Source organism: Lissotriton helveticus, chromosome 11, assembly GCF_964261635.1.
Source record: "Lissotriton helveticus chromosome 11, aLisHel1.1, whole genome shotgun sequence".
Lineage (NCBI taxonomy): Eukaryota > Metazoa > Chordata > Amphibia > Caudata > Salamandridae > Lissotriton > Lissotriton helveticus.
The window spans coordinates 770,662,938-770,735,026 of NC_136072.1; the positions used below are offsets into that span (position 1 = coordinate 770,662,938).

At 42.5% G+C, this 72,089-nt stretch overlaps 1 protein-coding gene across 1 annotated transcript; it reads left to right on the forward strand.

The window, feature by feature from the left end:
• Positions 1-23,019: 23,019 nt before the first annotated feature.
• LOC144791870 (gastrokine-1-like) lies at positions 23,020-42,522 on the forward strand. The gene is made up of 6 exons (XM_078666656.1): positions 23,020-23,113; positions 27,077-27,130; positions 32,682-32,819; positions 35,922-36,032; positions 39,038-39,173; positions 42,225-42,522. The coding sequence occupies exons 1-6, from the start codon at positions 23,102-23,104 to the stop codon at positions 42,302-42,304; spliced, it is 531 nt and encodes a 176-aa protein (XP_078522782.1). The 5' UTR covers positions 23,020-23,101; the 3' UTR covers positions 42,305-42,522.
• Positions 42,523-72,089: the final 29,567 nt, after the last annotated feature.

Below are 72,089 nucleotides of genomic sequence, written 5' to 3' on the forward strand. Positions count from 1 at the left end.
ACTATCAGCAACAGGACTACAACTTACACTGCCCTAGGGAACAATTGGGTCTTCAGCGCTTTTTTAAATGGTAGAAGGTCCTTTTGACCTCGTAAAGGAAGTGGCAGAGAATTCCAGAGTTTAGCCGCTGCGACACTAAACGAGCGTCCGCCCATCCTCACTCTCTGGAATCTCGGTACCACCACCAGCCACGCAGAAGAGGAGCGCAAGCAGCGCGTGGAGGAATACCAAGAAAACATATTCTGCAGTGGGACCGGGCCCTGTCCGTGCAAAGCCTTGAACACCAGACAGGCAGCTTTGTACTGAACCCGTAGATGGACCGGCAACCAATGTAAGTCCCGGAGAGCAGCGGTGGAAGAGCTGAGATTAGGGCGAGAGAGAGCCAGCTTGGCCGCCATATTCTGCACCCGTTGCAATTTACAAAGCAACGTTTTAGGGGCTTCCAGAAGTAGAGCGTTACAATAGTCTAAACGACTTAAGATGGTCCCACGCACTACTTCTGGTCTAGACTGTTCAGGTAAAAGGGGCAGAACTTTGCGGAGCATGCGCAGAAGCATCATGCACGTAGCCGTGATCTTATTTACATGCATATCCAGCTGCAAGTTAGGCCCAAAAGTAACCCCCAAATTACGTGCAGACTCAGCGGATGACACTGTCTCAGAAAAGGTCGAGGACCAAAAATTGTCAGGGAGTGAACGCGGTATTTTATCAGAAGAACAGTAAAGCAGCTCCGTTTTTTTACTATTAAACTGAAGGGAGTTTGATCGGAGCCAGTCGGCTGTAGCTGACATACAGCGATGGAATGTTTCCAACGGGACCGAGTTGTTACCTTCCAGGGAAAAGACCAATTGGGTATCGTCAGCATAATTAAATGCTGAGATACCGAAAGATTTGATCAGATGGACCAGAGGGCGAAGGTAAAGGTTGAAGAGTATTGGGCTGATGGCGGAGCCCTGTGGTACTCCCTGCCCCACATTCTTCACCTCCGATCTAAATGGAGGCAGCGCCACCACCTGCCGTCGGTTGTTCAAATACGAGACCAACCAGTCCCTTGCCAGCCCGGTGACCCCGCACTCTTCCAGTCTCCTGTTGAGGGTAGAATGGCAGACTGTGTCGAACGCGGCCGACATGTCGAGCAGCACTAAGAAGGCTGCCCGGCCCGTGTCGACCCGCGAACGAAGATTGTCCAACACGGCCACCAGCGCAGATTCAGTCCCATGTGCTGGACGAAAGCCAAACTGTGCCTCATCAAACCAGGTGTTCTCTTCCAGGAAACCAGACAGGGCGCGGGTCACTAGCTTCTCCATGATTTTGATAGGGAACGGCAGCAAGGAAATGGGTCTGTAATTAGACAGGCAGGCAGGGTCCAATGTGGGTTTCTTTAAAAGAGGTGACACCACTGCCAGCTTCCAGCACTCAGGAACAGTTGCAGTGTCAAAGGACTGGAGGCAGATGGAATGCAAGGGCTGGAAAAGTTCATCTTGGAACACCTTCCAGAACTTAGGAGGCAGTGGGTCCAAGGGGGAACCTGATGACACAGTTAGTGCCAATTTGCAAAACTCCTCATAAGACGGGCTGGGGTCGGTTGGAGTAGACCACCAAGGCTTCCAAGCTGCGAGAACAACAGCTCAGCTGGGGTCGACTGGGCCCAACGTCCAGAGCTCCCAGACTAAAAGAGGAATTGCCCAGCTGGGGTCGACTGGACGCGACGTCCGGAGCTCCCAGGCTGAGAAGAGAACCACCCAGCTGGGGTCGACTGGACGCAGCCTCCGGAGCTCCCAGGCTGAGAAGAGTACCACCCAGCTGGAGTCGACTGGACGCAACGTCCGGAGCTCCCAGACCGAGAAAGAAGCTGCCCAGCTGGGGTCGACTGGACGCAGCGTCCGGAGCTCCCGAGCGAGAGGACATGTGACTTTGCTGGGGTCGACTGGACAAGACGTCCGGAGCTCCCAGACCAGAAAAGGACGATGCTGGGCAATTTAATCCCTCCAAGATCGTGAGGATCTTCTCTTCTAAGGCATTTGCCAGAGACTCACATAGAGCCTGCGATGCGGGGACCCTATTTGCCGCGCAGGTAGGATGCGTCAGGTCGTTAACGATTTTAAACAGCGCCTGAGATTTATTAGGGGCCTCGTTCAAAGCGGATTCCAGGTACGCCGTTTTCGCACACTTAATCTGTGCTTTATATTCCTGGAGAGACTGCCTGAAGGAGGCCTTCGCTATATCCGAATAGTCCTTCCTCCAGGCTCTCTCAGCACGTCTGCAGCAGAGCTTCAACTGACGCAGATCATTCGTGTACCAAAGGCATACCCGATTCAGTCTTTCCCTAGATCTCCGGAGGGGGGCCACCTTATCCAAGGAATACGAGATACGCCGGCACATCAAAGTATAGCTCTCCTCGACATTATCTCCCAGGATAAAGTTTCCTGGTAATAAAGTAGGCAGAGCTGAAGAGTTTAACAACCTGGACCAAGGTCTACCCATTTTAGCATGACTAGAACCGGAGGCCACCGAGAAGTTGGTGCCCAGACATAGAGAGAAGGCAACTAAAGCATGATCCGTCCAATACTGACAGAGAATATCGTGCACCGTTACCAGTTGTGTGTCGGCAAATACTAAATCCAGGACATGGCCCTGTCGGTGCGTGGCCGAGAGGACAAGCTGCTGCAACTGAATGTCGTTCCGCCCGGCCACAGATTAAAGTCCCCAAGGACCATCAGCTGAGAGTGAGTGCTAGAAAGATCATATAGCAGATTGATGAAATCAGGGAGGGTGGGGACATTGCCCGACGGATGATAGCACAAATCACCCGAGCATAGAATCCCCTCATGTCCATTAAAGGAGAACCCCATCAGCTCAAAACCCGGCACCTCTCTGATCTTAAGCTGAGATAGAGCTAGTGTCTCCCTGTAAATAAATCCAATTCCACCGCCCCTATTCAGTAGGCAAGGAGTGTGGTTGATTTTAAATCCCGGAGGACAGGCCAAGCCTAATTCGACCTCACAGTCCGCCCGAGTCCAGGTTTCCATTAGGAACAGCACATCAAGCTCCATAGACTCAATTAGAAAGGCAATCTCCGTGTGGTGCCTACAAAGCGACCGGACGTTAAGCAGACCACAGGAGAGCTTTCTGGGTGTAGGCGGACAACTGGCCTGTCGACTAGGGGGCGCCTGGGGCGCTCGCAAAGCTAGTAAGTCAGTCCGAGAATAGACTATGCGGGATGTGCACAAAGTGCCAGAGGTAGCGGCCCTAAGCGCCTCGGATGGGGGCGGCTAGCTCTCGGTTGGCTAGGCAAGGAAGCTATCGACTCTTTGAGGGTAGCTTAATGGCTAGGGCGGCCGAATCTGAAGCTGGGGACCCAGGTTCGTGTTCGGTGAAAGCCTCAAAATAAAAAATGTATGCCTCCGTAACGCGACTAGTGCGATAGTAAAGCACTCTGATCTCGGGGGGAGTTTGCGCTATTTGGTAGCTTATTTATTTTATGCAACTAAGAAGCATGCAGTAAGCAATCAGTTGGCCTGGTCGAAGATGTGTGCTCCATGCCTAGACGGGGGCAGGTAATAACAACAGTCTTAATGCGAACTGCAGGGTTCACACGCAGTGGAGGGCCTTGGGCTAGGTGCACTAGTAAGCGTACGGCCTGAGTCCGATTTATCCAGTGGTTATTCAGGTTCTAGGGTGGGGAGATCTTAGGCGGTATTAACATGCCCAAAAGTGCATAGTGAGAAAATAATAGTGTTCCAAGTTGCCCAACTGGATTTTACATCTGAACAGGGTGCCTGTCAAATGGCTGCCTGGGATCCAACGAATGCCTAATAGGGTGACTGGTCACGAGACTGACAGAATAGTTACCCTGCGCGGTACTGTAAGGGAGATTGTCTGAGTAGATCTCAAAAGAGCCTTCAACGCATGATGGGGACAATTAGTGACATGCCTAGAGAGGTAAGCCTTGTAGCTAGGGACAGGACGCCTAGGTAGATAGCTTGGTCGGCGTGCACAGGCGGGTGATTTCAACAAGGGCCTAGCTAAGCTTGCTGCCAGGCAAGGGGCTTACACAACTAAGGTGATTACATTAAGGTTGCAGGCATGCACCAAGAAATGGATGCTCAAGCCCATCGCCCGTAAGATAACCCAACTCAGATAATAACACCGGCGCCAGAGCCAGAATGGCAGGATAGTCCCCAGGGTGGGAGATGGCCATTGTTGCGCCTCGCAGGTCATGGACAGCCGCTCACACTAGCTGGAGCCTGTAAGGGAGATAAAGGTTGCCGCTGCCCGCGTCAGAAACGTAGACGGGGGTGCTGGGCCCAAAAACCCTACCACGAAGCAGTGGGGGAGAGCAGGCGGTGAGGTGTCCTTAAGGGACGGGCTAGGGTTTATAGGGCCGAAGTGGGTGAAACAGCTTTGGCAGGGACACTGATGGGTCCCCAGCGAATCCATCATGAAAAGGCTATAGCTAGACATGTGACCCACCACCCGGTAGTGCGACACCATTACTGGTATAAGTATCTAGGGTCACAGGTGGATAGCAGGGTCCGGCCATCTGTAGGTTGGCACTTTATGAAATGTGCAATGTCTTAGGAGGGACACCTTGCACTATTCCTTCACACCTGTTGTGACTCCATTGTTAGGGGCGCCAGGGATAATTTGAACATAACTATGAAGTTGTCTGGTCAATGTGGCAAAGTCGGGATGGATATGTTCCTCCTGGATGTGCAGGATGCCCTTTAAGCTGTGGGATGCAGGTAGGGAACACAGAGGTGGGGGGCTCTGTCATCAACGGTAGCCTCCTCCAGAGCTGTGGCAGAGTTACAGGGCGATCTGGAGGCAGACGGGTACAGTAAGGGTACCTCTGCGGCAGACCGGTACAGTAAGGGTACCTCGGCCTGGCACAGTAAGGGTGCCTGAGCCAAAGACCTGGAGCCACAGGGAGGTTCTGGGAAAACCGCGACGGCGCCCCGTTAGTCCTTCGGGCGGTTGGGGGGCCTGACCAACCGGGGGTGTGCCATACCATGCTCCGCCCTGAAAGGGGCGGGAGTATAAGACATGATCACGTGATCCGTAAGGGGATCAGCAAAGGCTGCACTGTCCGGGCGTCGGCCCACCGTGCCGGCTGGCTCATAAGGCAGGCGGGGCAGCGAGGGGCTGCCTACCCTGGATCGCCCGTAAGATAACCCACTAAAATGTCATACTTTTGTTGTATGAAAATAATCCTGCAGCAGTTCTTTACCCATAACAATGTGTCCTGTGTAATCATTATATGGGCAAGTGTATAAAATGCAAGGGGGAGCGGATGACGGTGTGGGCACTAATGAAATTTCGAGCAGGCTTTATAAAAAAGCACACAGGACAGTTAAGGTAGGACCCTAAAAACATGAATATTAATTGTGATGCGCCAGAAGTGTAAACAGTGTTTCAGTCATAACACGTGTTCCATAGATGATAACGCACGTGTCCCAAGATGGCCACTGCAGTAGGAGCTCTGACAACATAAATACTTAACGACAATATCTTTACGACGTGAGGAGTGCGCTGGCTTCGGTTCCTGGTGGCATTTCTTTTTTTATTTTTTTTATTTTTATTGAAGTTATTTGCAGTCTCTGAAATCAGGTACAAAAAGTATAAATCTCGCAGAAGTACATTATCATTCTTTCCAATATAACATATTGTGCAGAAAGTTACTCGAAATACAGTCCCCAAATCTGTTCAAACTTTTTTAACTCCCAACTCGTTTTGCATACATTTGTTCACATTTCCTGACCCTTTTCATTTTATCAAACCACTCCTGAAACACCGGAACTTGTGATGAACGCCAGTTCTGCAATAACAGTGATCTAGCAACAGCCATTACAATATAAACCAATTTTGCCAAATAAACTGAAAGTTTGCAATCAGGATTGAAGCCAAACAGTAGTATATTTACGTTGCAAGGAATTGAAATCGCAAAATAGGTTTTAAGAAAAACAAAAATTTCATCCCAAAAAGACTTAACTTTTGGACAGTAAGCCATAATGTGAGACCAATTTGCTGGGTCACATTTCTTATGGGGAAGCCGCTGGGGCCATTTCGGAAGCTTTTTTTAAGTGCTTTGGGTCCGTTGCAGTGAGGTAAAGGTGAAAACCTCTGCCGAAGCAGTCTTCGGCTCCGATTACATTCTGAGACCCGCCCTGTTTGGAGGATGTGGTTTCCTAGGTAACACCTGCTTCTTGTCTGAGGAACTCAGCTGGCTTCCCTCTTGATAGGATTTTCAACTATACTGGCTTACTTCTCAATTCCTTTTTGCCCGGCTAGCGATATTAGCAGCTATTGTACATTGTTTCCATTGACATACTGCATCAGCGCTTCAGAGTCACATAGTGGTTTAGTTGTTGATGTGGCTATTATCATTACGAATATTCAGGCGTGGCCAGTACAGGTAGTAGTGGTAGTAGTGGTGGGCGGGGGAAGTTGACATACAACTGGACAGGGAAAATAAATAAATAAAACCACTTACCTTGCGCACACCACATCTCGAGTGCAATGTAAGTGGTTTTATTTATTTTATTTTCCCTATCCCTTCATATTTTGACTCCTCCCCGCCCGCCCCGCCCCACCCTATCACCCCACAGCTCTTACCTGTACCAGCCGCACCTGCAAATATTTTGTTTCTTAGATACCGATATCTTGTTTTATATTTGTAAATCTGCTGCACAAGTTGTCTGATATCTAAAAAGAAAAAAAATCCATCTTCTGTAACTCCAACAAAGAAACATACTGCTTCCCCCTACCTACAAGATCTATAGTAGTGGAGTCACAAAAATTGTCTTTAACTAAAATCTTAGAGGAGATACATTTATACATTCCAATACTGACTCTATATGCTCAGATATTACTCACATTCAAAGAGCAAATTCTTCTCTATCAATTAATCTTTCTGACAATGAGAGAAAAATAAGGGATAATCACAAAGCTATTACAGCCCTGATACCTTTAGCAAGTCATATTTCACCCATACAAAATAAATACTTTGGTGGACTTAGAAAACAGAAACTGTCAATACAATTCGCACATTTTAATTTGCCAGAAAATAGGCCAATATTGTCATCCAGTAGCGGTCGGTGGTGGGAGTGCTCCCGGGCGGTGACATGGAGCGGGGGAGGGGCAGGGTAGGGGGTAGTAAACTATGGAATACGGCCAAATGCAGTAAACATATAAATATATAAAACTAATTTTGCTGCGCGCACTGCATGCAAATAAATGTGTTGTATTTATTTATATGTTTACTTACCTGCATTTGCCCATATTACATAGCTTACTCCCCCCCACCCTAGAATTACCCCACCCCATGTCACTGCCCGGGAGCACTCCCACCACCGACCGCTACTGCTGTCATCTTTATTCAGAGTCTGTGCTGCCAAGAAGCGCTTCTTATTCTGTCTCGTCTTAAGCCACATCAATCAAAATCTAGACAGATCATCTTCAAAGTTCAAAGTTCTGTATTATCTTACTTACCATGACCCTTACTTACCATGACCCTTTTGCAATGGATTCACTACCTTTCAGTTTAATTGAATAATCTAGCTCCTCACAGTTTATTCTATACTTATATATATAAACCACGTTTACCCAGTGTGTTATATCTTGCTTCATACCTCTGTTTCATACCTCTGTTTCTCCCAATCTACAAAGGGGCTGATTCCGATCTTGGTCGGAAAGCCTCCAACCAATATCGGCGGTTTCACTTCTGACCGCCTAATTACAATTTAGGCGGTTTGAAGAGAACTCGGCCTGTCATTCCAGCTGGATTCTGACAGGCTGAAGTAGCCCATTGGCCAGTAGGAGACTGGCCCGTAATCCATATGGAGGGTGTTTTGTGCCGTCCAGATTAAGATGCTCTGTTTTGACAGGGTTTCCATGCCGGGCTTTCTGACACGGAAAGCCAATCAGAAATCGAGTTTGGGGGTCCCAAGCATGGCCCCCCTTTTTTAGTGGCCTCCGGTTGGGGGCTGAGGGGGCCCTTATGGTGCCCCCTTGTTGCTCAGTGCAAACTGTGGCAGGCACCCTGAGGTGCCTAGGGTGCTTGCCACATGGTGCTGGGATGAACACAACCTCCCATTTCCCTGTGGGAGCTTGTGCTATGACCGGTCTATGGCTGTAGCACATGCTCCCATAGGGAAATGTGAGTATGCGACCACACCATGTGTGGTCGCATAGTAATTAGGTGGTTGGTACTGCTGACTGGAGGTTGGTCCTTTTTCCATGACAGTATTGAGTGGACGCAAGTCCTCCCAACATTGCAATAAGCCCCTTAATGTGAGGTCTTGGGATATGACCTATACATGTCATGTTTATCTAGTTTTTGTGGGCTACTCTTTGTACTCCTCCGTTTTTCCCTTTTTTTTGTTGCTATATTTTATATAATACTATGGTTACTCAAAACAAAATAAAAGTTGTTGCGCTCAATGTTAAAGGTCTATGATACTCAGGCAAAAGGCATAAAATATTAGAATACTTAAAAAGATTTAAAGCTGATATTTGATTTCTTCAAGAAACTCGTTTCAATGACGACATTCTAAATTTCATGTCAAAAGGATGAGTAGATACTATTATAACATCCTGACTGTGGGATGAAAAAATGGCTTGGCCAGTCTTTTCTCAAGACACTCTCATATCAAACATTAAATCACCACAATAATTCAGAGGGTAGATTTGTCTATGCTAAAATCAAAATTGGTAACTGTACCCTCAATTCAGTCAACCTTTATACTCCCACATTAGATTAACCTAATTTTTTGGGAAAACTATCACTAATGAAATCATAAAACTTGGTAATGTCCCTCTCATAATGAAATGAAATGAAAAATTACATTTATAGAGCGCATAGACTACCCGGAGGCCTTGCAGCGCTTTAACTGAAATCCAAGTGAGTTTTTAAAGACCTCCTGAATGCCATCCGGTTGTTGTTCTCTCTGAGGTCAAGCGGAAGGGAATTCCAAATTCTCGCAGCATTGTGTGAGAATGAGCGGCCGCCCCAGCGAGCTTTGTTTATCTTGGTCGTGGTGGCCAGATGCAACAAGCTGGAGCGCAGGGCTCTAAGGGGAAGGTAGGGAGTAGCTAAAGGGTACATTATGGCTGGACCTGTTCTGTGGAATGCTTTTTGGACAAGGCACATAGCTTTAAATTATACCCTAGCTGCCACAGGAAGCCAATGTAGCTTTCTTAAGGCATGTTTGGCCGACTGCCAGCGTGGAATTTGAAAAAGCAGTCGGGCCGCACAGTTTTGGGTGACCTGGAGTTTGTTGATCACTGCCACCGGGGCTCCCAGGTAGAGAGCATTACCATAATCCAGGCGGGAGAGTATCAGGGCCTGGACCATGACTCTCCTCGCCTGGAATGGGAGCAGAGGGAGCACTTTCCGGAGCATTCTCATCAACCCACAACAGATGGATGCGGTTTTGGTGGCCTGAAAAGTGAAGTCCAGTGATTTATCAAGCCAAACTCCCAGGCTCTTTATCTGAGATTTGGGGGGGGAAGGGGGCCTAGACACGTGGGCCAGATGGAGGCCAGAATGGTAGGTGAGGAATTGCCCAGTAGCAGGACCTCCGTCTTCTCCTCATTCAGTCTGAGGCAGGAGGATTTCATCCATTTAGCCACTGCTTCTAAACATGAGCTGAGCGTGTTAGACGACCTCTCAGAGTGGTCCAGTGAGACCACCAACTGAGTATCGTCTGCATAGGTGACAATACCGACGCCAAATGGATGAACTATCTCCGCTAGGGGCCTCATGTAGATGTTAAAAAGTGTGGGGCTCAGGGCAGAGCCCTGAGGAACCCCACAGCTGAGTGGCTGCTTGGTGGATACAGCCTCCCCCTCAAACACCTGGAAAAAGCGTTCGTCCAGGAAGGATGTAAGCCATGCCAGGGCCGCCCCCGACACTCCCATGCCCTTCAAACGATGTAATAAGGTGGCATGGTTAACCGCGTCGAATGCGGCGCTGAGATCTAGTAATATAATGGCTGCTTTCCCTCCCCGGTCTAACACAGTTCTTATTTCTTCGGTCACTGCTAGCAGAGCTGTCTCAGTCCCGTGTTGGGGACGGAATCCCTTCTGGGAGACACACAGCAGATTATTAGATTCCAAATAGTCTACTAAGATGTAATTAATGTGCTTTTCTAGCAGTTTACTCATCCAGGGTAACAGGGAGATGGGGCGGAAGTTGGCTAGGTTGCTTTGGTCTTGAGTGTTATTTTTTAAAAGAGCCTTGACCATTGCACATTTCCACCCAGTCGGGACTATGCTCGAAGTAATTGAGGTGTTAAGGACATCGAGAATGACTGGGCGGATAACATCCATGACCAAAGTAAGGAACTGTGGGGGTGCTGGGTTACTAGGGGATCCTCATGTGACTTTAGGAATTATTTTATTTAGGGAGGGAAAGTCCAAGAGAGTAAATTTTTCCAACGTACAGGGGGCTAGAATATTGGGGCGTGCTATAGTGGCAACCTCCGATTCAATTCCATCAGTGGAGAAAGAGGAATAGATGGTCTGAATCTTCTGAAAGAAGAAAGCTGCTAAGTTGTTACAGTGGGCTAATGCCCCATCTGGTGACATTCGCTCAGGGTGAGGAGAGATCAGAGATTTGGCTATTTTAAAGATTTCTCTAGGAGAGTTTGCAGCCAGGTTAATTTTTGAATCATAAAACTGGGCTTGGGCTGATTTAATTTCCTTTTTATATAGCCTAATTGCGGCTCTATAGTCTGACTTTTTGATCTGTGAGCGATCTTGTCTCCACGCTCTTCCCAATTTACGGCATGATTGTTTCATGTCTCTTAATCTGGGCATGTACCAGGGGGCTACTTTTGCCTTTTTATAGAGTGCAGAGGTTCCTTCGGGAGTACTAAGTTAACGGAGTTAGTGATTCAATTGTTAAAAATAGTGCTAGCTATATTGGGATTTGTAACCTTCGAAGGTTTAAGTTCAGCGAGCGCTGATTCCCATTTGGAGAGGGGAAGTGTAGCCCATTTCCTGCCCCAATGTTTTTTAGGATTTTGTATAGGGGGGGAATATGTAGTAGTCCATAGAAATGGTATTAAGTAGTGGTCGGTCCAGGGCAATGGCACAGGCGACTCAATATTTAAATTGTCTAGGGTGCTGTAAATGTGATCTAGAAGATAACCTTTAGTGTGTGTAGGGAGGAATCCTTTTTGTGCCAAGTCAATTGCTTGAAAATTCAGTCGAAGACTGTTGGCTGCCGGGTCAAGCGGGTCATCTAAATGCAACTTTAGGTCACCCGGCACGGTAAAATTTGCTGAGGTAAGCACTAAATTGGCAGCTAGGTCAGTCATGTTCGGAACAAACTGGCTGAGTGTTCCAGGCGATCGATAGACCAAAAGGCCTGTGAAGGTATTGGTAGGGGATAGTTCTAAAGTAAACAGTAGGCTCTCACAAACTGACGTGATAGAGGGGGTGGTGTGACATTTGTATTGTTCTTTATAAATGATGGCTAACCCTCCTCCTCTACCCGTGCTGCAATCGGATCTCGTTATGGTGTAGCCTTGTGGGGTGGCCCACACTGTAGTAGGATCAGCTTCCAGCTGGAGCCAAGTCTCTGTTAAAAAGAGAGCTTCGGGTTTAAAATCTTCTATTAGCATGGCCAGCTCTGTGTGATGTTTGGGCATTGATCTGCAGTTGAGAAGAAGCATCTTCCAACTGCGATGAGTAGCATAATTCCCTATGGTTTTAAAAGATGCTTTCCAGTTGCAGTAATTACAACTGGACTTGCTGCCTACAGGGCGTACCGAATGCAGACAATTGGAAATAATAGCTGATCTTAAAGCATGTAAGGATAGGGAGTCATAAGTAATCAAATTGCCCACCATAATGCCAGAAATCGTGGGATCTGGGAGCGGTTGGACGCGGACTGGCTTCTCTTAGGCGCCTCTTCGGCGCATCTACGGCGCTCCCGCTGTGTGATAGAGACAGGGGGCCTAAATAGATTGGGATCGTGGAAAGACTGGAGCGTCACCCTGCTAAGATGGCCGCCCGCTAATGGCACCACCAGGAAGTGAAAGTGCTCTGTTCTCCCTCCACAACAAACAGCATGAATCGCTGCGGTAGAACGAGGAGTCAGCGCACGATTTGCCAGTGACAACGAACAATTTTTAAAATACAACGAGGTTTAAAAAACACTTGCAGCAAATTACAATGTTTCACCCAAAGCGCTAGCGCAGTAATTATCAGGTTTCAATTATGATAGTGCGCGTCGGCGCTGGGGTCTTAAATAGTCAGGGCTCGAGGAAAGACTGGAGCGTAACCCTGCTAAGATGGCTGCCCGCTAATGGCACCACCAGAAGTGAAAGCGCTCTGTTCTCCCTCCACAACAAACAGCATGAATCGCTGCGGTGGAACGGGGAGTCAGCGCACGATTTGCCAGTGACAACAAACAATTTTTAAAATACAACGTGGTTTAAAAAACACTTGCAGCAAATTACAATGTTTCACCCAAAGCGCTAGCGCAGTAATGATCAGGTTTCAATTATGATCGTGCGCGTCGGCGCACGGGTCTTAAATAGTCAGGGCTCGAGGAAAGACTGGAGCGTCACCCTGCTAAAATGGCCGCCCGCTAATGGCACCACCAGGAAGTGAAAGCGCTCTGTTCTCCCTCCACAACAAACAGCATGAATCACTGCGGTGGAACGGGGAGTCAGCACACGATTTGCCAGTGACAACGAACAATTTTTAAAATACAACGTGGTTTAAAAAACACTTGCAGCAAATTACAATGTTTCACCCAAAGCGCTAACGCAGTAATGATCAGGTTTCAATTATTATAATGGAAGGAGATTTTAATCTTATCTGATATCCCCTTTTAAATGGACAGTCTACATTTAATTTTAGACCCCCTAACTCCTTGTATATATTCAAATCATATTTTTCCACCACAAAATTGATTGATTTTTGGAGACTAGCTAGCCCTGCGGCCAAAGAATTTACTTTTTTCTCACACATATTCAACTTTTTCTAGACTTGATTTCTCACTTATTTCAAGGCATCTCTGTACAAGGACTAGTCCTAAATTTTGACAAATCTCCATCTCAGACCATGCTCTGGTTTCTTTTTCTCTTATCCTACAGGATACCTGTTCCCCACAATCTAGATGGAGAATGAATGATGTTATAGTCTTAAATCCATTTAACTCTCATCAACTGTTCACAACTGTAAATGAATATTTTATGAATAATAACTCAAATGAGACCTCAAAAAGTATTAATCAGGGTTCCTTTAATCCATACATCAAAGGTGTCATCATATCCCTTATGACACATAAAAATAAAACCTTTTATACTAAATTGTCTGTACAAGAGAAACAATAGCTGAATTAGAGAGAGTGTTTATTTCTACTCAAGATACCAAATACAAAATTCACCTACAAAAAGTGAGACATGAGTATAACAACCTACTAAGCAAAATAGCAGGTTTACAAGACTCAAAGGAAAAAACAAATTACTTCTTTACTTCCAATAAATCTAGATGATGTTTTTCTGATTACTTATGTATAAAAAACAGAAACCAAATTCACGCGATAAGGAAATCTGATAATTCATTACTTCTTATAGCAGAACACATTGCAAAAGAATTTCTATCCTTTTACTCTACCCTTTATGACAAACCTGCTACACTACAAAATTATGTTGTTACTACTCTTCTTAAGGATTGCCAACTTCCCCAATTCTATACAGAAGACTGGCTCCATTTAGAAAACCCAATTGATATCCAAGAAACCTACTCAGCAATTAAATTGCTTCACTCAAAAAGTCCCCAGCTCCTGATGATATTCCAATGGAATTTTACCAATGTTTTCATACTCAACTAACTCCTACTCTACTTTCATTATTTCATGATTTTCATCTATCTTCCACAGTTGGAGGATCTTTTAAGGTAATCACTATTATTGTTTTACACAAACCAGATAAAGACCCTACTTTAATTGCTAAATTTCATCCAATATCCATTATAACCAAGATTGTAAAATATATGCTAAAATATTGGCCAACAGATTGACTCATATTTAAATTACATTATTCAATTAGATCCAACAGGATGTTTAAGGTTGCTGCATACAATACACTCCTTCTATGTTATGTTAAATCTTTTGTTGATAAATTCAAGGACTCTGCTGGTTTGTTAGTATTAGACACAGGAACAGCTTTTGGCAAAGTGAATTGGCAGTTCCTCTTTCAGACATTGAAAGCTTTCTATATTCGCCCTAATTTCAGGGATATGATTAAAATGTTACATACTGCTCCATCAGCTGCTATCCCTATTACTGGAACCTTCTCTCCTGCCTTTAATTTACCTAGAGATACTAGGAAAGGGGGATTTTTATCTACTCTTTTATTCCTTATTGCCATTGGACCATTTTTTGCTCTCTTTGTATGAATAAAGATTATACTGGAATTGCTGTACCAGATATTGTTTTGAAAGTTTCAGCCTATGTCTATGATATCCTATTATATGTAACAAATCGTTCTACCTCTGTCCCTGCCAATTATATTAGTCAATGTGTTCATGTGTCTGGTTACAAACTAAAGATAAGTAAAACAAAATGTGCTTTTTGTAATCCTAATATATGAACAAACACAAATATTTTATGGAACTTTCACTCTCCTAAATACTTAGCTTTCTCCCTTTCAAACTCTATTAAAGATACGACTGAGTTAAATTGTACCAATATAATCAGTGAAATTCAATGTGTTCATGTGTCTGGTTACAAACTAAAGGTAAGTAAAAAAAATGTGCTTTTTGTAATCCTAAAATATGAACAAACACAAATATTTTATGGAACTTTCACTCCCCTAAATACTTAGCTTTCTCCCTTTCAAACTCTATTAAACATACGACTGAGTTAAATTGTACCAATATAATCAGTGAAATTAAAGAAAAACTAAATAAACGGTCAACCGTTCACTTGAATTGGCGGAACTGAGTGGACACAATTAAAATGGTTATTGGTCACCAAATATTATATACCGTATTGTTGTTACCTATCTGCTTTCTACCCAATTTTTACAAAACTCTATATAAGTTTAAAAATACATTTCTTTCTAAAACTAAACCTACACATATTAGCCTTACATTTCTATGGTTCCCAGGAGAGAGGGGGATATTGGCTTGCCTAACTTTTAGAACTATTGCAGGTCATTTCTTATAGCTCAAGGTTCATTATGGTGCCAACCAAATGATCCTATCCAATCCCCTACATGGCTATTAATAGACCATGTTCTATTATATCACTTACCTCTACCCGCTAACCATGGCTAATACAAAAGTAGGTCAATTTTCTCCTATCCAAAATGTCTCCAAACTTGATCTAGTATCCTTTGAAGAACACTTTTCTAACTACTATGAGATCTTCTAAAAAGGTCTCACTTTGGAATATTCCTAAATTATAACTTAACAAACATATTTCATTTTGGGAATCTTGGATTGCTACAGGTATGTTTTACAACCGTGTTATTTGCCAAGGAGATATGTTTTAGTCCTTTAGTGAGTCACAATGTAAATTCGACCTTCCTCAATTTGATTATTATAAATATGAACTCCTATGTAACTCAATTCATTTTTTTCCAAAAATCTTTATTTGTATAAAGGATTATCACATAGAAAGTACATACCTTAAGGAGTCCATCTCCAGTATTCCGACATCCCGCAGTCCCGTCAACACCCATGTAGGCAACACAAATACTACTGCATGTGTTAGGAGGACAGATGGAGCTGATAAAGGAAAATGCAAAGGCAACACAAATTACTCATGTATAAGGTCTATGGCAGTCATTAGTAACCCACGAGATCAGGAAAATCAACCTAACCAAAAATACAACAACACAAGAGGAAAGGCATATTCCACAGTCTTTGTAGTTCCCAAAGCCAATACATAACTGTTGAATTCCCCCATCTGCTTTCGTGTTAGGCCTGTGAAGCAAATAAAATAGCAACATTTTGCAATAGGTCCCTGGTTACCTGTGGAACTCTAAGTCATTACCCACATCCATTCCCCCCTGAGCTCACACCTCATGAATTAGAGAGAGTGAACAGGCAGTCTCCCCTCCAGATGCGGGCAAATCCGGCGGTTCCCGAAGCACAGACAACATAGCCGACCAGGCTGTCAAATCATCCTCAATTTTGTGTCGCTACGAGCATGTAGCATCTGCACCTCCTCCGTAGTCGCCCACTCACAAACATCTCTCAACCATGCCATATAAGTGGGGGCGCCGGACTGAGCCAAGTTATGGCAATGTGCCTCTTCAGAACTAGTCCAAGAAGGACAAGCTTCCTGCTTAATTTGTTTGTTTTTTCAGGAGAATGGAGTAATCTTAGTAGTACTTGTTGGATGCCCATCGCAGCCTCTTAGCACGAGGCTTCATTAAGATGATCAAGAATATCTTGCCAGTAAAAGGCCAGGGGTGGGCAAGTCTACACCATGAGCAGAAAGTCCACCATTGGGGCCCTGCAACATGCACAATCATCCGGGCAGGTTTTGTAAATAGCATGCAATTCCGCGGAGGGAGGTAAGTCTGATGCACAAAACTGTATTGTAGGAGTTTAAAGTGTGCATTAGAACTGACTATCCATACCCCCTCATGGGCCTTCTCCCAGCCTATAGCTGGCATGGGTCACCCCAACAAAGTGTCCCACTTGGTCTGTATTGTCAAGCATGACTGTTAGAGTACTAGATTTGGGCAGCTCCTCAGGAAAGGATGGCCGCAACTCCCGAGCTGTGCTGGAGATCTTCATTTATTGAAGATATTGCCCCATGCCTAGAGAAAAGGTAGCTACGGCTTCTTCCAGTGTAATAAAATGCTGCTCAAAAAAGAGGTCTCCCATATGGTCACACTCCCCATCTCTCCAGCACTGCACTGACATGGATCCAGCAATGCACAAGAAGGCCGGCACTGCCCATAAGGTCATCTCCGTTGCATATGGAGTCCGCTGAATGACTCTTCGGATCTCACCCTCTCAGACTGCTGCCACTTGCTGGATAATATAAGGGAATAATGAGGGGACCCGGGAACCAGGCAACAGAAGGACCAGCAGGGATTTCCCTCTGTGAGTGCTCTGTAAGGGCCATTTCTCCCAATTGCCAGCATCATACAGTCAATGGATTGCATGCTGCAAGTGAGCCTCCATAAAGTAAAGTTCCAGATGGGGAACTCCAAGTCCTCCCTGACTCCATGCTCTCTGTAGGATAGCAAGTCCAATTCGTCTGCATCTGGAATCCAAAGGAGGTCCACTTTTAAGCTTCCAGAGTTTTAAAATAATGTCTAGGGATCATGTAGAAAGTACTCCGTAGTGCATAGAGGCAGCATGGTAGTATTATCATTTTCACTATAGCAATCCTGCCCATAAGGGAAAAGGGCAGTTCCCTCTAAAACCGGATCGAGGCATGACACCCTCCACCACTCTCCCAATAATAAGGTCAAGGTATGTGAGGGCTGTGTGAGCCAGATGAAACCCCAGATAGCAGACATCAGATAATACCTAGGGAAAACCCACCGCAGGCAGCTCGTCAGCCAGCACCCCAACCAGTCTACTCTGAGAGAACAGCTTAGATTTGTCTGGGTTGATATACAAGCCTGAGATTTCCCCAAAGGCTTGCATAACTTTAAGCAGAATAGGTGCCAAATAGGTGACTGCCGAATATATATGAAAGTATTATCAGCGAAGAGGGAGAACACATGATTGGTCTCTCCTAAGGATATACCCCAAGGTATACCCCAGCACAGGCACCCTCGCAACATGGCGGCAGGGTACCTGCACTGGCGCCATGCAGCTGTTTTTATGCCATATTCTTGTGAATACAAAGCATTTTTTATGCCATATTCTTGTGAATACGAAGCATTTTGAAAATGTCAGAGGGTGGCGCTGCCAAATTTAATCCAGCTCCATGATTTGACACTTTATCGTGAATATCCCCCTTAGTCTTACATGGGTAAATTTGCAGGATAGCAGAGCTTAAACGGTAAACAGTCATAATATCGATTCCAAAATATAGAATGGACATAATATCGAAGTAAAAATATAGAATGGACAAAATATCGAATGGACACAATATAGTGGTTAAAAATATCGAATTTACGGTAAGTAATATCGATTTTCAAAATATAGAAGTAAAAATATCGAAGTATACAATAGAGGCATTAAATATATCGATTTTTTAATATTATCAATTTTTTAAAAGTGTTTTGTATGTTAGTATATGTGTGAAAAGTATATATACATTTTTGTAATGTATGTTTAATGTATTTTAAGTAATGCATTTTATGTTATTTAATTTTTGCGTAATTTAATTCTGTAGCGGGTTGTGGGTTTATAGGGGAATAGGATGGGAAGTAATTTATTTATATTAAATTAAATATTAATTTTTAGCAATTATTATTAATTTCTAATTAAATTTTGCTTTTTAGTTCTGTAGCGGGCTGTGGGTTTATAGGGGATTAGGGTGGGAAGTAATTTAATTGTAATTAATTAAATATTTTTATTTATTTATTGGTATTCATTTTGAATTTATTGTTATTTTTTAATTGGTAATACATTTTTTATTAATTGCCAATTAATTTGTATTAATTGATTAATTGTTAATTATGTTAATTTTCTAAATGTATTTTCTGTAGCGGGTTGTGGGTTTATAGGGGAATAGGGTGGGAAGTAATTTAATTGTAATTAAGTAAATATTTTTTTCATATATTGGTATTGATTTTAAATGTATTGTTAATTAATTTTTAATTGGTAATTAATTTCTATTAATTGGCAATACATTTTTATTAATTGGTAATTATTTTGTATTAATTAAATATTTGATAATTATGATAATTGTATTAATGTATTTTCTGTAGTGGGATGTGGGTTTATAGGGGAATAGGGTGGGAAGTAATGTAATTGTAATTAATTACATATTAAAAATACTTTGTGTGTATTGATAATTTAATTTACTGTTAATGTTTAATTGGTATTAATTTTTATTATTAATTAGTTTTTGTTATTGAAAATTTATTAGTTGTTAAATAATTATGAATAGGTTATTAATTTTTAATAACTAATATGTAGTTGTATTTCTAATTAATTATTACATATTATTAAATTGGTTATTAATTTCAATTCATGTTTTATTGGTATTGATATTTAATTTATTTTTAATAATATATTAAATCATTACTTTCCCTACTGTTAAACTCACTGGAGTGGGAATAGTCATTTTCACCCTCCCGCTATCCAACACTTTCCCTACTGTTGCACTCTCTGGATTGGGAATAGTATTTTTTACCCCTACGCTATCCAACGCTTTCCCTACTGTTGCACTCTCTGGAGTGGGAATAGTAATTTTTACCCCTACGCTATCCAAAGCTTTCCCTACTGTTGCACTATCTGGAGTGGGAATAGTAATTTTCACACTCCCGCTATCCAACGCTTTCCCTACTGTTGCAGTCTCTGGAGTGGGAATAGTATTTTTTACCCCTACGCTATCCAACGCTTTCCCTACTGTTGCACTCTCCGGAGTGGGAATAGTAATTTTTACCCCTACGCTATCCAATGCTTTCCCTACTGTTGTACTCTCTGGAGTGGAAATAGTAATTTTTACCCCTTCCAATATCCAACGCTTTCCCTACTGTTGCACTCTCTGGAGTGGGAATAGTAATTTTTACCCCTACGCTATCCAACGCTTTCCCTACTGTTGCACGCTCTGGAGTTGGAATAGTAATTTTTACCCTCCCGCTATCCAACGCTTTCTCTACTGTTGCACTCTCTGGAGTGGGAATAGTAAATTTTACCCTTATGCTATCCAACGCTTTCCCTACTGTTGCACTCACTGGAGTGGGAATAGTATTTTTTACCCCTACGCTATCCAACACTTTTCCTACTGTTGCACTCTCTGGCGTGGGAATAGTAATTTGCACCCCTACGCTATCCAACGCTTTCCCTACTGTTGCACTCTCTGGAGTGGGAATAGTATTTTTTACCCATACGCTATCCAACGCTTTCCCTACTGTTGCACTCACTGGAGTGGGAATAGTATTTTTTACCCTCCCGCTATGCAACGCTTTCCCTACTGTTGTACTCTCTGGAGTGGGAATAGTAATTTTTACCCTTACGCTATCCAACACTTTCCCTACTGTTGCACTCACTGGAGTGGGAATAGTATGTTTTTACCCCTACGCTATCCAACGCTTTCCCTACTGTTGTACTCTCTGGAGTGGAAATAGTAATTTTTACCCCTTCCAATATCCAACGATTTCCCTACTGTTGCACTCTCTGGAGTGGGAATAGTAATTTTTACCCCTACGCTATCCAACGCTTTCCCTACTGTTGCACGCTCTGGAGTTGGAATAGTAATTTTTACCCTCCCGCTATCCAACGCTTTCTCTACTGTTGCACTCTCTGGAGTGGGAATAGTAATTTTTACCCTATGCTATCCAACGCTTTCCCTACTGTTGCACTCACTGGAGTGGGAATAGTATTTTTTACCCCTACGCTATCCAACACTTTCCCTACTGTTGCACTCTCTGGCGTGGGAATAGTAATTTTCACCCCTACGCTATCCAACGCTTTCCCTACTGTTGCACTCTCTGGAGTGGGAATAGTAATTTTTACCCTATGCTATCCAACGCTTTCCCTACTGTTGCACTCACTGGAGTGGGAATAGTATTTTTTACCCTCCCGCTATCCAACGCTTTCCCTACTGTTGTACTCTCTGGAGTGGGAATAGTAATTTTTACCCTTACGCTATCCAACACTTTCCCTACTGTTGCACTCACTGGAGTGGGAATAGTATGTTTTTACCCCTACGCTATCCAACGCTTTCCCTACTGTTGCACTCTCTGGAGTGGGAATAGTATTTTTTACCCCTACGCTATCCAACGCTTTCCCTGCTGTTGCACTCATTGGAGTGGGAATAGTATTTTTTACCCCTACGCTATCCAACGCTTTCCCTACTGTTTCACTCACTGGAGTGGTAATATTAAATGTTACCCTCCTGCTATCCTACGGTAAAATATTGTACATTGTTTCATTAATAACTTAAATTAATTATATCTTAATTTTAAGGGTATTTGAGTATTTTTAAGTATGTTTTAGTTAATTATATTTATTATTTCATTAATTTTAAATTACTTTTAAGACATTTTTAAAAAATCGATATTTTGACTGACTATATTTTTTACAGACTATATTTTGGATTCGATATTTTTGTACTTACCTGTTTCTAGATAGGAATTCGATATTTTGGCATTCTATATTTTGGTGACTATATTTTGGTAAGTCTATATTTTGTCATTCTATATTATGTCAGTGATCCAGCTTAAACATGTGAAGTCTCACTCCTGAAGGCAGCTTTAGATCGAATAGAACATCCACTCGGACTTAGCCACACCGCTGTTGTGGCATAGTGAAACTCCTGTACCTCTAAGAGAACTCCCATAGTGCCTTCAGTGTTTGCACCGTATGCATCATTGAAGCCTCATGCGATGGGAAAGCACCAGGGAAGCCTGCCCATATTTTGGGTTGTGCCACTGAGCAACATGGGGTGTTCTCCTTCATTGTTGGACAGCTATTTCAATATGAAGTAACATACTGGAACAAGGGAACATATAAACAGACACCAAGTTAATGAATCATTTAACAGCCTTAAACAATTGCCCATAGGGAAAACACATACTGGTATGCTATAAAAGACTTAACCTACAACAGCAGAGTTTATCAGCGCCTTTTGCGAGAGGCTTAGTATTTTTCATAAATCTATAATTTAACCCACAGGCATCACACTCAACTCATGTATCCAACCTCTCACACCTATCTATTAATTCTTCTACCATCGCCAAGCACTCATCCTCCATCACTCATACATTCACCAAAAAATATACCTGCCTACTTCCAGCTATTCATAACCACCCATCCATCTTCCCACCTGTTCACCATGTTATGCACCACAACCATTCATCAATATATTCCGCAGGTACACACCCGTATGACCATCATTCTATTCATCTAATGTCCACTTAACTACATGTATGTGTAGTCTGTTTGTGTATATGTGCTTCTCTTTGTATTTTATGTGTGTCTATGTGTGCCTGGCTGTTTTTATACCCAAACATTAGAAACAACAAAGAAAAGACATTACAACTAAATAAAATGAAGAACAGCTTCCCCTAAAATAAGCCAGATTTGTTTTTGTTGAATTACTTGTTTCACTAGTGCATGTCTCTCATCTTACCAGTGGCGCAAGAACATTTTCTCGAGTGGGGTCAATGCCACAATGTTACATCACTGAAGTCATAGTGATTATGAAAAATCCAAGCCTCAGACAAAGAACAGCTGTAGTAAATGAGCCGCACACATTCAGTAGGAGAGTGGTAAGGCTTGAGGTTTGTAGCTGGTGATGCTTTTTGGACCACATTATTGCAAATATATTACTAAAGTATGGCGTGGTAGCATACTATTATTTATAGACATCAATTCGCACTGAAGTTCTGTTTTACTCATGAAGCTATATAGCGCACAAACGATAATGTGTGGGAATTGGGTTCAGTAAATATTTTTCATTAGCACATCATCAAGTAAAGTGCCTTTATGTGTTTTGTACCTATGAAAATATTTATTCCCATCACACTTCAGAATTACTAAAGAAATGTGCTTCATTTGTGTTTTACTAACTGCTATGTTTGAAATATTTGTACAGTTCATTTACAGGTATTTAAATGTTATTGTGTGTTAGGAAAAAAACATACTTCCTGCAGCTTCTTTCAAACGTATGCTTCCTGAACCGATCACCGCATTTGGCCATTTTCATCTATTATCACTGCACTCACTCATGAAGGGTGTGGACTGTCACTACCCATGGCCAGGGTGAGACAAGCCAGATCCTGGCATCAAATAATCGAATTGGCTCAAACTTGCAGTGAGATAGCCTGATCCCTCACGCCTTCTTGTGCCACTCTGATATGGAGCCATTCCAAGAGCGCACCTACATCAGAGTTTGATGTTTGCTCTGGTTTGAATCTGGTGTATATAAAAAGGGTACCTCTGCATAATCCACATCTCCTGGTGCTCGGTCCAGATTAACATAACGAAGATGAAGACTCTGGTAAGTCTGTGCTTCGGGTGTGACATGTCTGAGGGGTCTTTACCTTGCCTTCTAAAGGCATAACATGGAGAAACAAAAAACAACTTCAGTTCTGACCTAGATTTCAAATAAATAGTTCAAGACCATCTTGAAAATTATTTTATAACCATTTTCTCTCTTCTGATTAATTTAGTCTGGGTATCATTTTTTTTTTTTGCAATATGAGAAGTATGATGCTCGGTCGAAAGTAAATGGAACATTAATTGAATTAATTGTTGGAAATTTAAAACATAGTTTCCTCTTGGATATGACAACTTTGTGTGAATTAATGTGATTTTTGGAAATGTAAAATACAATCTTCTCGGATATTACTGTGTGTCTAGATGCATGTATGTTGTGGGTGTAGGTGGATGCATTTAGGTATGTGTTTGCGCCCTTATTTGTTAGTTAAACAAAAGTGCACTTTATTAGTGGGAGGATAGAGGACAGAATCTTTGGAGAGAGACCATTATCTCAGGACAAATAACTGCAAGTCGGTAGGCATGATACCCTTGACAAGGGCCACTAGATTTATAAGGCAAGGGAGCCCAATTTATGTGGCTCAGTTAATTAAATCAAGTGGTTAGAGGCAAATTATGTATTATGAAGTAACATTCTGTGGCTATGTTATTTTGCCATTTCAATTGCACATTATTACTTCATCATTAGTAGAAGTTGAACTGGGTGATACCAGATTATCGTATAACATAAATATTGTGTGCTAAACAGCCTTTACAAAAATATTGCTCCACTGGAGTTAATATTAGCATGTACACCGAATGGGATGTTATTTTTGCAAAGTGACAATATGTTTGAAAATGATATTTAGAACGCAATATTTATGTCAGGTGATATTTGTGTACAAGATAGTCTGACATACAACTGCGGAATATGAATAAACAAACCAGCAAAAGAAAGGCGACCAGTTTACCTCTGCAAAGTGTCTTCAACTGCAAGGCAGCCTATGTGACTCCATTTTAGTCATTTCTGAATCTTTTGAGCTGAAAATAATATTTTTTTGTTGAAATGATGCAACGCAAAGTAGAGTCTGAACAACTTAACTATGCAGAAAGTGCTTCGGCAACAGAATTGCATATTTCCAGGCAGACTGGCTTTGACGTCTGCGTGAAATGGCGGGAGAGAAGTGTAGGTATCCACTACCTTAAGTGCTCTTACCCCACTGAGAAGTGCTGGTGCTCTCCCATTAAGAGCAATGGGTCCTTTTTGAAATCTAGATGGGGAGGCAGATCCTTCACTCATCTGACACCCAAGCTGTGGAATTCACTGCCACACGAATCCAGACTCCTCGAAATGGAAGCAGCCTTCCGGAAGTCAATTAAAACATGGCTGTTCCATTAGTACTATAAATCGACCTCCTTACTTTCTATGGTATTGGTCTCTTGGTGCTGGGAAGCCTTTGGGCAGCTATGCGCTCTAGAAATCACTTAAAACTTAAAAACTTAAACTTCCTAGCAAGCACTCAGAGCCTGACAGTGTTTCCCCATCCACAGCACTGACTTTGGACTTTAAGCCTTCGGGGTGTACGATCGGTGTCCCTGAAGAATGTGATATGTTCAGATCATTTAGACATGCAGGTGAACAGGTCCTTGGGTGGCATAGGGTGGGTGATGTCATTATGCTGCAACACACACTCACGCATGCTCACACGCACACACACTTAGTTTACAGTGTTTCATGTATGTATGTAAGTATATTTGCAAGCCTGGCTGTCAGTACTATTTTTTTTTGCAAACAGTTTTGTATTAACAAAAATTTGATTCATTTTTACTATATTATTTTTAATTTAAAAAAACTGGTATTTCCTATGAGTAGCAGGGTCATTTTACTTGAGATATGGTATGGCGTGTAGTGTGAATAGTTCACGTGTTTCAAAGTCTGATGTCGCTGCTACTCTGGAGATACTGAATACAAGCACTGTGCAATCTGTAGAGTCTATAGTGGCGACTTCCCCCACATTTCCTCCTGTAAGTTCATGTGCACTTTCTCCATCATTTTAACAAACATTTTACTGTTCACTCACATTCTCAGACACACATGGTTCGTAGGAGGAAGAGACATAGGACAATGGAAGGCTATTTGCAACTTCGACATCTCTGGAGATGAGAATAAAATCCAAACAGCAACCGACGCACACAACAAGGTTTCTGACGGGAAAATGTCATGAATGTGGCCGGTTTTAAGCGACATTGGTACATTTCCCAGAAATACAACTGATTCTAAAAGGCTGGGAGGGCTGAGTGGAGTCAGTCATCTCTCACTACACACAGGCACCAGGTTATGCTGGCCCCTGGGGCCCGAGCCTCACTAATAATCCATGTATTTGGAATGTTAAATCTTTCCCGACCTGCCATTGGCTAAAGGGGGAAGCAAAGGTACCCCTTTGTAGAGTGTGCCAATGAGGACGAATCTAGGGACCGTGCAGCTCACACAAGACAAAAGGAAACCCTTTCACCTCCGGGATCAGAGTCAGACTGCTGGACTCCTCCTGTCATAGTTAAAGCGCTTAGAAGGCGTTAGATGTAATAGCGTGCCAACTGGCTGCAGGAGAGACACATATATAGATGCTATTGAACGCCATATCCAACATCTAACAGAGCTTTAGTATCACATTAAATAAATATGCTCAAGACGTTTTTGCTTATTCAAATAACCCTTTTAAAATTGAGAAACCAGCCTGACTTCTGGTTTCTTTTATTTGGCGGTATTTACAAGTTCAACTTCCACTTAACTCACTGAGAATATACATTTACCTTTATAATAGGTCCTTTATAATAGGTAAACAGAGTTTTAAATTACCTTTTCAGATTTCTGTCTCCGATGATAATCTGTGTGTTTTATTGTATAGAACTCACCTATTCAATAGGCCACTTTAGAGAATTCATTAAAACAGAATCCTAGTAAGGGGCGTGTCTGTGGAATATCAAGAAGGAATATTGGGGTACTTTAATATCATTGCCAAAATATCAAGGACAACAATATTGACAGGTAAATTTCTATAGATTTTCTATACATAACTCCACATCAGCATAATTAAAAGATATGATTGTATTCAAGATACATAGATGTGGAGTTTAGAACACTGATTCTATACTTCCCTGTAGGCTCTTACCTTTCAATATTCTTGCCATCAATGTTTTGGCTACGATATAAATTTATCACGATATTCCCTGCTCGATATTCCCACCTCCAACCTTAATTATGTGGCAAGCGTGATATATTATTAATCAATGAATGCCTATATTTTAATTGAGCTCCAGGCATTGCTTCCTCATTCACTGCTGCTTTTCTGTGACAGACACAAAGGAAGAGAGATATGAACAGGTGGTTTACATGTTGACAGGTTTATTATCTATTATACATACTTTACACGCAGATGCAATATTTATCATGTTCGTGAATGGGAGTTAAGTTTGTGATATCTCTCCTTGGGCCGAACTGACATTATTACACATAGTCTAGGATAATTGGCAGCCTTCTTATTTTAAAGGATCGCTCTCCCTGTCCATTTCAAACAAAAGCAACTTTGGTCTCTGGTGCGGCAAAAAAAAAATGAATACATTAATTGTTTATGGTTTATGCATTGTCCCAACTCTCGGGGGTACGGTCATTGCCGGGAGTTTTTAATTGGATATCAGTCCCAATGGTCGGAGCATCCCTCCGTCCACGAAAGGCATCTGGCCTCAATGTAGCTCGTATGACGTATCATGGGCCACATCAATAATAATGAACCTGTCTCACATATACCTAAAACAGCCTGCCATTCGGAGGCCCTACCCACCTGCCAGATCCTCGATTATGCAATGGGTCGGCCCATCATAGGTTGGGGTTACCTGGAGTCCAGCTTACAGGTGTGTCTTGTGAAGCGTGTCTGTCTTGTGATAAGTGGCTGGATGTCCTCACACACTATGCCTTCTCTCATTCCAGATTCTCACCGCTGCTCTGCTCGGAGTCTTCTTGACTCACACAGGAGCCAATGACGTGAGTACATGTGAAATGTGTGGTTTTATGTATTGTAATTTAATCTGTGTTTAGGCCAGACTGCCTTGTAGTTATGATTTGCAGAAGAAGCTCCTAGCTTTTCCATGGCACATTGGGTGATGTGAGGAGAGTCGAATCAACTTTTTACCCTCGTTTGAAAATGGGATCATTTGATATTTTTTTTTCCACTCGACAAAGCATTGCTTCGGATAACACGCACCGTGTGTGCTACCTGTGGCTGGGCTGATGACTCCCTGATTTGGGGCATAATATCAAAATATAATCGAATGGAGGAGTGGGCCTTCTGGCGCAGGCCCCGCACTTTGCGAAGTACATGTATACCTGCTGCAAAAACAAAAAAACAAAAAACATTTACAACTGAAATTTTACAGCAAGCTATTCTGATTATTAATTAAAAAAAAGGCAGCTAGGTGCGGCTTAGCCACTAGATGGCGCCAGATGCTAAATCGGCCACTTTTTCTCTTTCCCCCCTGAAGGACGTCTTTGTAACATACGAAGGACCTCATTACAAATGTCCCGTTATCGAATGAGATAATTATTGCAACAATAACATCCGGCAATGCGGGGTTCGATATTTATCAGGTGGAACAATCATTACCTGTTACAATTTTGGGGTGGAAAAACAAGCACATGTTGGTGCTTACTAGAATTCACGTTATACTACTAAAGGACCCTTTTCTTCGCTTACAATCCACCATGTGTATCCATTAAAGATTGAACGAGGGGTGAGTTTTAATTGCACTCAGTATTTAGCAAAATTCGTTATTCCGATATGTTTAGTTACATGACTTGAGTGCGTTTAGTGTTGATATAACAAGTCTGTGATTGCTATTTCACAGTCGAATGGTTCTCTTCATTTCATTGAGACATTGCATTCCTGTTCCAACCCCTCGAAATTCAGAAAATAGTTCACCCGAGGTCACCGAAAATTCTTTCCAAAATACCAACTTATACTTTTCTACTTCCGGCTCCGTTCAGGACATGCCGATGACATGATATTAATCTATTAATGAAGTGTAGGGCTACACGTCTTATATCATTGTGAGATAGTGAGTCTGAAGGTTTCAGTTTCGATCCCTGCTTAAGGTTTATTTAGCCTTAAAGCTTTCTTAGGACAACAGCAAGTCACCCGAATAATAAGGTGATCAAAAGCAATCGGTGGAACTAGGGCCGGTCCTAGGATTTTCGGGGCCCTGGGCAAAAGGGAATGTGGGAGGCCCCTGAAATCTACATAAGTGACACCTTCTGAGCTCTGGGAAGCTGCTTTGTGCAGACTCCACTTGGGCCGCAGCTCCTCTTCTCAGCCACCCCAAGCAACTCTTGTGTCGTGTTGTAGCTATTCGCTGGGCGGCACACCAAATACAGGACACAGGTTAGTCGGGTACTTCCTTTATTCTCATGTTGTACAGCTGCTCGTCAACACGTCTACCCTCGTCTCTGTCCTGGTCATTGTCTGTCCTCTTCCTGTCCCGTCACCGGAACTGGTGTCCGGTGACGACCTGGTCACTTTCCCTTAGGACCCACAGGGTCCTAACGCCCTACTTTCGGTCGCCCACCCTATCAGGACACGACATCTCCCCCCTTGTTGCAAACAAATGTTCATGACACATTTATCATAACCACTGTCGCCCACCATTGACAGTCCTCATTCGCAGCTACATTGATGAAGGGGAAAGAACGAAAAGAGAGAGAGAGAGAGAGAGAGAGAGAGAGAGAGAGAGAGAGAGAGAGAGTATTTGTCATTCTACATTTCTTCAATGAGTCTCTGTTGTTTACTGCATGCCCTTCGTGACTCTAGTGTCTCCATCGCTTCCTTGTCCTCTATCTTCTACCTTCCATGTGGCTGCAGTTGTCGCTGCCATTTCTTCTTTCTCCGCCTTCTTTGTCCTTGAAATGCTATCTCTTTCTTGTTATTCGTTGTTTGTCGTAGACAGCCGTTATCATCCATCCTTTCACTTTCGTCACCGCCAGTGACTCTCTGGAGAACTTGTTGTCTTATCATCTATATTATTTCTGTCTCAACACCTTTGGTCCTGGCCCTGCGGTGCCTCTTTCCTTTATTTCCTTGGTGGCGCTTGTCCGCTCTGCTCATTGCATGTCTTTGTCCTTTCTTTTTTTTTTTTGCTGCACTTTCTCCTGCGGTATGTCTTTTCGTGTTGCTCCTTTTTACCCCCTTTTTTTTTTTCTAGGCTCTCCTTGTCCTTTTAGCCTTTTCTAGGCTCTCCTTGTCCTTTTCTCTTGTGTCCCTTTTGTGTCCTTTTTTTTTCTTCTTCTTCTGTTATTCTCCTTGTCCTTTTAGCCTTTTCTAGGCTCTCCTTGTCCTTTTCTCTTGTGTCTCTTTTGTACCCTTTTTCCTTCTTCTTCTTCTGTTATCCTCCTTATGTTCTCCTTTTCTCTTTCCTGTTTCTTTGGTCCCTTCTTTCCTCGTTATTTTACTCCTCTTTCTTCTTTCTTCTTTTCTTTATTGCCTTGTAACTTCTCTTTTGCTCTTTCTTTGTCCTTGCGCAATCTTTGTCCCTTTTTTTTTCTTTGTTGTTCTGCTTTCTTTCCTTTTGTTTTCTTTTCTTTTCTTTGTTGTGTCTCTTTTCTGTCTTTTATTTAGCCTTCTCTGGCTTCTTCCACTCTCTTGTTCTTCTTTCTTATATATGTATATATTCTTTCCTTCTTTCTCCTTCTCTAAGTCCTCTTTGTCCCTCTTTTCTTTGTTATTTCTCTTTTCTGTCTTGTGTTTAGCCTTCTCTGGCTTCCTCCACTCTCTTTCTTTCACTCTCTTTTGCTCCTTTCTTAACTCTTTCCTTTTCTTCTTTCTCTGTCTTTCTCTTTTTATTTCACTTATTATTCTTTTCTTTTCTCTTTTCTTATTGCACTGTCTTCTTTCTTTTTCTTGTTGCTCTTTTTCCACTTGTGCGCTCTTTTGCCCGTTATTTATCCTTTATTCTTCAATCAAGACATTTATTTCCTTTGTCTCCCTTTTCAGACCTTTTCCGTGCTTGTCTTTCTTTTCTTCTTTATCTTCTTTTTCTTCCTGTCTTTTCTTCTTGCTCGCGTTCTCCTTAATTCACCTTGTCTTATGTTCTTCTTCTTCTTTGCCCTTTGCCTGGCTTTGAAATGGCTGTCCTGTTCTTTCCTTTGATCATTTCTTGAGTCTCTGTTTCTTTTGGTATGCTATGTTGTGCTCCTTTTTCTTTATCCTTTATCTTTTCCTCTGGTACCTTAATTGTGTTTGTACTTATTATTCTTCTCTTTTATCTTCTTTTGCCCCTTGCTTTTCTTCTTTGTTGTTTTGTTGTGGGGATCTTTAGTCCCTTTCTACCTCTGTTTACCTTTGTTTCTCTTCGTGTTCTTTAATTGTCTCTTTTTCAATGTTGTTTCACTTATTTTCTTCTTCACCTGGCCTTGAAATGGCAGCCCCGCTGTTTCTTATGGCCTGTTTCTCCAATGTCCCATTTAAAATGGCCGCCGTTATCTCGCGAGATTTCGCGATCGAAATCTCGCTTTTCCTGACCTCATAATGGCCTCCTCATTTGTTTCCCACTTTCATTGGCTCAGCCGCCTGACTTAGTGATGGCCGCCGAGACTCCTAAGCTCTCGCGGGACCTCGCGCCTTGTTTTCAAAGGCCCGCGCTTGTTCTTAGCGCTTACCGCGATCTGCTGCATCTTTCCACTGTCGCTGTCTGGTGGGCTCCCGCTTCGCTCTTCCCGTCTTCCATCTTACTTGCGGCACATCCAGGGTGAGCACCTGCTTTTTCCACGATGGTGCACGTGCTGGACACACGTCGATCCGTTTCTTTCCCTCGTCACCAGTGTCGTGTTGTAGCTATTCGCTGGGCGGCACACCAAATACAGGACACAGGTTAGTCGGGTACTTCCTTTATTCTCATGTTGTACAGCTGCTCGTCAACACGTCCACCCTCGTCTCTGTCCTGGTCATTGTCTGTCCTCTTCCTGTCCCGTCACCGGAACTGGTGTCCGGTGACGACCTGGTCACTTTCCCTTAGGACCCACAGGGTCCAAACGCCCTACTGTCGGTCGCCCACCCTATCAGGACACGACATCTTGTACAGCCCATTTTGAACTGAAGGTGTGAGAATTGCTTGGGGGCTGAGTTAAACGTGCGTGGGCTAAAGTGCTGATAATGGGCGCCTGCCGAGTCTCTGAACTGGCTGCCTGAGAGGTGTACCCTCCCCTACGCCTTCCCACACCATCCCTTAGAGGCCCCAGGAGGGGGGCCCCCTCCCATGAGCCCGTTTGTGAAGCATTTTTTCAATCTGATCGGCAGACATACACAAGGACTAGTGGGGTGTTAATTGCCATTGTGGTGGGCCCCATCCTGGCAGGCAGAGTGCCAGGCCCTGGGCAGCTGCCCACACTGCCCATGCCTAGCGCCAGCCCTGGGTTGAACCTGCAACTCTAACCTGTAGTCTAAAAGTCACACAACCCAATGACCCTTCCCACATCTTACCTGCAGCTATTGGTCGGGGGGTTTCACCCCAGGTTCAAGCACAGGAAGACGCTGTGTATGTAAATTATTGACTGGGGGCCTCAAATGTTGCTGCTCCAATAGTTTCAAGTTATAGTTCATAATAAGGTTTATAATCCAATGGCTGGGTCACATAAAGTGTGATTTTGTCAGCCAAAAACTTTTCAACAAGATTTTCAGCACTCATAGTTGTGTTTCGTCTTGGTTCGTGCGCCAAGAAATTAATAACAATTTCAGAGTGCTTGGGGTCATATTCATGAGAATGTGACAGGGAAAGGACAGGAATGCACCTTATTTAAAAATAATATGATGCATTCCTGTCCTTGTGTCTGCGCTGGCGCCGTTTTGGCTGCCTAGCACCAACCCAGGCACCCTTGCACCATGGTGCAGCGGGGCCTGAGTTGCATGCAGGATTGTTTTTGTGCAGGAAGGGACACCTGAGATGCAGAGTCTTCTTTCTATATGTGCTTCAAGAAGAGGATTTATCTTTTTGATGCATTCCCAGGTTTAATAGTTCTGGGAATGTATAAAAAACCATTGCGTGAGAAAACCCACACAACGCCCATGGAACGCCTCCCTGGTGCCGAGTAAGGCAACACAGCGATTTCCGTTGGGCTTCTTTACTCGAGCTTTGTGAAGCCACTCAGGGCCATGCAAAGTGGCCTTGCTTGGCTTCATAAATCTAATTTTTCGAGTTGTGACTCTCTTGAACCACGCTGTGTGGTGACAGAGAGACACAACGGGGATCGTAAAAATGCCCCTAAGTAAATAATGCCATGTGTCTTACAGGTTCAAAGGTCATCATTTAAAATGTGTTGAAATGAGGGCTTCTAGTAACTGGTCCTGTGTATTATTAAAATCCCAATGACTAGGGCTTCTTCATACGTTATTAAATATTTTCAGTAAACGCCTTTGATTTAAATTAAGTTGGAAGATTACTGATAACTTCAAAGGAGGTTTCATGAAGCCAAAGAAAAGGTCAAACAACTGAGGGAGGATTATGAACCAGTCTTAAAGTGTTATCTCTTTAACTGTCTTGTCTGTCCCCAGGATATCAACGTCTCTAACCAGGGGAACGTTGGAGGAGATGTTCACCAAGCAGTGAACATCAACAACCAGGACAACGTCGCCAACATCAACAACTTCAATGGCTGGGACTCCTGGGATGCCATCCTTGACTACAACAGGGTAAAGTGACAGAGTGATTTATGCTGTTTTATTCGACTGTGCACTCTCTCTCTCTCCTTTTCTCTCTCTCTGTTTCTCAGCCTCTCTCACACACACTCTCTCACTATGTTCATTTTCCTATCTCTGTTTCTCTTTCCTATCTCTGTTTGTCTCTCTCTTGCTGTATCTCTATCTCTGTTTCTCTCTCTCTGTTTCTCCTGCCCTTTCTGTTTCCCTCTCTCTCTCTGTTTCTCCTGCTCTCTCTGTTTCTTTCTCTCTTTCTATTTCTCTCTCTCTGTTTCTCTCTCTCTCTCTCTTTCTGTTTCTCAAACTCTCTGTCTCTACCCTCTCTCTCTCTTCTCTCCCCGTTTCTCTCTCTCTGACCCCGCTCCCCCCACCAGTCATCTAGTGTATGTATAGTAATCAGGTTATGGATTTTCAAACATCTTGGATTTTCCTTGCTATTTTTTAAACACGTTCTCCACCATTAGTTGTTTCCTTTAAAGTAGCGTACTCCTGGCCGTTCAGGATGTTCGCAGATGTATCTAAAACTAGGTGCAACTTATTTTTAAGATGTTAGATCCGTCTATGTCTACCACAGGGTGTGTAGCTTAAAATGCATTTAACTTGAGTAAACATGACTACCGTCTGTCTGATGGCACCTGGACTGCTACAGCCACACCCATGGCTAGGCTGGAAATCCAGAGACTTGCAAAGTATGCACATGCCAAGATTCTCTATGGGGAACATCCTTTTCAACGCCGATGTTACCCCGCAGTGCCTTTATGACGCGTCCTTTACAACGCAAGTCGTAACCACGACTTGCGCTGGAGGGCGCTAAAGGATAAAGAATAGTATATTTACTATTCCAACACCTTCCCTACTATCCACGGGGACTGGTGTTAGAATAGTAAATTATACTATTCACTATCCGCGCCCAACAGCGCAAGTCGTTGTAACGACTTGCGTTGTTAAAGGCGCGCTGTAAAGGCACGCGTTGAAACGGTACGCGTTGTACCGTCATACATCCTTCTCTACACATGGAAAGAGCTTCTGGAACAACCTCCCATTGCACCAGAGACTGCTTCCTTCATCAATGCAGTTTGGGAAAGCCTCAAAGCCCATCTCTTTACAACCTCTCTTATGCCGTAGACTGTATCCCTTACCTCCCTTACCTCCCTTATTTAATGTAGTAAAATTACATGCTTCTCATCCTTTCTGTATTTGTACTCACTTATTGTCCTCCGTCCACCATTTAAACACACATAACTTGGCTATGTGTCCTCACGTTTGCAGTTTGATACAGCAAAGACTAGACCACAAGAGAGACAGATAGCTTTCTAGAAGAAGACTTTTAATGCATGACATCATATTTTACACATGATACCAGGGCTTTAAGGTTCATTGTCATGTGACAAGAATGTGGCTGTAGCTGATATTCTTTGTTGTCTGGTGCCTGTAGTTATAGTTTCCTCTGTCTCCATCAGTTTCATTAGCCCAATTTTTTTAAATCGGAGAAAAATCCTCTCAAAGTCAAACTCTGTTCTATGATCTACTGACTTTCGTGTCCACCAGGTCTGCAACAAGCCATACTTTGAGTATGTCTAGATGGTATGTGATTGACACCCCTTTTAGCCTATTGTATGTTAATGTATTCCATAAGTATTGATTATGTAAATGCAGTAGGCACCATTGAATCTGGCCCTTGATGATTGACTAAGAGTTGTACGGGCCAGATACTCCATAGAAGGAAGAAGGGCTCATGATTGTAATGCTGTTAACTATTCCTTACCCTCGCCAAACAAGATTGGGCTTAACTCTGGACACCCTCAACCTGTACAGGTCTGATCATTTCTTGATCTCATGTCTTCACTTCCACCCTAGGTGTGACCCACATTAGACTATATTAGAGGTGGTGCCTGCAGGCACCCAGATGGAGGCAATCGGAAGTCTTGCAACTCTTCCCCATCCGTCCAACCAATAAATCTCATCCTTAAAAAAGATAGAATTCCCCTCTCAAAGCCACCATTAATGATTATGCTCTTCCCTCCAGCGAAACCCTAAAACCACCACAGCGTCTATCTGGTTCCTATCTAGTCTCAGGAGATGCTCGGTTAGAAGAGTTGGAAGGATACGGAGTATCAATAACCCCCTCTGGCGCATTAACCACTCAAAGCCAAATGGAAAAACTACAAGTCTTCCATTTTTCAAGTGAAAAGAAGGATGTCTGAGATCCCAGATAAACTTCTCCTAGAACAAGGCCAGGACTCTATGTGAAATGATCAACTCTCAAACCAATAACGCCAATAAGACCTGCCCTAGCCCTGATGATCCCATCTGATGATCTCAGAAATGAAAAAATGTCATGGTTGTATGACAAAATCAACACAATTAGACAGATATATTGTATAATAACATTTCTTTAATTAGGGGGAAACTCACTACTATGCCCTCTCCTGTTTCCATAAGCCTTTCCCACACCTCTCTCCTTGGAGTTTCTTCTATCACACCTATGAACAAATCTAATGTTAGTTTATTCTTGTTTCTGTTGTCTAATGGCTCGCATCGGCTGGTTTGCTGCCTTTTCGCCAGCTACTCAGCATCACAACCATTCAAACTACTTGCCCAGAATATTCAGCACCTTGTAAATTTGCGGTACTTAGCTACATTGTCAGTAAAGTGAATATACAATCCCATTGTTTCTACTTATGTACTTGTATTTTTGTTTTGCTTCTCGTTTTATAGTACTCTGATACCCTCTCTTCCAATTGTGATGTCACTTATTGTCTTTTTCAATCTCATCTTCGTTTATTAGCCTATTTTACAGTTCATGCCAAGCATACTGCAGACCACTCCTTTCTTCTCTGATTGTACAGTACCCTGAAGTCAATTTTCATTCGAGTTTGAGCCACATAAGACAGGAAAGAAAGAAAGAAAGAAAGAAAGAAAGAAAGAAAGAAAGAAAGAAAGAAAGAAAGAAAGAAAGAAAGAAAGAAAGAAAGAAAGAAAGAAAGAAGAAATCTCATTGGATATTGTAGAAGCAACTGAAAAAAATTCACTTGTAGCCAAATCTAACCATTGACTTTAATTTAATATACTTATCACTTCTGTTTTGCTTCCCAGGGACTCTATGCCACCCGTGTCTTCTCGAAGAAAGCCTGCATTGTCACAAAGATGAACAAGGCTGTGTTCCCCACACTCGCCCAGCTCAGCAAGGCCGTGCAGGAGAAGAAGGTAGGGGATCCAATGCTCCAAAGTTGGATTGGGCGTACTGGGCACAGGGAAATATCCAGGTGGGCACAAACGACGAGGGCTGTGCACAAGGCCCGGATGTGGCTAGGTCTCTTTCAACCACCCAGACCACAAAGTAGCAGAAAAGGAGCAGCAGTGAGGTTTCTGATGGGTACAAAAAAGATATGCTGCTGATGAAAATTAAGGCTTCATGGTGGCGTGGCGGTCCCTTAATTTATGGAATATGCCGTGTGTTTTCTTTAGAGCTGCCTTTAAAACCTATGTCATTGTAATCAATATATTAGGGTAATTGCGATAAAACCAGTTTTTTTAAGTAAGTTATCTTGCAAGGAGATTTGGCTTTCATTCTGAGCCCTGACACTGCCAGCACCGTCTTCATCTTCCCATGTGCACATTGTAGACTTTGATGCAAGAGCAACAAAAAAACAACTGACAAATGTTCTTTCTTACTCAATGAGAAATGAGGATCTGGGCCTGACGGTGGAAGATGACCCTAAATTCACCTTCAACTTTATCCCCGAAGGGTCTAATCTCCCCACAACTTAACATCTATTGCACCTTCAGACTTTTTTCACTGCCAACTGAGGTTGGAAGTACTAAGGCCCAAAGTTATTTTTTGTAGGATGTCCAGGGTGTATTAGTGCAGCAAGTGTTAATGTTAATATTATTGAGATTTATAAAGCGCGCTGTTACCCAAGGGTGTCCTGGTGCTAGCCTTCCTGTAGTCAAGTAATTTTGTCATGCCTCTGAGAGGCAGTGGAAGGGCATTCCATGCTTTGGCGGCACCCACCAAAAAGCTTCTGCCACCCCAATTAGCTTTTTTTTGCCAATGGTACACAAACTAGTTTGGCTTCTGAAGAGCGCAAAGATCTTCTGGGTACGTACCAATTGAAGTGTTGAATCAAGTGGTTAGGTCAAATGCCATAGAGTGACTTATGGACCACACAGAGGGCCTTAAACAGAACTCGCTTCCTAACAGGTAACCAATGTAACTTTTTAATTTATGCCGAAATAGATTCATATTTTGGGGTCCCTGAAAGCAGTCTAGCAGCTGCATTCTGTAGGAGTTGGAGTTTTTTCATGAGACCTTCCTGAATGTTTACATCAAGACTATTGCAGTAGTCCAATCTGGACATAGCCAAAGCTGTGATTACTATTTTTTGACTTTCTTTAGGAAGAAAGGGCAGTATTTTTTTACATGATTTCAGAGTGTATGAAGTGGCTGAGACCACTGAATTTACTTGATCTTTATGGGAAAGTTTATTATCAATTATAAATCCTAGGTTTTTCACCTTCCTGACAGGTGTTGGGAGGGGGCCAAGAGAGTCTGGCCACCATGCCGGGGTCCAAATTTGAAGGTTATTCCCAAACAACACCACCTCTGTTATATTAGAATTAAGCTTCACACAGTTTGGGCCATCCAGCCACCCACCGCTGTCATGCAACCATGAAAGCGGGGTGCTAACACCTGATTTCCATCTGGAAGCAATGTTACTACCATCTGCGTATGAAGTCAGTTTGAACCCAAAGGATTCAATAAGGGGAGCCAATTGCGAGACATAAACATTAAACAGAGTAGGACTCATGGATGACCCTTGCGGGACTCCACTGCGGAGAGAGAATTATTTAGCAGCAAAGTTCCCGAATGTGACTGTCTGCACTCTGTTGGTTAAAAATGATTTAATCCGTTTCCAGGCCATATCTTCAACACTTGCACAGGGCTCAAGGGTGTGAGCACCCTAATTCACTTCAGTTGTGACTGTCTTTTTGCCTCCAACTAGAGGCTGGGAAGGCATTTTCCTTGTGTTCATTGGGACCCAAAGCGTGCTTGCTACGCCAGTGCTGGGCTCCGTCACAGCGCTGCTGGCTGTTTGTTAGCCTCCTGGGAATTAAGGTTAACACCTCATGCACAGCCAGGGAAATGGCTTGACTGCTCAGTGCCACTCTCCCGAGTTTCTGAGTTATCTGATATTGTATCTGGTGCATAGCTCTCAAAGGTGTTCACGGTGCTGTGACACAGATGCCATTGAGTCTGAGGGGTCAACAGAAACCTGATTCATTCTATTTTTTACGCCCAGCCACCAAACAGGGTCCACTTTGTTTGCTCTTGAATTGAGCTCACGGCTCACCAGCCACGTCATTCACGTTGTATCCTATGCTTGGGAAGGTCACACTGAACAGAACTGCTTGCAGGTAGCCATTAAATGGCGTGATTTATTTTTGTCTTGCCCAATCACGAGTATTGACGAATATTTTTATCATTGTAGTTTGTGAACCAAGATTGTAAAATGTCGTAAGCACGCTAGGGGGCAGTGCTGGCCTACTATACGACAATAGTGATTTACAGTTTCCTTCTGTGCCACAGTGGTTTGGAATTCTCGTTGGCTTGTCTTAGACGGCACACTAGCCACATGTGATGTAGCGCTACCTATATATAGATATTAATATCCTGAGGTTCCAGGACGAGGTACTGAGCAGAAAAAGAAAATGTTAGCGTCCAGGAATCTAGTGAAAACATTGTCACTGTAGATACCCAGTGATTGGAGGCTCAATACTTTCGCACACATTGAGGATATCCAGGAAAAAACATATAAAATGTATGATAAGCAAAATTAATATTCCTGTGATGTAATATCGTTCAGAAATGTGAATGCACCAGGTTATGAATAATGTAGAGAAGCTGGCGACATATAGGGGAATCCTGTCTCAAAACGGTGGCCCGGGGGTGAAATTTCGCAGGGGAGGTTGGGTGTTCGTGGCCTCTTACTGAAGAAGGTAATAAATGCACGGGCCTACTTCATGGTAGTAGTTACTGGAGCAAACTCCAGAATACACTCAAATATTTGTGACAGTGGAAGAGCAAAGAACAGAGTTGGGGAGTACCTTGGTCCACAGTGTTACAATATCAAAGGGAGGTGACATGTGGGATTGTTTTATCTGCTGCCACAATCCACACCAACGGTTCTTCGTTTCGCTTCAATCCAAAGGCCTCTGGTGACGCACCTCCACGTAAGGTAACCTACGCTGTCATCCACACTCCAGTCAAAGACGTCAGTGACTTTGGCGGCCATATTGAGTCAATGTGCAGAGGTCTTCCCACCTACAGCGCCGCTGAGACTCAAGGTACAGTACTGTGAACACTTACCAATGCTTCTAGGCACTTAGGTGTATTTCAAATGTGTGATTTTAACTGCTTGGAATGATAAGGTTTACTCAAGATGGTGGCATTCATTATCCCTGTAATTAAAGGGGGCCCGGCAACGGATTGTCCAGAAAAATAAATTGCTGCCCCCTCCCCCACCCATATTGTAAACCACTTGACAGTAAACATGCGAGCAAAGTGAGAGAACCTGGCCATTCCTATGCAGGCCTTTGGGAATTGCCCCGACCTCTCCCATGCAGAAAATATGGAAAAATGATGCTTTTATTTCACAATTTTAAAAGAACAGCCTCGTTTTTCCAGTCTCTCCTTCTTTCTTTCCTGCCACCTTACAATTACACTATCCTTTGTTGTATTGTCTTTTTTTCCTTTTACTCCGCATTAATATTTTCCTTCTCTATTTCTCTCTGTCTTTTACTCACTCCTATCTTTTTACCTTTCTTTCCCTCTTTATATCCTTCTTTCTTTTCTACTTTACAGTATTCTTTCTTTCCTTCTTTCCACTCTCTGTTAATTCCTTCGTTCCATCTTGCTTTCCTTTTGTCCATTATTCTTTCCGTCCATCTTGCGTTCTTACTTACTTTTTGCCCTTCTTTATTTCATTTCTTTGCTTCTTTTGCCTCTTTCCTCATTCATTCTTTTTATTCATTACTTAAATCAAATCAAACTGTATTTGTATAGCTCTACACAGTCACCCCCAGGGTTATCTCGGCGCTTACCATCGTCCTACCCTTCCTCTCCCCTTCATTTCGTTATATCGTTCTTGCCTCAATTCTTTCGTTCTCTTCTTTCCTTTCTTTCATTGCCTTCTTTTTTCCTGTCTCTTATTCCTCTTTTTTAGATATATTCTTGAATATATAATTTTGTTTTCTTGCTTTGCTACTTTCTATACCTCCTTCTATTTTTCTTTTATAATTTTGTTGCTACTTCCTTTCCTTCCTGCTACTCTTCTTTCTTTCTTTCCCTCTATTTTTCCCCTTCTTTCGCCCTCGCTTCTTCTTTTCTTTTTCTCTTTACTCCTTTCCACTTTCCCTTCCTTCCGGTCTTCGTGTGTGCCTTCAATCACGTGTGTCCGTTCTTTCTGACAATTTTTCCTTCTTTATAGTCTTATTTTTCTTGCTCTTTCACGTTCTATCACTCAATTAGACTCTTACATATTTTTGTCATTGCCATAATTTGCTTTTTGTTTCTGTTCTCCTTTGGCACCCCTTTGACCAACCCCCACAACTTTGCTATGTATCTTCTTTACTTTAATATTTATTAGCTTTTGCCCTGAACATTACAGACAAAATACAATAATGGGTAATAAAAAACAAGTTATTCTACCCTCCTCTGAAGCTGCTAAAGTGGGGGCTTTCCTACGCCCTTTGGGTCTGATGTTCAGGAAAATCCCAGGTTCACTCAAAGTGTAGTAGAAAGAAGAAATTATTAGTGCTGTCCATATTGGCTACATCTCCCCCTTGTTAATCTACTGATAAGAATACATATTTTGGACCAGCAAGGTCACCCTATGCAACAACGATGGCAACGTGTTTTTGTGCACTTCTTCTCTTATTTAAAAGTATAATTTCTCTCTACATTGAATACCTTTTGCGCCCACCCACCCTACTTTTGAAATAAGGGGCCAGATTTATCAAATAGTTGCGTCACCCTTGCGCCATACTGTGGGGTGCAAGGGCAACACAATTACTATTTTAAATGTATCAAGCCACGCAAGGCCACGTCCTGTGGCTTGAAAATCTAGAGTAACACAAGGCACCGCAAATTGCTGCGTAGCGTTACTCTGCTCCAGGGAGGCGTTCCATGGGTGGAGCGTTGGTGCTCTCACGCATCCACCCATGGGTTTTGGTGCATTCCCAGATTCACCATTACTGGTAGACCTTGGAACGTGTCAAAATGCTGCGCCTTCCCAGGTGAGGCGCAGCGAGGAGAAATGTCTTTATTTCCCCTTGTCTTTTCCTCTTTCTATGTGTGTTGCATTCTGCAGCATACATGGAAAGGGGAAAATACCTCAGAGTATTATTTTTGTGTAGGGAGGTGTTGCTTCCTGCACAAAAACAATCCTGTCTACAACGCAGGCAGCCTTGCATCATGATGCAAGGGTGCCTGCGTTGGCGCTAGGCTGTTAATTATATGCCAACACAGGCAGAAGACAGGAATACACCATATTTTGATACATATAGAGCTTTCCTGCCCACCTTCTTACACGCAGTGCAGCACAACAAGGTGTCTTGCTGCGCTGCACTACATAAAAGTTTGAGAAATAAGGCCCAAGATGTATTTTGATAAATATTGTTAATTTTGGGACAGGGCACTTTTATTTGGCTTTAAAATACATGAATTCTCTGGCTCCTCATTAAAAATCGTTTGCCTTTTCTGGCAACCCTATAGGGGTTCTCTTCACCTTAAGGGGGTGCCTCTCCTCCTAGAGCCTCTAATAGTAAAAATGAAGGAGTAAGGGGAACTGCTCTTACTTTGATCTGGCATGGGTTTTTCGGGGACATGCCAAACACGCTTTCCCATTCACAAGGGGAAAGACGTCCCCGTATTCAGAATTCCCGTTGAAGTTCTTAGGGGTCTGGCTTTAGGTTGTGTCCTGGAAGATATACCTGCATAAGTGTTCTTTCAGGTACTTTCAAAGCACTGAATGCAGCTTTAATCGTTGGCTGCTGCCCTGACTCCAGAGTGGCCTTCATTGAGTCTGCTGTCTTCAATACATCTTGTCATTCCCTCTGAGCCTCTTTTGCACTCATCCATTGACAATAGTCACAAACCTCAATCATCTGTCGAGATGCTTTGTGTATCAAATGTAACAACAGCCCTTGTGTTATAACAGCATGAACGGATACATGTCCCAAATCTCATCCAATCAACATCTCACCTGCCACTCTACCTACATACTTCTGTCTTGCTGTTAATGCCATCATAGTCACTTCTGCTATTTTAAGGCTGTATCTGCTTGTAATTGTTTGTGTCTTGTTTTGCCTAATGATCATTTGCTTGTGTCTTTCCAGGGTCTGAGCTTTTTTCAGGTTATGGGGAATGCTCGAGTTCCAGCATTATCACCATTCTGGGCATCACCATGTGCTGGTAAACAACAGCGAAAGAAAACAGGCACACGCCGCAGCAATCCATACCCCACACCATGCCCCACACCTTACCCTGCCAGTCCTGCATGGTCGCTGTTCATGAAGGTGTTGCCTGTAGCCAGAGTTGTCACTTCTTTCAACTTCTACCACCTGGCACCTTTTCTGTATTGAGAGTCATCAGTGGACCTTGACATATTTAATAAAGCAGATTTCATGAACTATACTCTCCATTTTTTTTAAATTAAATTGTAGAGCAATGTTGTGTTAAATTGAAAACAATGGAAGATGCATACTTTGTCTAAGTGTCTTTTTAGTGGGGGCGGGTGATAAATTCCGCTCCACCGGTGGAGTTCGCCAAGTTTTGCCCACTTTGCATTAGCTTGTCAAATAAAGTTCCAGCAAAACTCTACCAACTGCCGCATGGCAGAGTTTTTTTTTTGCACGCGGCTCCCTAACTGTAAGTTGGCAAGCAAGAACTGTCTCCCCAAGTGCGATTTTTGGGTGCTAGGAGGGCACCCGGTGAGATTTTCCCAATGTGGGCGTCCCGACTGTTAAGGGTGAGAAAGCTGCTGCTTGAGTAGACAATCTTCTCATGCAGCTGCAAAGAAGCAGCGCCGCCTGGCCGTTCGTACTGATTTTGCAGCACAGACAAGTTCCAGGTGCTGAAAATAAGCGCCTGGTGCTGATTTCAGCCAGTTCGCGAAACTCTGGGGAATCTTGCGGCGTTTTAATTTAACTCTGCAAATTCCACCCATCCCTACATTTTAGATCTTGCCTACTAGAACCAGCTTTAACTGTGTGTTGTCGAATCATTGCGCATGATATCAATACATACATCAGGCTTTTACTCAGCTCGTTGCTCATAATTTGTTGGCTTTCTGTCAGTTTCATTTGCTTGCTTTTTATTCAATGGCTTTCCTTTCTCTTCTTTTGTTTGTCCCTCCTCTACAGCATAAGCCTCTTTACTATTTTTGTATTTGTATGACCTGTATCCTTCCATAGCCTTTCACTGCTGACATTGAAGGAATGTTTGCTTTCAGCAGTCCAAGGAAGTGCATGTGATTTCTTGCTCTCTTCCCTATTTTCTGGTTTCTTTTTTGCACACCCACCACTCAGGCCCCTGTCACTGTCTCACCCGCAGCTTGAGCGTTGCCTCCCTCACCTTTCGCTGCTAAGCTTTTTTGTATTCCTTCCGGCTCCTCTGTTGCTCTCCCATCCCTTGCTCTCACTGCTGCACGTTGGTGTCATTGACTCTTTTTTGGGACTTTTCAAGAAGGCTATCAGCAGAAATTATTTAGTAAATTGCTCCTTTTACTAAAAGCATGCTCACACGCACTTAATTTTTAATTTACGGCTCCAGAATGGGCGTAGGCCATCTTCAAACAATACGTTAAAAGAAAACCAAATGGCATCTGCATCGTGATGTATCTGCACGTAAATGGTAAATGTTATGCTGGGTCTGCTGTAGTGTCATGACGCATACATGCGCAGGCATGGAGATATATGTGTATATCTCTGTTTTTCTGCCGGTGCTGTTCATAATCAGCAAAAATCTTTTTTTTTATTTCCTGTGGCTGAACAGCACTGTCAAAAAGCACTGTCAAAGCCAGAAGGTGAGGCCTTTTTTTATTTTTTTAAAGTTGTGCCTACTAGTTGGGGGTTTCGACACAATCCCTAATTGTAGAGTGTGTGTAGCATCCTCATACATATCTCTTTAACAGTGGCACTCATACACATGGAATTCATCCTTAGCGAATGACTAAACCAAAATACAACTACCAGGAAGACTGGGGATAGTGAATGATAGAACCCCGCATTTATCACGCACGCCTTTACCACGCAGTCAGTACCCTGTGGGCAACGTTACCACACATTACTTTAGCACGCAAGTCATTACAATAACTTGCTTTAGGGGACGTTGGACTTTGGAATAGTATAAATCACTATTTCAACTCCAGTCTACCCAAGAGTAGGGAAGGTATTGGATTTAGGAATCCAACACCAGTCCAACAACGTGTCCCCTACAGCAAGTCGTTGTATCAACTTACGTGCTAAAGTAACACGTGGTAACGCCGCATGCGGGGTCCCAAACTCGTTGTAAAGGCTGGTTGTTGTAAAGACTGCATGGTAAATAATGTGTCCCTAAAATGGTTGCTCTGGTCTTACACCACCCATTTACCCTATTAGCCAGTCACCTACATTTTCTTGTGATTTTAGTGATACTCTGGATCATGCATGGGTGTTTTTAAAAGTTATTTTTGGACAAAAGTGGCTAATCCAAATAGATCCCTCAGAGCTTGGGGGTCTGGTCACTATAGGCTAATTGAATGAGGAAGAAGAACAGGTGGCTGTCTTGAGCAGCACCTCAGCCAGTCTGCTCTTCCTTGTCTGTCTGTCTCAGACTGGATACTCTGGAAAACTTACAAAATTACCTATATTTCCTGAAGCATTCTGCTCTCCTGCATACCCTGCCATCCTCTCTATCCCATTTGATGTCATGAAGTATTTCATTAAATCACATCTATTGACCTTTCTGTTGATCACTAAATAGGCATTTCACTGTAAAACTCACACCTTCTTGTAACTCATCGATGCTGCTTACTGTGGTGGATCGCAGGATGGGGTTTATTCCCATTGGACGAATTATAAAAAGATGAGTCACACTTAGTAAAGAATGTGACACAGTATAGTCCTTGGCTTGCTTCCTTCACTCCGCAAAAGAGAGCCTCCAGTGCTGTGCGTTCTCCCACAATTCAATTCGTTGTGAGCATGATAGAGTGGCCACATATCATGAAAATCAACTCTGAGAATGACAGTGTCAAAGGTGTGGGATCATTCCATCAGATGCATTATATTGAATGACAAAAAATTCTTAACCTCTGCATAGCATGGTGAGACTAGGTAAGTTGATGGGAGTTAAAAACAGTAAAAGTAAACCTACCTTACATGTAGTGGTAGGTGATGTAGTGGATGCAATAGTTTTGTAAGCCAATATTGCTGACCAGGTTATAGTCATCACATTCTTGTCAATGCCTGTTCTATCTTATTGCCAATGCACTCCATGCTATGAGTGGGTGTCACATATCATAATTAAGATTCCACAACTGAGAGTGCTGACAGTCCCTTCATTGTCACCCTCAGTGGGAATGTCACTGATATGCATTTATGAATGTGATAAGTCCTCACTTCCTGAGTCTCTTGATTTCTGCACATCTTCCTGGCATGGGGCCAGTGCTTACCTCGAACTTACTGTTTCTGAGCAACTTCATGTAAAATTGGAAAACAGGGAAAACCAAATGATCAGAGCTGTCTTCTTCCTCCTTCTCCCCTCCGTGATATGAGGGCTCCCAAATCTCCCCTTTGGAGATCCCGTTGCTCTCTTTAGAGACACCTTCTAGCTGCAAGGCTGCTTTCCCCAGAGGCTGTAAGCATCCGAGGGCTACCGCACATGCCATCCTTCGCATGAGTGTCTGTGGGCTAGCCTTACATGTGTAATATTCTCCAGTACTCTTTTCATGTACTCTCTCTCTCTCTCTCTCTCTCTCTCTCTCTCTCTCCCTTCAAGTCTTCACTAACTTGAACTCTCTTCCGTTTTGTGATCTTCCATCGGTTGATCACCAACCTTTGCCTGTTCTCCCCCTTGCTCTCAAATACCATCTTACCCTCTTCCATCTTGTTCTGTTCTATACTATGCATCTCTCCTATTATGTTCTTTTCTATTCTGGGTGCTTCCTATTCTGCTCTCTACAATACTGTTTCCCCCCTATGAGTCCTATTCCCCATCCGATTACAACCTCTGTTTTTTACTCACTCATCCATTCCTCTCTGCCACCTGGCTTTCTCTCATGCTCTGTTCTCCTGTCCATCAGTGTCCCATCAGTTCATGCACTTCCATCTTATTCTCTGCTATCCTTGTTCCCCCCCAGGATGTGTACTGCATTGTTCCCCATCTATTATGTGCCCTGCTTCAACTCTATTCCCCTTCTTCTTCATTTCCATACTCTGCTTCGCCTCAGTGTGATCTCAAAACCTATGCTGTCTCACCCTGCTCTATTTTTTGGGCTTTCTGATCCTGTGCTCCCACACTTCCTGCTGTCAGGCGGGGATGCTGTAGTGAGAAAGGCATGAGTCACTAGGGGGCATATTACCAACAACTAGCGATATTTATCGCTAAGTAGGCTTAGCGGCAATTTTTTTATCGCAGCGCATCGCCGGATATTATCGCTGAGATAACGTGCTATTAGCAACGTTTAACTCAAAAGCGATAATCTTTCCGGTGATATTGGCGAAATCCGTGAATATCGCTGAGAATACAGCGATATTCACGCATTATCACTAACAGGGTATTAGCCATTATATCCACCTCCCATTGGATATAATGGCTAAGACCTGGTCTGAGCAGGTGTTAGTTTTTGGAGATACTCGCGCTTAGCGCTAATATTTCCATCGCTACGCCTGTGTTGCTAATAGGCGATAGCGATGTTAGAGACTGCTTTCAGTCGCTAATAGGTTGGGTATGCCCACTTTGCATGTAATTAGCGATAAATATCGCTGACATGCAAAGCGGGCCCCAAACCGTTCGCTATCGCCTACAAGCTATCGCTAACTGCTGTTAGCGAAAGCTTGCTAATAGGGCGATAGTATTATCGCCGCTTAGCGGCCAAAAACGGCCGCTAAAGCAGAGAAAATTGCCTATGGCCCCTCTTGATAATATGACCCTGAGTTCTTTAAATAATAGAAAACCCAGGGACACTAGCTATCTGCTGGTTTGCATCCTGAATATTGACCTAAGACTATCAATGGGACACAATATTGAGGACAAAATATCAAAAACAAATATTGACAGGTAAGAAAGTCTACACCACATAAATGTACCTACGCAGTACATATATCTTCAAGGTATGTAGATATGAAGTTAGGAACAATAAGTCTATAGTTTCTTTAATATTTTGTCCCTTTATAATCTGTTCTCAATATGGTTGTACAACAATATTCTCGGGTCAATACTCGGTAGCTCAATCCAATCAGATCTCAAGGTGCTTAGTCTGCAACCAAAAGTGGGGTTACCTTAAGCGTCCTTGACTCTAGTTAGACATAAGACAGTAATTCAAAGCTTGACTTAAAAAGGGAGTCAGGGTGAGTCTAGTTCAATACAATAGAGTAAACCAAGCACAAATAAACTAAATATCCAGCAAAGCTTTTTACATAAACTCATGTACAAAGTATATTTACAATATAAACAGCTTAGGTAAATTAGGAAGTGCACACAAGGCAATAGTACACAATATTAAACACATTGCTCATTATACAGTAATGGTACAACCAGTCGGTGCTCTTGTTCTGAGATTGATCACCTCTAAGAAATGCACACAAGCATTATGCACACAGAGCAGGTGCAAAGCAAAGGTCCTGGCGAAACATCTCACAATCTGAATGCAAAACTTCTAATATTTACTAAGCTTTAATGTTCACAAAACTCTAATGATTGTATGCCTCAGAACATATGTAAAACAACCTGCCAGCAGAAAAGATGAAGCAAAAACACAATGCAGTATGGACACAGTGTACAAAGTTAAAATTGGCTAGTTTTCATCAGGCTCTATGGATATGAAAACTGTTCATCAAATGGAGGAGTGTATAACCTTCCTGTCAAAATGGGAAGTTTGTAGTCACCCAAAAGTGATTACAGGCCTACATTTACGCCAACATTGGATTAAGCTAATAATACTACAACAATGGGATCAAAAGTCTCTTCAAGGCAAATGGACAGTGTCTCAGAGTCTGTACATAGACATAGGGATAGGATTGACACACCGCAACCTGGGTGGTGCATCTATCACACTGGGGGAGGGAGGGGCAACTGTTTAGGAGAAAACAAGTATAGCTAACTAGATCCCAGATCACCATGCTTGAAAAGGTCAAGGGAACAATGATTAACTAGAACAAATAATAAAAGTTGGTGCGTAGTAGGGTCTGCTCTCCGGGCTGAGTCGCCACCATCTAACCTGTATGTTCATGGTCACACTGGCTGGGATCCTATCTCTTTTGTTGGTTCAGGTGCTCAAAAATGGTCCAAACACTGGTGCTCAATAAATGCACATGCTTGGCAGGTCAGCTGTGTATCAGGCTTCTTTTGGCTCTGTGTAGGTGCAGCACCTACACAAAGCCAACACAGCAGTCAGACCGGTGCGTTGAGCATTTAATCTGTTTTATTTTGTATCTGTTATTGTGCTTTTACAATCTGAAGATCGTTTTTATGGGGATTGTTCTTAGCATTCTTGTGGTGGGACAGGCTTTCTCAACTTTATAGGACTCTGATTTGACCAAGGTGGGACAAAATCGTTCATTACGAATCGTTTTTACAAAATTGAACACAGCATTTTACTCCCGCCTGTATGTGTGAATCTGTTAAAATGTGGGAGATTTTGGGGGGCGACTGCTCTTCTAGGGCCTCATTTATTAGGCCTTGCGTCAGTTTTGCGCTTCCGATGCGTCACTTTTTGTGACGCATCGGCGGCGTAAAACATGCCTCCTGTTGCGCTCTATTTACAAACATCTAAGCAGATGCGTCACTTTGTAAACCCCTGCGCTACATTATACCTGCGTCAGGTCTAATGTATGCAGGGGGGGCTTTTCCCCGCAAAAAGCTTCGTAAAAGTGACGCAGTGAAATCTATGAGATTTCACTGCGTCACTTCTAGGACACGGTCAAAATCTTGCGCCTGCCTCACAATAGGCGTAAGACTGACGCAAGCCCTCTCACATGGGGGTTGCCCATGTGAAAGGAAGCATTGCTGGAGTTGCGTCACTTTTGTGACACACTCCAGCAATGCGTCACTTCTGCATTTACAGATACGTCAGAAATACTGACGTATCTGTAACTCCTTGCCACATGATGCGTCATACATTAAATATGACGCATCAGGTATGTCGCAAGGAGTGCGCACTGAGAAGTGACGCATCGCTGCTTTCACGCAGCGATGCGTCATTTCTCATACATGAGGCCCCTAGTCTTTTTTCAGACTAGATGTTGTTACCAACTAGAAATGCCATTCTTCAGTCACGCTCTAGTTGTTGCTGGGTAATGGAGCCTCGCTAGGGGGAGGCTACCTACTTAACAATGTCCTTGGCATGGACGCGCAGCTGGCGCACCATAGACAGATCCAAGGCAAGCCCATCTGCACCCGTCTGCATACCAGTAGCGACCAGCACCAGCCATTATTCTGGTTTGAAGAGGAAAAACCTGTTTATGAGGGAAAATAATGCAAGGATTCTTTACCCGGTTGAGGTACTTTTAAACCTGAGTAAGAATTCCCTATGTGAATGTAAACCTTTGGTGAGTGACTGTTGGGGGCCTGTTACCTGTACTATCTGTAAAAGGACCTTGAATTTGCAGGACGGAGGCTAAATCCAATGGCATCAAGGGTCAGCACCTTAAGGCTGCCGCTATTAATATTCATTCCTTGCACAACATGCCCTGGTTACCTATAACCTCCTAATTGATTCCCAACCTGATATCTTGTTTATGACAGAGACCTGGTTGAAGGAGGTCTCTAACCCTGATCTGCAGCTTGCCCTATCAGACACATACGCCTTTATTCATGTAGATAGGAAGGAGAAACAAGGAGGGGAATTGCAATTGCGTTAAAAAATATCTTACTTGTTCGACATTTCAGGTGGAGGACTTAACGGATGTAGAAGCATTGGGCTCCTCATTCTTGCCCTCTGCTAAAAACCGATTGCCATGAGTGTTAATTTATTATCCACTAGGGTATGCAGGTGATTTTATCAACTCAATTGAGCAAGCCCTGGCTCCTAAAATCATAAACTATGCAAGCGTTCTGATTTTAGGAGATTTTAATATACATATCGACAATGCTTATGCCTTCTGGATACCCTAAAAGCCTTGGACCTCCCGCTGACCCCCTCTGGTCCAACCCACGAGACTGAACACATGATAGATGTAATATTTTCTGACACTTCTATTGCCCCTGAAGCCTCTAAGAAGGAGGTGAAATCCGATCACTTTACCCCATCCATAAGTTAGAGCCCAGCACGACTACACACGGCCTGGTCAGTGCTTGTAATAAAAACACAGCTAAAGGAATTTTTAGTTTCAACACTTCCCTGCCTACCAGGGGATGTTGCAGGAGATAATCTGGCATTAGACAACTGGCTTTTCACAGAAGATGATAAGGTGGCCCTGGAAAAGGTGTCCCAGAAACAGGCATTCTCCACTTCGGCTGTCTGGTTTACTGTTGACCTTATTGTATAAAAACAATCATGGAAAAAGATTAGAAAGTAGTTGGAGACGCCACTACAATTATGACGAAAAAGTTCTTTACAGGTTAGCTTTAAAATGCTAACAAGATTACATTGGTAAAATGCAATCATTAATCGAGGCTAATAACAGGCCCAAGGATATTTTAAAGATTGTTTCACAGTTCTTTGATTCCTCTGGGTTTGTGCCACCTTGTGTGCTGGATGCAAATTTGTGCAAGAACAAATTAAAAAAATACAACTGAACCTGAATGCTCTAAATGTTGGGGTTTCTGCAGCACCCCTTAATTTCTTCACAGAAGGCGGGGTGGGGGAAAAGCTCACCTGCTTTCTACCACCTTCGAAAGACACCCTAATGGACTGCTTTTTGAGCTGTTAATTTGGCTCCCCTTTAGACCGTTCTCCCCTGACATATCTTCCATAAGATTACTAGTATAATCTGTCCTATCTACCTGGATCCTCCTCGGCCTCCTTGTGCTCACTGTCAGTGCCCAGCTCCGGGAAAAAGGCTAATGTGGTCCCTCTTTTGAAAAAACCTAATGCAGATCCAGCACTGCTTTCCAATTTCTACTCTATGTCTTTGCTTCCTGCTCCTTCAAAAATCTAGGAGAAACTGGTCAATATCCAGCTTTATGAGTTTTTGAAACTTCTAATTCACTACACCCATCACACTTGGGCCTTAGAGCCATACATAGCATGGAGACATAACTGCTGGAGATCTCTTTTCTTAAAAAGTAGAACCTAGACCTCGGTTACAATGTGGCACTGGATGTTTTAGATCACTCAGCAGCATTTTACACTGTATTTTGCACAATTTTATTACATTGGCTTTCTGCAATTGGTGTGACTGGCTAAACCCTCTGTTTGCTCTCCTCTTTTTTTGACTCTAGAGAACAAGTGGTCTGGATGATCTGATACTACTCAACGCTTTTTAACTTGTATATGTTGTCTCTTGCTGTGTTGGTAGAGTTGTTTAATATAAAACTTCTTCTTATGTTAATGACACAGTTATTGTTTTCCTACAAAGGAACCTCAACAGAAACTAAGAGGGCTTTAACAGCCATGGATTGGCTCAGTGCCAACAACCTTCATTGCAATCCTGACAACATTGACATTTTGTTGCTAGGCCCTGACCCTCTGTCTGGATGGATGGGCTGTTGGCCTTCTGAATGCCTTTCCCTCCTCCAACGGCAGGAGCTAGGAACTTGGGGGTACTATTTGAGGCTGGCCTGACTATGAAAAACAGATCTCCTCTGTAGTCAAGTCATGTCTTTGGCTCCTGCGAAGTATTGTACTTTCTTCCTTGGGATGCGCAGAAGTCTGTAGTACAGCCTCTGATCCTTTCTTATCTTGGCTATTCCAGCTCACTCTACATTGGCCTTCCTGATTACCTGACACATCGCCTCCAAGTCATGCAAAATACTGTAATATGACTCCTGTTTAAAATCTCAAAATGGTCGTCAGTAAGTGTCATTTGCAGACAACTGCACTGACTTCTGATAAAAAAGAGTGATTTTTAAAGCACTTACGATGGCTTACCATGTGCTCCATGCCTCGGGCGTACATACCTGAACTTTAAGATGTGTAAATACTGCCTCCGAGACTCTTGCACTCCTTGAACGCTAGAAGCCTGACTGTCCCATTCTTTAAGAAAAAGAGACAATGGGGCTCTTCTTTCTCCTTTCTGGGAACTGCTCTCTGGAACCAGCTCCCTCTCCAGTGAAGAAACATTACGAATGAGACTGCCTTCTGAAGATTGTTAAAAACACACTTATTTAATGGCAAATTCTCTCTGTACCCGACATGCCGTGTTTAGTGCCAGGGCACTCGAGTAGCTATGCGCTTTAAAAGTGCCCTCATTCATTCAGACAGCGCCGGACTGGGAACTAAGAGCAGCTCTGACAAATTTAGTCGGCCCAGCTCTCATACTGCACATAGTGAGTGAGTGCTGTGAGTGAGACTCACAACTGCAAGGATGCGTTCTCTCTGCAAGAAATGTTAGCAATAAATTACAAATACGGTGCATTGTACAACACATTTTTCATTATTGAATCTTGTACAATCATTGAATGGATGCATTGAGCTTGGAGAGAGGGCTGCATGGCTAAATGAATAGTTGGATGGGTCAGGAGTGTGTGGATAAATTAGTTCAAGAATTGAATCAATTGCAACGAATAATACTTTTACCTATGTGGAGCAAATGGTCTCAATGCACTGATCAAGGGTGGGTGCTCTGGTTTTATTTTTAGTTTCTCCATTAACACGTCACCTTCTCCAAACACTACCTCTACCAATCCTTGTGAAACATACTTCACCTTGTATCAGAGTGCACTGATTTAGTGCTCAAAGAATTGAACATGGAGCATTAAGCATTGATCTAAAATGGGAAAGAGAAAAATAACCATATAGGAGATGAATTGCTGAATGTGTAACGAGGAATCAATTCCAGCTTCCACTTGACTATATAGTGTGATCCTATGCAATCACTTTTTTCTTAGTGCCTCCTCTTCCTTCCTCACCAGATGAGAGCTCTTAGAAATGCATCAGTTCAGGGTGTTCTCAGGGCTTCAGTTTATGGCAGCTCCTCTGCTAAAGCGGAGGAGCGTCGCCTCACTGCTCAAAAGGAAAAATAAAATGACAATAATGTATCGTTATTATCTTTTTATTTTCCCTATTATAGTCAGTGGCTCTGTTAAATGCGTGGCAGGGCTGGCCAGAGCAGGGGAGGAGTAGTTTGCACTCCCTAAGTGTGCATGATTGTTTGGCTGGACCTCATGTGCACTTTGCATGTTCGCCACCAGGCCGTAATGCACAGCCTGATGGGGAACGTGCACAGGCTCCTGGCCCTGTCTGAGCACCGAACCACGGTGTTCAGACTAATCACAACACTGCATTGCGGCGTGGTAATTGGCGTAAGGGAGCCTAGGATCCCTTGTGCTTCCTGCTGCCTGGACTGTAGACAGGAAGTAGGAAGAATGAAGAAGAAAAGGACATGGAGAGGTGGCAGCCAGATGTTCCCAGGTATGTGCTTTTTAAATTTCTTAATCCTCCCTCGCCCCACCACCCCTGTCCAGAAGCAGCTACTACTGGTGGGCAGTACTTACTCATCATGTAAACTCCATTCTTGCTTTATGAAAAAATGCTCGGAAACTTCTAGGGAATTTGACAATCAAGGCACACTCATAGGTCCTGATTCCTAAAAGTAAATTTATACTTTTGTGTAAGTTTACGTTTGTTTTGAAACTCACAAACTCCAATTTATTAGTAAGTTTATGACAGTAGTTCCTGGTAATGCATATTTCTCTGTGCTGCGAGGCTATGGCAGCAGGACGCAGCCCTGCAGACACTCAGCACAGGGTAATAGTTTTTCTTTTAAAAAATTAAATCTGAAATTATCTTTTTGAAAAGAAAAGATATAATGTTCCCCTCGCCATGGGAGTCTTCTCCCATGGCAAGGGGAGCATCATAACTATGTTACTGTTCCTTACCGCCAGGTTTTACCTGGAGGTAAAAACAGTTAAAAAGGCTGCCTGTCCATCCAAATTGGCCAGGCAGACATGAAGCAATTTCACAGACGGCCCTTCTTCCCCAGGACTGTCAGAGAAAATTGGCCATGGCGGAAACAGAGTAGTCTCCGCTGTGGCCAAAATTAAGGCCCGCCTGCATTTAAATTGGGCAGGCTGACCTTCATGCTGGCAACAGAGAATAAATACCACCAATATTGAAATCAGGTCCTATGTCTGCACCCGCCTGAAGAAAGCATAGTATTGGGGGCTGGCCTCCATTTATTCTTTCCTTTGCCTGCAATAAGGGGAAATGTCTGCCTAGGGCAGTGAGAAGGGGCTGGCTAGACAAACTATGAACCAGAGACAAGAGAAAATTTGAGACCAGCCCCAGACATCATTATCCCAGCTGGAGCCTTAGCGTCCAAGCACAAAAAAAAAATCCTTAGACAAGCACATCTGACTTAATTGAGATTAAGGTTAAGCAGACTCATTCTGCTGTGGAATGTAATTACCAGTACTGAAGGGTTATGGGGGTAATTGAAGCTAATTATATCAGATGAACAAGAGGTACAAAGGCTTACAAAGCTAACTCTAAAATAGTTAAGCAAAAATTGATGATCAAAATAAGTAATCGCACAACCCTGTTTTGACTAAACACATTTAAGGATTACATGTACTAAACATTTTTGCGGTCAGAAGCAGCCGATCGGGCTGTTTTGGACCACAAAAATGCTATTACATGTGTACGAAACAGAAATTATGATTCCTAATACGTTACAGATTTGCAATTTGTGCTTGCGATTCAGTATTTGAAAGAGGCGTGCTTAGGGCGTCCATTCCAAATACCCAATCTGAAAGGGATGTATGAATGTTTTACAACCGAATTACGATTGCAAAACATTCATATTTTGCGACTCCTTAAAGGAGGTGGTAACTCATTCACAAATGGGAAGGGGGTCCCCTGTGAGAATGGACAACACATTTTATTTAAAGCAAACAGTGACCCCAAGGACCACTGCCTGCTCTTAAAAAATGAAACTGCAAAGTTTCATGTTTTCTTTTAAAAGCATCCCATTTTCCTTAAAGGAAAACGGGCTGCATTTAGAACAAAAAAAGATAGCGTTATTAAAAGTAATCATGGTGGTTTGCTGACCACAGCAGGCCACCATTCCTGTGATAGCTGCAATTCCTAATGGGTAGCAAATTGTGACATTCCTCATCAATGTGCATGAGATAGGTCCATTTGTGACCTACTGGAAATCGCTAATGAAACTCAAAAGAGTTTCATACATCAGGAATACCGATTACCCAATTGCGATTAGGGGAGATTCGCAAATAGGAAATTAGTTTTCCTAAATTTAGTACATCTGGCCCTTATTATTGAAAGAAAGTGGACAGCATCATTTTAGCAAAGGGATGTACACAGCTGTACTAAGGTGATGAATGTAATTGGTTACATTTATCTGACTCAACAGCAATGAATCAGTTTGGCATTTGTTCCATATCCATATCTGCACTGTTAGTGGAAGTGACCAACCATTTGCCAATCATTTTTAGCCCCATCCCAAAAGTAACAGGAGGTTTCCACTCACACCACAAGCGAACCCTAGCAATCTCTACATGCTTTTCTGCCTCATTGGTCCTCATCATTGAGCTGCAGTTTGAGTTCCTTAGTCTGATAGGTGACATACTGGAAAGGTGAGGAAAGGGAAGCACTGAGAAGAAAATTCTGGAAACTACTTAAGACTGAGCAGTTCAATCTGGCTTTTGATTAAAGTACAGATGTGATGGTGGGAAATAAAGAACACCACATAGGGAATTTGCCCCACTTATTGTTGGAATCCTACTACCATTTGACTTGTGACACTTTTTGTATAGCCCTCTGTCCAAATGTGAGGCTACACACCTCTGCACAAACACATTCCATTAGAAATTGAGTCTTTAGCTGGCAGAGGTATGCACCATGTCCAAGTAGGGACCTACATTCTAGTCAGGGTAAGTGTAGTATACACTGAAAGTTTACCTGTGCTTACCCTCTGGTAGCTTGCCACAGAGCAGTCAGGCTAAACTAAAGAGGCAATGTGTAAAGTATTTGTGCATACACATAGTAATACAGTTAAAACACCACAAGAGTACTCCACACCAGTTTAGAAATATAGCCAATATTTATCTAAGTGAATGTTAATGTTAATGTTAGTTGCATTTGTAGAGCACAAACTGTTACCCTAAGGGGTCCTGGCGCTATGTGAAGACCTGCTGGGGGATCAAGCAATATGTGTATTGAACAACCTAGTTTATGAAAACTAAAGGCCATTAGGTTGTTCATGCATCTCAAATGTATTGGGAGGGCATTCCAAGCCTTATCTGCATTGGCTATGAAACGTCTGCCACCCCAGTTGGCTTTTTTCACAAAGGGCACCACTAACAATTTAGCACCTGATTACCGCAGTGCTCTTTTTGGTGAATGCCAGCTGAAATGTTGTTTTGAAAAATATGGCCCAGTTCCCTGAAGAGCTTTGAAGACCAGACATAGAGCTGTAGTGTAGTTCCTATCTTCCCAATAGGCTCTGCGCATTGGAATAATACCTACAGCAGTAAAGGCCTAGGCCAGACGTTAACTAGGTCTACTACTGTCGATACTAGACTTAAGTTTTGGGTTTGCCAGCGTAGCTCAGAGTTCGCTAGAAACTTTCTCGAATGTTCAGGAAAGAATTAACTCCCCTGATTAGACAAGAAGGGATTTAGTTTCTGACAACCATAGAACATGACAACTTTGCTCTCCCCTAATCAAGAGTGTATCTCCAGAGTCGTGTGAGCACAAGGAAATTATTTTACTCAGTCAGTACGTGCATTCTTAGTCTCATCAGATTGTAGAGAAAAGGAAGAGACGGGCGTGTTCAATAAAAAGGTGTTATTTATTGATCAGTCTCTTTTCTCGTACAAGAGAAATGGATCGATATTATTGCAATACTTATAGTTAAGTAAAGTGCATACATTAAAAGCAATAGTATAAAATAATACTGTAAAAACATTGATATGGTTTCTGAGCCATATGATGTTTAAAATGTTTAAAATATATTTACATACACATATACATTTGACTAAATGTACTCAACTGGTGTTTCTAAATACGCCTACCCCGTGTACCTGACCTAAGCCTAATGCGTGGGCGGGAATAGAAAGTTACAGTTTAAGTTACGTTTGTTTTTGCCAAGTGAATAACTAAAGAATTCTCTGTGAGGGGTTATTCAGTTCTGTACCTGGAAGTTAGGATGAATGAGGAATGGTATCTCTTTCTCTGGTCTCGATATTCCAGGCTGCCTGCGAGGGCTGCCCGAAAGCGCCGGTGCTGGGTCTCTCGGTAGGAGATAGCAGCGCGTCTCTCAGCGCGTCAGGAAGGCGGGGCTGCTGCCAGCGGGGTCTGCTCTGCTTCTGGGCTTCGGCAAGTATGGCTGCTCCGTCTCGTCACCACGCGTGTGTTTGCATAGGGCAAGATCGGCAATATTTATACCTTAAAGGTGCCGAGATTGACGTAAGGATGGACATAGATACGTCAATAAAGATGTCATACGACTTGCTCGTTAGCACATTCTTTTACTGAAATTCTCTGTGAAATCAAAACAATGGCCGCACGGATTTTCCAGGTTGTCATAGGTTTGATTTGTTATGAGAACGTCGTATGCCTTATCAGGGGCTGGAGGAATGTCGCTTGTCTAATTAGATCTCAAGCGTTATGACCTAATCAGATAACACGTTCCTGTGCCGTAGTGTGACTGCGTCAGATAACGGTATCTGCATCATGGGGGTTTTCTGCCTCATGGGCTGACTGTTAGTTAACTTGATAGTTAGTTTAACCAGAATAGGGTTAGGAATAGGGGGATCGATTCAGAACCTATAGGAATACATGACACCCACTCCACGCTAACTATGGTCATATTTACTAATCTATGCATAGTATAACATAGTACAACATACTATAGAGTATAGTGTATACCTTACCACCCCAAAATACATAAATGCATTTTGAAATTTTCAAATATACTGAAAAATTGCAGTCATATATATTGTATGCACTTAAGCTATGAATTAAACGCTAAAGTAAACACGCATTTGTAGACATTATTGCTTATTTGGTATATGAGAAATACACATGAAATGGCTCTTAATATGGCTATACAGAAAGAAAGTTCGAGACCATTTCATCACATAATAAAATATTTGTGAACATACCAGCGGGCAACTAAAGTTTATAAAGTATCTAAAAATAGAAATCTTAGTTCTCTAGGAATAGTTTCTTACTTTAAGCAGAAGATAAGTGTCCCAAAAATTTTGTAAAAAATAATTTGGGGCTGCTAAAAATTGCTGTCCGTGAACTGGTGGGAAAAATTGTTCATGTGACTTTATTTTTAAAGTTGAAGGCCGAATTCAGGGAACGCCGTGTGCGAGCTTGCTCAAAAGTCTCTATTTCTGTTCTGGAGAGAACATCATATCATTAAGGCTTTCGAAAAAACTGTCAACAGCTTCATGGGAAAGTTCCACTAAGTCGGAAATAGGTGTAACCATGCATTCGTGCGCATGATTGTCTCCATTGACATTCTGATTCGCATTGCTGACAGAAGGTCGTACCTGATTAATGCTGCTTTCATCTTGAACTTCACTACTCTTCAATCGTAGTGGTGAAGATTCCACGAATGCCGTCATCAGGATTGGCAGCCTTTGAGGGCAGCACAAAGCGTGAACCTTGGTAGGAACCAACAATGTATCTGCATCCACTGGCGCATCCGATTGTAGCGTCAGACAGGTGTCTAACACGCATTCTTCTCCGCATAGCAGACATCTCAATACAGGTAAAACACATCTTTGCCACATTGGTCGAAATGATAGAAACCAAGTCATGTTCAGGTCTCTAAGCCGGGAGAGTCCCAGGATTTTTGATATCCGGTCCCGGTATACAATGGCTAGGATTGTATCTTCCATTGTCGCGAGAGTTTGATCTGTGACATGGGTTGCCATAACGAAAAATAAGGACTAAGAATAGGATTCCTGCAATTAGTCCCAGGATCAGGGGAAGTCCGCCAAAAATCGAATGGACGAAATCTGGAAAAATACCCAGTATGGCTTTGAATGGTGTTAATGCCATCGAAAATACTGTTTTAAATACTTTTGAGACCCCAGTGGTATCAGAAATATTTAAGATTTCGCTCAGGATTTCCGCGAAATGTACGGGGAATTAGTCGATAATAATGTATGTATCTCTGCAGTCGTCCTTGCGACTTGTAGATCATACGTTTCTTTTGATGACGTGAGCCTTGTAGGCGTCTGAAGAAGCACTGTTTTCATTCTGCTTAAAGTATCTATTAGAATAGAAGTAATTTTCAAACTGGGCCATGCCCTTGCCTCCCTGTCTGGAAAGGAGCTGGGGAACAAAGAACGTCCACAGCACTTGACCTTCGCAGTCGTAGTGACTAGATAAGGAGTCCCGGGCATAAGACTACAACATTTGCGGTCTACAATAAGAATGTAACTCCCATTATAGAGTCTTTGAAAGAATGGTTCTATTTCAGTTGCAGGTGCGCCTTGCTGGTGACATGAAAGGTTGTATGAATTCCCTTCACAGGCTCCATGCAAACTAATTCCGTTACACAGAAGCGTGCCGCTTAGTGACATAGCACAATTGTTGCCACTAAGAAACACTTTCTGTCCTTTATTACTGACACATGCATGTGAATAGGGCAGGTTCCAAGTTGTTTTAAGGTACCCCTTCCCCAATTTCTCGTACATGCCAGCCTGTATATATTTTTGGCAGTATTGAAACCTGAAGGTTGAGATTGGAATATTTATGATTCCGTGGATTATCCATTCACTGACAGGTCGTTCTGACATTGTCATTGGTAATCTTTCTAGTTTTTCAATGCTCAAGATTGTATAATCAGCACCCTTTTGCGCCATACCGATTTGTCTATCAGTAAGGTTAAAGATTTGGAATAGTGACGTTGTGTTGATTAAACGCCAAGGCACGTAGCCTGAACGCAGATTTTGTAACGTCCAGCCAAGCTGTACAATAGAACGCAATTGTGACTGACCATGTTGTAATAACAGTAAGTCTTGCGATAATATATCGATTGCTGAAGACACAATGCTGTCCAATGAAAAAATTCTGGAGGACAGAGTCATTAACCCATTGTCCACTACAGAAAGTGATTTTTCCAAATTAATACGGTCAATTTCCCATATTCTCTCTGCTGTTTCAATTTGATTAACCTTCCAGGCCTCATTGTATGCTGCATATACAGAGGCTGCTATGAAACGCTTTTGACGCTGTTTGCGTGGTCCCATTATGAAATCACGCAAGTCAGCACCATCAGTAAGTAAAGTTAGGTGTTGCTTAATTTCAGGCAGTGTGGAAGTTTGTAGCCACTGAAGGCATAATTTGCCCACACTGTAGGTTGTTATTATCCCTGGGTGATGTCTTTGGGGATATCTAGGGTCTGGCCTGGTCATTTTGAACCCCTGTGTTTTGTTCAGGAATCTGTCTTGACAGTTATTAGTATCTGTGGGCCAGATCAACCACTGTTTCCAATCAGGATGTGTTCTGTTTTGGTTTAATATATGGTTTACGTCTATCTCTTCATCCGTATCAGAGCTATTGCTAAACATTGTTGGCTTTGGAATAGACGGTTTATTTAAATCTTTGATTTTGGCTAGGCCAAGACAGGTGGTTTGTTGAACAGTGTCATTCAAAAATATCATTTGTTCTGGGATCATGCAAGCTCTAAACAAAGCTTCTAAACCCTGTACTTAGCATTCTTTTGTACCCCAAACACTTTTCAAATCAACATTTTTGTCCCAATAATTAAATCCTAAAGTATTCATTTCTTCGAAGAATGAATCTGAATATATCAACTTTGTGTTGGTTATCATGGTTTTCATCCCTGTCTTGTTTGACAATTTAAAATAAAATGTTTCAGCATTACTTGTGTTAAAACCTGAAAAATATGAATATTTGTCGTAAACGATTCTTGAGCTCCCTTTTGGAGGTGTTGCACAATGTTCCCATTGATTATAATTTAAAACATTTCTAGGTTGTGCAGATTTATGTAAAAAATGGTTACCATAGTGGTTATAGCAATACATACTATCATAATTTGTAGAACCTTGCAAATAATCATGTTTTGTAAATTTAGCAGACATTACTAAGTCAGACATCATGTTATTAATGCTTTCGAAGTCCCAATCATCAGCAAATGAGTTTGGTTTTGCAAAGTCACTCAAGGAGATCTTGATTTGGTGTGGATATTTCAGGATCTCGACCGGACCATAAATTTCATAGTCAGTGTTGTCCCAGGCTACCCCACCAGGTATAGGATTGGCTGTGAAGTTGGCTGAAGAAAGTTCTCTTTTCTCGACGTGTGAAGATGTGTGTGGTTTGAGGACCAAGTTGATGTTCTGACTTGCTGTGTCCATTTTAGCATATTTTCCCTCAATGAAGCGTCCCAAAGTTAATACTATGATGAGCCAAAGTATGAGGATAAATGCACCAAAACCCACCCAAAATTCAATCCATGGAGAAATCAGATATGTTTCTTTCAGTTAGTTCAAAAAGTTCATTAGCTTTTTCTTTAAAGGATTTTGATGATGGCTGTGTCTTTGATTCACTGAGGCTTTCAGAGGAATCATCGAAGTTGATGAAGTAGCCGGATGCAGTTCTGTCAATTGTTCCAATTGGTTCAGGATTTTTGTTTCTTGCATTTTCACTTGGTACTTCATTGTAGATTGGTGTGTCTCTGCTAAATGTTTTTATTTGGGTTTTCAGAGGTCTGAGTTCTATTGCATTGTTGCATAGTCCTTGTTGTTCTTCTGTAGGCGTTTCGAATGTGATGAGCCTCTTTGTTTGGACCTCTGTACTGGTAGCAAACCTTGGTGTTCTGCTACTTATTGGGAGTCCACTTGGCCTACTGTTTGTTATTGGCCACATGTTGTGGTTTTACCAGGTCGATGGATACAACTCGGTTCTCCTGTTTACCAGCAAGTGGCGGTAGTACAACTGATCTTGTCCCGTTGACAGACAAGACAGGAACTGCTTTTCTGTAAGAAGCCCCAAATTCCTTCTTTACCGCGATCTTCTCCCTGACTAGATCCCCGACTTTTGGAATCCAGACAGGTCTTGCTGGGACAGGTGGTGATTCTTCAGTGGTTGTTGGCTGTTGTTTCAACTGTATGTTGCTCAGGTCTTTTCTTGTTTTGTTTAAGTCCTGCAAAATAGCCAAACGGTCTTTGACATCAAAGCTTTTTTCTTTAACCACTGAAGTCTGACTGTCGAGGTCAGAGATAATCATTCTAGTTCCAAATAATAATTCGTACGGACTGAATCCCTTCAGAGAATTTCTTGGCAAGTTATTTAGACTACGTTGGACACTTATTAGATGTTTGACTCACCCAGCTCCCGAACCTAATATCCTTTCCATTATAGATTGCTTTCTGCCTTGGTTTTTTCTTTACACCATCCCGTACCCTCAGGAAGGAAGTGAGAAGATACCCGCTGGACTGTGCTCATTCGGCCATGTTTCCCCCCAGGCTGGTGGGCTTGAGTGAAAACAATGGTCGAACGTAGCATGCTCTTAGCGTATATGCCATTTAGACTCGCAAATCTTTGTATAACAGTCCGGACGTCAGCCGAGTGCTGGTGATCTACATTATAAGTGGAAACTAGCCTGTATATGTTAATCGCAAGCCCTGCTTTTTATTGGTCATATTATCTGCCTTGATACGACGAGGTATTAAACTGTTTCTCTCCCCACTGCGATCTCTGTTGCAGTTTGGGCAGTTTTTTACAAACATGGTGTAATGCAGGCTCATGCCTGGCCACCAGTACCGTGATTGTAATTCTTCCAGAGAATCTTTCAGTTTGAGGTGTCTGAGACCCTCGCCCATATGTGCGTCTGCGATTAACAAGCTTCTCCTGTCCATGTTTGGAATCACTCTATCCCCCACTCCAGGGATTCGAGCAAAAGGGACGGAGTTTGCATCGATTATGTATGTATAATTGAGTGGATAGTTGATCGGTAACGCTGAGCAGTCGCCTTTTGATGACGTTTTCACCGCCAGCACTGTTTCACCGTCAATGTATTTTAATGTACGCTTTTTTCGAACTACGGGAGCCGATTTAGTGGCTGCCGCTGCGGCTGTTTCAGCCAATGAATTCCCTGCAACGTGAACGCCATCACGTTGATGACTCAGTGAGTGAGTCACGTGAGTCTTTGGTAGTTCTTTTTGTAAAAGCTATTTGTTCCCAGAGCAGTTTCTGCTTTATTGGTGCATCTGTGTCATCTTTGTAACCGTTTTGAATCCATGTCTGCAAATCCTTGTTATATGATTTGACGCAGTAATATGAATCTGACACTATGAGTGTCGGGAATTCGCGATCCGCATTATCTAGCGTCATTTTCAATGCTATTATTTCAGTTTGTAGTTCTGAATTAGTTTCTACTGAGTGTGATTTTGTTAATAGAGGTCTTAGTTTACCTCCGCGCCACACTTCTTTTGTAATCTCACATGTGGGGTTGTATGCATGTTCTCCCCAAACGGAGGGTTGAGCATGTCCGTCTGTATAGATTACACAGGCGTAATGTCGTAGAGGCAGAATGTCGATTGGCAGAGGATACGTCTTTTCATATTTTAGATTTTTTAATTCTTCTAGTTCTTTAGAAAATTGTCAACCAGGCTATACTTGATAATTCATATCCTACGTATAAGACCGTTAAATGGGCAATTCTGGATTTTTTAAAGTTGAATTTGTAACCCTCTGCTGCGAACCCAAGTATTATGGTGTTCACTCTTTTCAAGTGAGTATCCAAGTCATCGTCTGTTAAGTAAATGTCATCGACATAAGATAATGCTTCATCATCATATAGTTGCAGTAATTCTGTTACTCTCGCTGAGAATACCCCCGGGCTGTTCTTGTACCCCTGGGCTAACCGACAGAATTGCTTTTGAGTGCCATTTACTGAGAATGCAGTTAAATATCTGCTCTCTGGTGCTATGTTTTGACAAAAGAATCCATTGGAGATGTCCAAGGTTGTTTTGTATTTTTTGCGCACTATGTTATTCATTAGTGCAGCACTGTGTGAGTTTTGCACTGCAAAGGTTTTGCAACATGTGTTAAGGTGTCGGTAATCCAAAACTAGACGATATGAATTGTCTGGTTTGGAGACCGGAAACAAAGGATTGTTCATTTGTGAGGTGCAAGTTTCAATCACCCCCTGGTATTCTAGCTGATCTAGTATTTCATTTACCTGTTTTTTAGCTTCTTGCTTAATTGGGTACTGCCTTTGTGCAGTAGGTTGTGATTTTAACTGGATTTTGTGAGGAGGAGAATCCTCATCCCATCCTACATGATTTTTATATAAAGCAGGTGCTAAGGCCACTGCCCACTTTCTAGCAAGTGTGTATTTTTTATGAATCGGGATTTGATTCGAGAAGGCAGGCATAATTACTTCTTCGCCATGAGGGCACTCCCTGACAAACTCTGGTGGCCAGTCTTTTTCAGCTAGAAGGATGTCATAACCCTTGGAGAGGTTATCCCAAAATAGTCCCCTTATTTTCCTAGTCTTATCTCCCTCTATACGTAATGTTATCTCGTATATCTTGTGGGGTTTGCTAACTCTGGTGTCTGCAGTTTCCACTTGAAGATATTCATTCGTGTCCACTGTCTCCAGATGATTCATAAGGACTTTGCGAGCTATGCTCACTTCTGCTGCGCTGTCTAGCATTGTCTGTGCCCACTCTCCGTTTTTCAGTTGTGTCCTCAGTATTCTCGGCATTGTTAACTACCTTGATACTGGCTACCTTCTTTTTTGGAAATTGTAATTTCTTTTTTTGTTGAGCAGGTTCCTTGTCTTTGGACTTGGCGTGCTCTTCTCTTTGTTCTGATCGTCCTCTTCTTTCCGATTTCTGCGAGGAAGTCTGAAAAGATTGAGAGGGACGTGTATCAATGTCTTGATATCTATCAGGTTTTTTAATATTATCCCTATTTCTAAGGTTATATCTTTTCCCAGAGGGGTCACTCTGGGGTGACCTGTGTCTCTGGTTCGGAGATTTCTCCCTTCGCCTAGGAGACCTTCCTCGGGACTGGAATTTCTTTTCTTTTGGATTGGATTGTTTGTTTCCATCCCAGTTCTTTTTTGGTGAATTATTATTAAAAAATATTTTTTCTGGACTTTCAGTCAGTTGCGGTTTTACTGGTATTCCACCTAAACTATCTCTACCTAGTTCTTCATAAGATTTTTCTATGATTCTGGCAATTTCAGCTGGTTGGTCTGCTATATCTGTCGCTTTTAACCTCTGGCGGATCGCCACGTTTGCTGCTTCACCTTTTATATTGGCTAATAATATAGCCGAGACCTGCTTAAAGTCTTTCAGTAATTTCATACCAAGAGTTAAAGCTGGTTCTGGACCGTATTCATCTTGAATTTGTTTTAGCACATCTGGTATTACCGAAATGGATGGAACACCGTGCGTTTTTGTGTAGATTGAAGCAAAGACTGTACCCCAAGTGTCACAGTCCTCTATGTGTGGTGCGATTCCCATTGGGAGACATATAGTCAGAATCCTGTGTTTTTCTAGCGGGGTGGTGTCAGGAAACACCGCCTCTATTTGGGTGATTTTCTGTGCCAACCAGAATGGTATCTGTTCCCGTTTAGCCGGAACTTTACCTAGGCAGGATTGGATGTTCTGTGGTGTGATTTTATTTGTGTTCCCCTGGTGAGGGGTCAGCTGTGGAAGTTTAATCGCTGGCTGAATTGTTGAAGTCCGCATTACATACTGGACTAATTGTCTATGAATTTTTAGTAATTGTTTTAGCTGTATTAACAGCTCTCCTGTAGACATTCCTTCGATGTCTGGGTGTGGTGTGTATCCGGCTAAGACCGACCACGTTGCTCCTGGTCTACCTAAAGGACCGAGCCTTGTAATGTGATTGTTATGTATTAGGGCGCCATCAAATAGGAGCAAATGCTCTTGGAATTTGAGTGGTACTTCCACTTCCTCGAAAGGAGTGTAAATGTCGGGTGGAACCTCTATTTTGTAATAGTGGAAGTACTTTGTTACAGCATTTGCTGCTGGAAAATGTATCCATGTATAGTATACCTCTGTCTGCCGATATTCGTGTGCCTCAATTACGAATATGACTGTGCCACCTCTAGGTGTCAGTCCATTTTCTATAAGTTTTAAGGTTATAGATTTCCTTCTGCTGACCGGAATGAGTATTATATCCGCGTCTGCATCCTTTAGTGCAGTATCTGCTGCTGCTATTTCAGCTGCTAATCTAACTGCCTCTCTTTCGTCATCACTTTCTGACATTTTACTGTTAGGAAGGTTATTCTTTTTGTTTGCAGATCAGGTTTCTTATGGAAACAGAGATTAGATGCACAATATTTTGGAACAGTGTATCCTTCAACATTGACTAAACCAAGAACCTTACATAGGAGTTCCCTCCTGCGAGGTTTTTGGAGGATATTACCTTTCACCCACTCCAGACGTCTTTGGAGTATTTGGGAAAAGGGGTCTGAGTGAGAAAGCACGACTGAGTTACTCTAAATGTCTTACGTTAGTTTTATCACCCTTTCCAAACGCGTTGGGCGCCATGTAGTGTAGTTCCTATCTTCCCAATAGGCTCTGCGCATTGGAATAATACCTACAGCAGTAAAGGCCAAGGCCAGACGTTAACTAGGTCTACTACTGTCGATACTAGACTTAAGTTTTGGGTTTGCCAGCGTAGCTCAGAGTTCGCTAGAAACTTTCTCGAATGTTCAGGAAAGAATTAACTCCCCTGATTAGACAAGAAGGGATTTAGTTTCTGACAACCATTAGAACATGACAACTTTGCTCTCCCCTAATCAAGAGTGTATCTCCAGAGTCGTGTGAGCACAAGGCAATTATTTTACTCAGTCAGTACGTGCATTCTTAGTCTCATCAGATTGTAGAGAAAAGGAAGAGACGGGCGTGTTCAATAAAAAGGTGTTATTTATTGATCAGTCTCTTTTCTCGTACAAGAGAAATGGATCGATATTATTGCAATACTTATAGTTAAGTAAAGTGCATACATTAAAAGCAATAGTATAAAATAATACTGTAAAAACATTGATATGGTTTCTGAGCCATATGATGTTTAAAATGTTTAAAATATATTTACATACACATATACATTTGACTAAACGTACTCAACTGGTGTTTCTAAATACGCCTACCCCGTGTACCTGACCTAAGCCTAATGCGTGGGCGGGAATAGAAAGTTACAGTTTAAGTTAAGTTTGTTTTTGCCAAGTGAATAACTAAAGAATTCTCTGTGAGGGGTTATTCAGTTCTGTACCTGGAAGTTAGGATGAATGAGGAATGGTATCTCTTTCTCTGGTCTCGATATTCCAGGCTGCCTGCGAGGGCTGCCCTAAAGCGCCGGTGCTGGGTCTCTCGGTAGGAGATAGCAGCGCGTCTCTCAGCGCGTCAGGAAGGCGGGGCTGCTGCCAGCGGGGTCTGCTCTGCTTCTGGGCTTCGGCAAGTATGGCTGCTCCGTCTCGTCACCACGCGTGTGTTTGCATAGGGCAAGATCGGCAATATTTATACCTTAAAGGTGCCGAGATTGACGTAAGGATGGACATAGATACGTCAATAAAGATGTCATACGACTTGCTCGTTAGCACATTCTTTTACTGAAATTCTCTGTGAAATCAAAACAATGGCCGCACGGATTTTCCAGGTTGTCATAGGTTTGATTTGTTATGAGAACGTTGTATGCCTTATCAGGGGCTGGAGGAATGTCGCTTGTCTAATTAGATCTCAAGCGTTATGACCTAATCAGATAACACGTTCCTGTGCCGTAGTGTGACTGCGTCAGATAACGGTATCTGCATCATGGGGGTTTTCTGCCTCATGGGCTGACTGTTAGTTAACTTGATAGTTAGTTTAACCAGAATAGGGTCAGGAATAGGGGGATCGATTCAGAACCTATAGGAATACATGACAGAGCTTTGAACTGAGTACGGTTCCTGATCGGCAGCTAATGAAGTTTTTTAATTTTGACTGTAATCGATACATACTTGGGAGTGCCCATAAGGAGTCTGGCTGCTGCATTCTACAGGGTCTGTAGTTTGTTCTTCGATCCTTCGAGAAGCTTGAGGTAAAGACTGTTACAATAGTCCAAGCTGGACATTATTAATGCAGTGACAACCGTTTGTTGAGCATCTTTGGGTAGTAGTGTGTGGTATATATTAATAAATACAAATGTAATCAAGGTTAAGATAAATTACAGCTTTAATGGAGTATGAATAATAATAATAATCCACATTTGTATAGCGCACAATCACCCGTTAGGGTCTCTAGGCGCTGGGGGCCGTCGGGAAGATTAAGCAAGCTATTGCCCAGAGTCGCATGGTGCTGGGCTAACCTGCCGCCGAAGCCGGGGATCGAACCCTGATCCCCAGATTCCAGTGTCAGTCGCCCTGGCCGCGGCGCCACACCTCTCCCACAATGAAGACTGAACGACCACCTCACCAGATGGCCAGACTTGAACTGTCTTGTCTCGAATGCAACTAGGCTGAGGTCAGACCTTGGAATTAAGTATACATTCTATAAGAGATAAATTATAACAACATAAATAAAGGGCTATGCAAAAAACCATGTTAAAGGAACATAGTATTTACAACACATCTCCATCCCTTCAATTGATAAAGAGAATGGACTATAAGTAATATAAAATATTAACAAATATAGTCATTCAAACAAGCAGGAGGTCGTCGACATCTTAAACTTCTAGTATTGTCATGAACTGAAACATCTTGAAAAACAGCATCATATGCATGTGAGACATCACCTTGGTTACCAAACCCATGTGCATTCATGTGCTGCGAAGCATCACCATTACCTACTTCCCTTCTAACTCTGGTTGTTGTTGGTGAATTTCATTCTTCTTGACTAGATAGCATGTAGCCACTGTTATACACTGGTAGATTAGACTTATCTATATACCTATTTTTCTTTGAATTTTTGTGATACAGTGCAACTCTGCAATAGTTCCACTTTTCACCATTATCCAATACCACATAATGTGGATAAACATGTTTGACTACAAATGGACCTCTAAATTTTGCGAGACCTTTAGTCACTCTGCCAGGTTTAACGTTCACCAAATCTCCCACATAAATTAAGTATAACACACAGTCTTGACTATGTTGAGAAGAAGTGTCAATCTTATAATTCTTTAACCAGGAAGGTGTAAGTTTTGTACCAGGGCTTCTACCACGCATGGGTTCAAAAGGTGATTTAGTGTCTTGTTTGTGCACTGTTGTGCGATAAGCCCATACCATTTTTTGAACAACCTCATTTGAAAATCCACCAGATGAACAAGTCATCTGAATAATACCTTTCACTAACCTATTAGCCCTCTCACAAATTCCATTTCCTTGAGGGTTGTACAGTGCTGTGCGATGATGTGTTATCCCACAGTTTGATGAAAACTCCGGCATTTTCATTGAAGTTAGTTGTGTACCGTTATCCGTTATGAGAATAGAAGGGAAACCTTCTTCCTGAAACACACCTTTAAGAAAGTTTATCTTACAATCGATGGTGTATTTCTTTTACAAAATTGACAGTAAGCCCCTTAGAATATACATCAATGACAACAATTGCAAAACGATGACTCACCGGTAATTCATCCATAGGTCCAATAAAGTCTAAGCATACATTGTGCCAAGGTTGATCAACAGAAGTATTTAGACTTATGCCTGAAGTAGAAGCAGAAGCTATTTTAAGTCTTTTTTTACTATTTTTACAAGATATACAATTTTCAACCCAAAATGCTGCTTGTGCATCAATTGAGGGCCACCAAAAATTTTCTTTTATTCTGCATAGCGTGAGAGTTTGCCCTAAATGAGCCTCATGTGCAATTTTAAGTAATTTTGTCCTAAGAGTGAATGGCGGAATATATTTGTCTCCTTTCATTAAAATTGTAATGTCACAAACAGACAATTCATCAAGAACCTTTAGAGAAGGAAAAACTGAAGGCTCAACACAGCTTTCATGTCTGATACCCAACTTAATCAGATCTATAACTTTGTTAATAACTAAATCTTTTTCCATAGCAGCACACCATTCTTTCCTCGAAAATTTACCATCACTCAGAGCTACAACATCTTGAATAAAGGCAACAGTGCTCTCTTCTTGATCACCACAACAGTCATCTTGCAAACTAAAACTTTTCATTGGTAACCTGGAAAGGCAATCAGCTTGCACATTACGCCAACCTTAAACATAAAATAACTCATATTGGTATTCTTGCAATTTTGATGCTAGTCTCGCCAATCTTGGAGAACCTTTTTGCCAGTACCGCCAGGGGCCATTATATTAATTAATGGTTTGTGATGAGAATGGATTTGGAACTTTGTACCCCACAGATATATTCTAAAGTAATGAGTATCCCACACAGCAGCTAAGGCCTCTTTGGTAATGTCGTTCCGAAATAGTAAGAGGTCGAGAAGCAAAGGCAATTGTTTTCTCACCATCTTTATGCTTCTGCAACAAAACTGCACCTAAGCCAATGTTACTCGCATCCACCATTAAGATGGACTGTAATTTAATATCAAAAGGTGTCAACACTTTCGCTTCACTCAATTTCATTACAAGACCGGAGGCTACCATTATGCAAATACATTTATTTGCTACCCAACATGCAGCCCTTTAAAGAATGTTAATACATCTCAGTAAAATAGAACTTTAACAACAACATAAAGGGACAGTGCACACTCCCATCATCCTCTTTCATTCGCTGCTCCTGACACAGCTAAGTACACTCTCATATTGATGCTTATTTTTAACTTAATCCTAAGCTTTAGTGATAAGCTGTGGTTGGCTTTTATAGTTTGATAAGATTTGATTGTGATTTATTCCTTAAGCGTTATCTAATGTGATTGTTACATTTACATTTTCTTCTACTGATACCACGTGTTTGTGGGTATTGTTATTTGATACATTAACAGCTTTTCTTTCAGGCGCGGTCTCCCTTGTCCAATTTATGGCAGGGAATGGCTCATTTTTGAATTCGATCGCCCTCTGCTCGAGCTGGGCTTTTTTGGTTGTCTTACTGGCACTGCGCCTCGTTAGGCTTAGCCTCTTGGGGTGTTCTCGGCCTCTGAGCCGATTTCTAGTGTAGGCGTGCCTCTCCGCTCGTTCCCGATACTGGAGACGAGGTATTTGGGCGAGTTTAACCCAATTTCCCGTCTCCTGGCAAACGGATCGGAGACGCGAGAACGACGCTCCAGCGTTGGACACGTCTTCTTGACAATGCGTCTTTCGTTGCTTAGCGGCCTGACCTCAACAAAGAGGCGCGCTACGGCAGTATTTCCGCCTCGGCATGTTGCCTTGGTTACCGATTGAATCGTGTAACGGTGCCTGCCGAGCTGGAGCCTCTTTCGCGAGTTTTGAGTGCCTTTGGAGGATTTCTGGGCATATTGTACCACCCGGCGGCCCTTTTATGTACCGCGCAACCTTACATTTAAGATAAAGTTGCTTAAAAGCAACACTCAAACTGATTTACCTCTCGAGGTGAACGTGAGTAGCCCTTCTCGAAGGGGCATTATATTGGGATTATATATTTATAGAGGTTGTATATTTATACTCTCTTTATATAATTTTGAATATAGAACTTGTTTTAAAAAACAAGATGGAGAGTAATGCTTCAACACCACAACAGCCCACTGAGGAGCTCTTGGGTGAATCATTGAAGAAGTTCATTGGGCAGGAACTTAAGTCTTCCGTCAAGGAAGCTGTCAGTGCCGCACTAACTAAAAGGAAGAGGTCTTCTCCTGTGGAGGAGATTTATTTCTCACTTTCAGATGGAGATTCGCCCTCTACCACTGGTCAGAAGAAAGTTTCACAGAAGAGGAAGCATATGAAGGAGGCAATAACTCATGCAACTGAGTGTGGTAGCCCTCGCGCTACAATAGATCCTGGTGTTCTCT

What these genes read in the sequence shown, in the direction of transcription:
- LOC144791870 (XM_078666656.1), top strand. An exon ending in CCATCCTTGACTACAACAGG is followed by an intron (nt 32,820 to 35,921) that starts GTAAAGTGACAG and finishes TTTGCTTCCCAG; the next exon opens with GGACTCTATGCCACCCGTGT. An exon ending in CAGCGCCGCTGAGACTCAAG is followed by an intron (nt 39,174 to 42,224) that starts GTACAGTACTGT and finishes GTGTCTTTCCAG; the next exon opens with GGTCTGAGCTTTTTTCAGGT.